This window comes from Lissotriton vulgaris, chromosome 9 (genome assembly GCF_964263255.1).
Source record: "Lissotriton vulgaris chromosome 9, aLisVul1.2, whole genome shotgun sequence".
In the NCBI taxonomy this organism is placed as follows: domain Eukaryota; kingdom Metazoa; phylum Chordata; class Amphibia; order Caudata; family Salamandridae; genus Lissotriton; species Lissotriton vulgaris.
In genome coordinates this window covers 219,509,387-219,581,475 of record NC_141697.1, presented here as the reverse complement: position 1 = coordinate 219,581,475, position 72,089 = coordinate 219,509,387, and positions in this window count along the sequence as shown.

Sequence of the window (72,089 nt, the reverse complement as noted above, 5' to 3'; positions counted from 1 at the left end):
TGTGTGCCATGTGTAACATTTCTCTTTGGCTGCCGTTTATGCCTATGTGCTATGTTTTATTCCCCACCTTGCTGTGCTGCCTGGCACCAGCTCTGCGAGCTTCATGAAAAAGAGACACAGTCAAAGGAGGCAAACAAAGTTGCTGAGTGACAAAGCACAATGTGATTGTGCATATAACACATTAAAGCCAGACCTATTGACTTTCCCAATTTTTGTTGTCAAAGGGTTTGACATTTCTTTGTTAGTATAGGGATGGAGCATTAAGGTTACAGGTTTTAAATGAAGGTAGAAGTGAGCTAACCATCTATTCTGAGTCGTTTAAAAATGTGTATGTGGTGTTTCTTTGTGAAATCCAGTTCCAATATAGAGCCATTATTGTGATAGTGTGGGGGAAATGTAGTATGTTGGGGTCCAGAAAGATTTGAGGAGAGACATCTAAGTGCCTTTGCCTACTTCCTTGTGGTAGCTGTTTCCCAAGGAAAGTTGACCTGAGTTGGTGGAGTATGCAACATACCAACACCTACCATTACAACACATGCTTTTACAACACAGAATTTTACAATGCACCTACCATTACAGCAGATTTTGTTACAACACGTACCATTACAACGCATCCCCATAGAGATACAGTAAAAGTGTCATTACAACAGATTCAATTTCAATGTATACGATTACAATGCATGCTATTACAAAGCATGTTATTAAACATGTCAAATTGTAGTTTAATACCCCGACCCCACTCACATATACTGGATAACATGTAAAAAATATTTACAGAATGGAAATGTCTAAATGGCAAAACATTTCTGCAGTAAAGTACTCCTAAAGCACAGTAAAATTGCCAATCTAAAAACACTGTTCTGGCAATGGGAAAAGTAGTGTGCTCCTTCCAAATACAACAATACTGGTGTCCTTCCTGTATTAGCGTTCTACAGGTACAGCCAAGGTCTACACAAAATGGCTGTCTTTCTAAAAAGGAACAAAAAGAATCCTTTTTTTTAAGCAATGCATAATAAACATGCATTCTGTCATATTTTCAAAAACCCGTAAAAATGTATAGATTCAGCTGACCATCATTTTGTGCTCAGTGGTACACTGACTTCCCTGATAACCGCATCCTGCCGAGGTGCGAGGAGAAAAACTGCGGTTTCCTGTTCAAACATTGCCACTATTGACTCAGTGGGAGAAAACCTAAAGTGTTTCAGTCTTAAAGGCGGCTCTGTCAAGACCACAGATTAGTGGATATGTGGCAGGCTTACAGTTCCCCTGAGGATGGTTCCTTTTTTTAAATTTTTTTAAAATATTTTTATTGACAACACGAAAAGACAAAGAGAGGAGAGCAATTTTCCCATATACAATGAAAATAGAATAACAATTAAAACATAAGTAATAATACATCCATAAAATGTAATTTGAACCCGATCAGAAGTAGGCACTAAATCATAAAACAGCATTACACATCAATATAAAGAAATAGATTTTTAGCCATCACTTTCATTAGGCCTTAACATTCTATACATAAAAAATTATTTACAATAAATTTAGGTTTGAAGAAAAGTTCCCCAGATTTTATCCAATTTCATCATTGATCGAACTCCCCTTATTTTAGCTAATGAGGACTCCATGATATACATTTCATTAACCAGTGACCACCATTCCATGATATGTGGTGGCTTTGAAGATATCCATGCCCTAGCATTGATCAATCTAGCACACGCAGATAAGATAGTTAACAGATCTTTATGTGGACAGTTTAACAATTGTATACCCAGTAGAACCTTTGTTACTGATAAAGGAGAAAAGATAACTTGTTTTTGATTTAAAATATTTTCAAATCCAGACCAATACTCAGATAATACTGGGCATAGAAGAAGCATATGTTCAAGGTCTGCTGCTGCTAAACCACATTTAGGACACTTAGGGGCCGATTATAATGGCGCACGGACCTGAGTCCGTCCGCCACCCCGGAGTAGGAGGGACTGTCCGCATGGGCAGCGGCGGTCCCTTCGTGCAAATTAGGATGTGACCGCCACCCTGGTGGTCACATCCTGTATTTTTAACATTGCGGTGGGTGCTGCTTGAAGCAGCACCCGCCGCAATGTTAAAAATGTAAGCTGTGCATTTGCATGCACAAAGCGGCAGGCGCCGCGCGGTGCCTGCCGCTTTGTGCATGCAAATGCAGGGGGGTACCATAGGTACCCCCCATGTGCACCCCCCACCTCCCCTTCACCCCTGGGGGCCTGCAACGGGCCCCCAAACAAAAATCCGTATGCCTTTGCACAGCGGAAATGCCGCCGTGTAAAGGCATAGTACTCCAGACATCCTAATATGGCTGGCGGTGTCTGATAGACACCGCCAGCCATGTTAGTGCTTTTCCGCCTCGGTCGGAAGGCAACGGCGGCGGAAAAGCTGTGGAGGGAATGCCAGACCCACCAGCCATCCTAATATGGCAGTGGGTCTTTCGAGGCTCCGCGGCGGTTTTCCTGCATCCACCGTGCCGGCAGTGGCTTCCGCCGGCCCGGAGGATGCGGGAAAACCGCAATCATAATAGGCCCCTTAGCACGATCACTTGGTGGACTATTTTGGGACTATTTTGAAATTCTTTGCGGGGTATAATATAGGTAGTGTAGTTGAAGAATTAGGCTGGACAATTGTACTACATTGGTAATACTACAAAGTGAGGTCGAGATCTTATTAGCATTAATGTTAGTGCCCAATCTTGTGGTCCATTTCACAGCAAGCTTCGGACAATCATCAACTTTATAATAATTAAGGCATTTGTAACCTTCACTAATTAAAGATTTTGTCTGTTCCGAGTAGAGACAAGACCAAATATCAAAATCAGATACTTCTCTCAAATTCATCTTACGTATAAAGTAATCCCGAATTTGCATGTATTTAAACCACATATATTTAGGCACCTTGTAGAGAGGTTTAATTGTCGCAAAATCCAAAAAACCCTCCGTACCGTAGAAATCCCCTTAAGTGTTTAGAGCAAAATTAACCCATGTGCTCCCTGCTCCATTGCTAAAGATTCCGGGAAGTCCCGGATTGTCCCACAACGATAATTTTGAATGAAAAAAAAAAGTCCCGCCAATGATCAATATCGAATTCCCTATTCTAACCGTCTCCCGCGCCGTCTTAAACTTAAGCCTTTTAAAGTAATTAGGGTCATTTACTCTTGCAAAAAACTGATTAGAATCTGTGCCCAACATAAATTGATGAAAATAAAATTGATTATTAGAATTAAGGAGTCTATGGAGGCGACCAAAAAAGGTAGCAAATAAATATAGTCTGAAATCTGGGAAATTGAGCCCACCTTTATTAAATGGAAGCTTAAGTAAGGAAATAGATCTTTAGGCTTTTTTATACCCCCAAATGAAACTACAAAAAATCCCATCTAATTTTTTGAAAAAAGAAGTATTAACACGTAAAGGGATTGACCTGAATAAATAAAGACATTTCGGCAATATCTTCATTTTAATGAGGTTAATCTGGCTGATAAGACTGAGGGGGATCTAATGCCATTTTTTTTTACAAAAACAGACACTTCCTTCAATAGAGCATCATAATTCAGTGTAATTATTTCCCCTATTTTAGATGAGATTTTCACACCTAAATATGTAGCAGCCTGACAGATACCCTGAACAGGGGCCTGAGGTTTATAATTGACTATGACCTGAGTTTTATTTAAATTTAATTTATAACCAGAACTGGCCCCAAAATTATTTGTTTCCTGAGTTATCCCTGATAAAGCTTCTACCACATCTGTTGAGTATATAGGTAAATCGTCAGCATAAGCTGTAATTTTGAGAGAATTAGGGCCAAATTTAAAAGGGACAATACGAGGTTGCGTTTGAAGTGCGTTTATAAATGGCTCCATAGAGAGTGCAAACAATAAAGGTGACAAGGGACTCCCTTAACGAGTGCCCCTTGATATTGTAAAATTGGGAGATAACATACTAGCATAGCTAATTTTTGCATTAGGGTGATCGTACAAAGCTTGTATCCACCTTAGGTATTTACCCTTAAAGCCGTATCTAGTCATTACAGTCCAGAGGTAATCCCACCCCACTCGATCGAAAGCTTTCTCAGCATCTAACAATACCATACCGAGTGGAGTGGGATTAGTCGCTGCTACACCAAATGCTGTTATCGCTATGTTTACATGGGCTGTAGTATCTCTACCTACCACAAAGCCATGTTGTTGTAAATGAACTAATTTTGGCATGAGAGGAGCAAGTCGCATAGCGAGAACTTTGGCGTATGCTTTTGAGTCCGCATTGATGAGTGAAATGGGTCTATATGACCCACATTTAATTGCAGGTTTATTCTTTTTTTTTTAAAACACGATTTTAGAGGTATTCCATGAATTAGGAGCCTTCCCACTTTCGCCAATCGAGTTAATAACCAAACAGAAAATAGGAAGCAATTCTTCAATACAAATTTAATACAGTTCTATGGGAAGCATATCCTCCTATCAGCCTTGCCTGAAGGAGGAGAGGTGATCGCAAGTCTAAGCTCTGTGATGGTGATTTTCTCAACCAATTGCCCATTCCTTCTATTTCTCTGTTAATTACCATATTCTTACGAATGTACTCTTGTATGCTATCCTCCATAGGGTGGCTTTCAGGAGTATACAGATTACTATAGTAATTAACAAATTGTTCCAATATTTGCTTAGATTGACTATATGTAACATTATTGGGTCCCCTAATTGACCTAATTAATGTATTGGCCTTGTCGTCAGCGACTTTATATGCGAGAATTTTCCCTATTTTGTCTCCACTCTCGTATTGCGATTATTTATATTTATGAAGTTTGATGCTATTTTTCTCTCTAAAATAGTTTTTTGTAGCAGATCGAAGACTTAATTTAAGTTCCAATTTGGCAGCATTTAGCAAGCCTTGTGAACCTTGTAGAAGGGTTTTCGCAAAATGCTTTTCAAGTGACAGAATGTTTAACGTCATTGCTTTAATCTCTTTCCTTCGTTCTGCGTTCTGTCTCAAGATAAACTGTGAATCCCCTTATACTGGCCTTACAGGCATCCCAAACATAAATAAGTGAAGTAGAGTTGATGTTAATTTCCATAAATTCTTTAATATGTCCCTTAATTTGTAAAATAAATACTGAATCCAATAATAAATATCTGGGAAATGAAAATAGCCTTGGTTCCTGTACCCTTAAGGTGATGTTGAACACAAGAAGGATCGGATTGTGATCTGAATTGACCCTTGGACACATCTCCATAGTACTGGAGTCTAAGATCTTATCAGATGCCCAAGCCATATTAATGCGTGAACATAGTTTATGGGTGCAGAATAAAAGGTGTACCCCGCTAGGTTGGGATGTAAAATTCGCCAAGCATCTTTTATATTATGTAAACATTCTAATTCTAATATAGCGGCTTGTGTCTCATGCATCCGTTGGAAAGACCCCTGCCTAGTAGTATCCAGCTCATAGTTCATTATATAGTTAAAATCTCCCATGAGTATAAGTTTACCTTCCCAATCCAACAATTCAATATTTTACCAATCAAAAAAAAAAGGATCATCAATATTGGGTCCATATACAACACAAAATACATAATTGCTATTTTACAGATCTATTTGCACAATTACCTATCTGCCCCCTTATCCGCAGCAGTTCTAATGACTTCTAAACTTAATTGCCTTTTTTTATGATTAGCCATCCTTCTAATAGAGGCATTTTGTGTTGAACAAGCAATTACCTCGTAGCCCAATTGCCCTAATAATTTCCTATCTTTATAACAGATATGGGTCTCTGTTAGTAACACCAGGTGGGGATTATACATTTTAAGCTCCTCATAAACTAGTCGCCTCTTACTCTTACTATTAAGGCCTGCAACATTCCAGGCTAAGCATCTAATATGATACATTTCATAAGTATAAGTATATTGCCCTCTTCTGATCTGAACATTAGTCTTTTTTTTTTAAATTCTTTTTACTGTTGCATCAGAAGTATCACAAATGTAGGAATTAGCATACGGTAGAGCGTCAACATTCCGCCCTGGCCGTTAGTCATACAACTTTTCTTATTACTGGATGCCATACTTATCATTAGAACATTTATCTCTTGAACTAGCAACGTAAAGAGAACATAATAAAATAAAGCAATCCCCCAAACAGCAGCCCACCTACCCACCTCTCCCCCCTCCCCTCCCCTGGTCCCACCCCTCCTCCTCTATGGGACTCCTATCCATTTCGCATACATGATCTGAGCATTGAAGTATACATATGTCCATCAGAGATCCCCATCGTACGTTCTGCCATGTCAGGGTTCCCCCTGACCTCCTGTTCCTTGTCTGCAAGGCCTCATTCCAGACCATGATACTGTCTCCATTTTGCCCACACTCTCCGAAACGTTTTGGGGCAACCCCTGGCTTTGTAAGTAACTCTCTCCGCCGCCATGTACAAATCCAGCCCTCTCCTCCATTCCTCTAAATCTGGCCTTTCAGACGCCCCCCAGTATCTTGCGATGTCCCTTTTCGCCACCACGAAAGCCAATACCAGAAAGATAATCAAGGGGCAGGTTAGGTCCATTTCTGTCGTCATGCCCAGCAGCGCCAATCTAGGGTTGCGTGGTATGTCCGTGGTATGCCCACCCCCAGTACCTCCTCTAGTTCCAGGAACACACCTTCCCAGTATTCTTGAATGACTTCGCATCCCCAAAGTGTATGAAAAAAATCGCCATTCTGCTGATGACACCTAAAGCACGCTGTGTCAGTTATCCTACCCATTTTAAAAAGTCGCACCCTGTCAAAGTAGGATCTGTGGAGCACCTTGAATTGTATGAGTCGGAGCCTTGACTTAATCGCAACCTCGCGAGGGTGCATGAGGACGAGCTCCCAATCTACATCCTCCATGCCTCCCACGCCTGCCTCCCATTTGTCTCGTAGGACCTGTAAGTCCCCTAACATATTGTTGGTCAAAGTTTTATACGTTAGGGATATCGCCCCCCCAGTATCTGTTCCTGTAGTAATCTACCCTCTAGTGGGGCGTATTCTGGGATGTCTGTGAGTGTAATGTTTTGTGCCCTCCATGCGTGCCTCAGTTGAACGTATTTGTAGTACTGGGTGTTGAGCAAGCCAAATTCTTCCCTGAGCGCCTGAAAGGTTTTCAATTCCCCCCTTGCTATCACGTCTCCCACTGTTGAAATACCGATGTCGTCCCACCGTACAAAGCCTCTCAGTTTATTACGTTCCCCCAGCCACTTGCAGTACCATAGTGGCGTCTGTCGGGTGGGCCTCTTGTCCCATCCCATTCGTTTTGTCGCTCTATGCCACGCCGTTAGCGTAATCCTCGTGGCTGGTAGGAACTGCTGTCCCACCGTCCCTCCATAGAGGTAGTGCAGTATATTCTTGTTTGACCATTTAGACCTTTCTAATGCATAGGTAGGATGATCGGCTGCCGCATGTAGCCACTCGTTAATCGGGGCGAGGTGTTCCGCCCAATAGTACGCCTCCAGGTTGGGAAGCGAAATCCCACCACTGTATTGGTGGCGCTGTAATGTGGATAGAGCCACTCTCGGCTGTTTCCCCAGCCACAGGAATGCACGCAGGTCCACATGGATTTTAGTCAAGGTCCTGGCTGGCAGCGGATAATATTCGTTCTGAAGTGCATAGAGAAACTTCGGTAATAGGACCATTTTATAGAGTGCGGTGCGGCGCGTCCCAATAAGGTGAGTGGGAGCTGTCTCCACCTGTCCATCTCTACCGTTGCGCCCACCATTATTCGGGCTACGTTGTTAGTGAAAGAGCGTCCTCTATCCAGCGTTATATATATTCCAAGGTATTGAAAGCCTTCTGTTGTATGAATGAGTAGCCCTGGCAGGCACTCCCTCCGTTCCTTGCCTTGTGGATCATAGAGGACCGATTTGTGCCAGTTTATCGTGTGACCCGCCCTTGCCCCGAAATCGCCTAGTTCTTTGAACAGTGCTGGGATTATCGTGTCTGGGTCAGTCACAAACGATAGTACGTCATCGGCATACAGGGATATTTTCTCCTGTGTTGCGTCCGAGTCTCCCCACGTGAAGCCCCTGATCCCCTGGTTCTGCCTAATCCATATCGCTAGTATTTCTATTGTAAGGGTAAAGAGAAGGGGGGACAGTGGGCAGCCCTGGCGCGTTCCCCTTCCGATTGTGAATTCGCTGGACAACCTCCCGTTAACCCGCACTCGTGCCCTCGGGGCTGAATATAGGAGCTGAACCCATTTCAAGTACTTGGGGCCAAACCCAAACCGTTGGAGGGTCTCCATCAGGAAAGGCCAGTGGACTGCGTCGAAGGCCTTCTCCGCATCCAGGGAGAGGAACCAGTGGGGTTCACTTCTCTCACGTACCTCCTGTAGCCAATTATGAGTGCGGCGGAGATTTCATTTGGTCGCCCTGTCCGGAAGGAAGCCGGACTGGTCCATATGTACCAGCTCTGTAATGACCTGTCGTAGACGTCTAGCCAGGACAGTGGCCAGAATTTTTGTCTCCATATTGAGGAGGGAAATTGGGCGGTAGGAGGCACAATCGTCCCTGGGCTTTCCCTCTTTGTAGATCGGGACGATAGTGGCCAAGGCTAGATCAGGCGGCAGACTCCCTGCCCGGTACGACTCTGTGAATAGAGTCTTCATATGTCGTTGCAACAAATCCGCCGTCCGTTTAAAGAATTCCGCCGGGAAGCCTGAACATTAGTCTTAACACTCCCCTATAAACATCTTCAACAACTCTTATTCTCATGTTGTCATTTTCAGCATTTTTATCCTTCTCCCTGAACCATCCTCCCCTACCCCCACCTATCCTACCCCCCACACATTTGTCCCTTAGGGGAAAGCCCCCCTCTATTTCCTGCTGCCGCTGTTGGGGCAGCCTAGCAGAGAGGTAGCATCAAAGTCCCCCACAACCCTACGAAACTAAAAACCAACAACAGAGAAAAAAGGAAAAATACCTAAAAAGAGAACAAGATGAGAGAGAAAGGTTTCTATAATGACTTCAATCAGTCATATTTTATTCTACTCACAAAAAGAAGGAAAAAAGAAAAGCTGTAAACCAATGTAGTGCATACTTTTCCTGAATAAAGGCTCCCAGCCAATTTTCAGAAAGATTAATCTCATACCTCCTAACAGCCCTTTCTGGAAAACCAGATAGCTCAGAATAACATGTACATTCTTTAGCCAAATTTAGAGAGTGCTAACTCGGCTTCCTTAACATCAGTAAAATAATGTGTGACCAGACTGGAGGTACACCTGCCCCCCCAAGGATTTAAAGGGGTCGATAAGTTGACGCAGCGTCCACCGCTTTTCCATTGTAGCCTTACTCAGGTCAGATCTAACAAAAAATTTAACATTCTCTATTGTAACAGGAGAATTAGGTCTTGCTTTGGAGAGGAGAAGTGTGGCTCAATGGTTAGAGCAGCAGACCCTGATGCAGAGGTCTGGCCCGGGACCAGGGTTCAATTCTGCGGGTCTTGGGCTCAAAATTCCATGGACCTGATAATTCTCGCCTCAGTGCCTATTCCAATCATGGAGTCCCACTCTGCAACTTTGGGAAATAGCTTGCTTAATCTCCACATGGGCCCCCACAACGCTAAGGATGCCTGGCCTCCACCTTGGGGGTGCCCAGGAGTGGACGCCTCACAGGCAAAGCCAGGATGGGTTCCACAGCGGTATTCGTACAAGCGCCTTGAGACCCTTGCGGGTGAGTAGTGCGCTATACAAGTATCAATTTACATTTACATTTGCTTTGAGAGATACTGCTTGCCTGAGTAAGAAATTTCCAAAATAAATCAAAAAAGGACGGGGAAATGTACTTTCTTTGTTTCTCTTAATTAAAGGTAATCACTGTACTCTTTGGAGCTGTGAGTCCCAGTTGAGGATCCGATCCTTCTGATCCCTCTGGTATGCCGAAAAGTCTGAGGATTTGCCTCCTTTGTCGATTCCCCATGCCTTCTAGCTTACTCTGAAGAGTCTTGATCTCTATTTCATGCTGGTGAGTTGAGGCCTCGGTACGAGCTGATGATTCCAAGATGGTGGGCTGAAGACGACACGGAGCGGTAGCTCTATCGAAGACTCCCTATTCCCTCATTTTTACTAAAGGAGAATACCTTCTGCAGCAGTTTTCCAAGCGTTTAGAGGAGAACGCTATAAAAGACAGGCTATACGGTGGAAATAAATACTGGCATTGAACAATATCTACTCATCTTACTTATTGATTCTGTAACCGCTGAATGCTTTACTTTCTTCTTCTTCGTGGACGGCATGATTGGAGGCGGCTGACTGCTCGAACGTCGAGGACGCCGTGTTCTGCTGGATGGTGGCTTGGTTCGTGGTTCAGCTGTTCTAGCTTTGCACTAGTCTTCGAGAAACCGGGGAAGCTTGGAAAACCCGATCTACAGCTGGGTGAGCAGCAGCTAATTTGTCCCCCACTCTTTGTTGCCCAAAATAAGACCTTGAGCATTAAAATAAACATTGGGAGTAATACTGGTATTGGAAACATTGTTGCTTTATGTGAGAACTATGGCAACAGTGTCGCATCATCTCCCCGTACCTATGTTGCAGATAATGAAAATGGGGCTGAAGGAGGGGCAAGCAATGACTCTGATGTAATGTCGAGTGGCTCTCTAGTTGTAATGTGGAACATGAACTGAACTGTGATCTGGAACATGATCTTAATTTGGACATAGAGAAGAATTTAGAAGAGAAATTAGGGGGCGCTGAGGGAGTGTCAATATGCGATTCTGGCACTCTCGAAAAAGTAATATTATTGGCTGAGCTTGCTAAACCAATGTTAGAACATTTGCAAAGTGTTGAACAGGGGGAAACTTTTGTAAACTTAAGCTCCGGGGTTCCTAATGTGACTCCCTCCTTGCGCTCAGAAACGGCTAAACTAGCAGTGGATGTGGTGGCCAAAGAGACGATGGATGGTATGGATGGCATGAAGAAAAGTGTTATCACTATCACTGAAGGGGCCAAGGAATGTTCTAATGATGAATATGAAGAGCTTGCAGAAGATGAAGATCTAACTGGTTCCCCTGCTGATGCAGCCAAACAACTAGGGTGCAAAAAGGGGAGATCTAAGGCAAAAAACTAATTAAAGAAAGGAAAGAATGTTAACTCTTCTGTTCTCTCTACTTCTATATCGTCTTCAAACATGCAAGGAAAGCCTATCAGTGATGAGAGCCCTCTACGAAAATCAAGCTAAGGGGAGGTTAAAAGTATGGCACTGCTATTGTCGGGCGCTAGCCCAACGGAGGGGGAATTCTCGAAAGTTTGCTCTAAGATTGTCGGTTGTAATATACCCCCACCCGTTCTGCCTGCAGTCTCTTTATCACAAGCAGGTTTCGAACCAATCTCTATAGCTCTGACTAAACCTAAATTGGATGTTATTAGTGCTATAACAAAACAACAACAACAATAGCAGCAACTGAAAAAGACTTAACCATTTTGCCCATATCTCTAACTCCAGCCGCAGATGATATGATGAACATAACAAACATGTTGGCTCCAACTGTTCTAGAATCCTTCCCTCTTGCTGTGATCTTAAAAACTTTAACAGAACATTGGCAGGAAGCACAGCAGCACTTCTTACAGCTGAGGGAGGATAACAGTAAAATGCAGAATTCTTTAGTAGAGGTGACCAATAAGCTTGGAGGGATAACACAAGAAATTGAAGAACTTCAACAGAGGAAGGTGGGTGTTGAAGGCCTGAGGATGGTTCAGCATTTTTCTCTGTGCCACATCAGTCTCACACCTGGTTAGATTTTTTCCTTTGTGTCTCATGCTTTTATATAAGAATGTGATGTTGAAAGCTACCTATGGGTCATGTTCGATCATCACCACTTAGGGGCTGATTTTGATGCGTCCCATAAAGGCCTGCATCATAATGGACCGCTCAGTTTCCTTTCCAACTGCCTCATCATGATTGAGGCCATTGGAGAGAAAACCGGCCAGTCATTCCAGCTGGCTTCCAATGGGCTCAGAGAACCCAACCGCCAGTCGGAAGCCTGCTACTAATTTCAAGGGCGGACCTTTCCACTCTTGTGAATACAATGCACGGTCTGACATGGCTTCCATGCTGGTCTGTCCGACATGGAAACCATGTCAGAAAGCGTGTTTGGGGGCCCACACCAGGGCCCCCTTTGGAGCACGGCCTCAAGTTGTAGGCCAAGGGGGCTGTTATTCCCTGCATCTTGAGGTGCCTGCCACGGGGTGCAGGAATGAACAGCACCTCCCATTTCACTATGGGAGAATGAATTATGGCCGGCTTACTTTTTTTCACAGGACTTGCAATTTATACATGAAAAAGAGCAAAACAAAAACATCATCAGGGCTCACCTCCATCTACACAAGCACTTGTACAAAATGTGAAAGACTTTGAGAGGTAGAATGTTTGCAAAACCTCACTTTTCAACCCAAACTAACTAGAACATTTCTCTTATGTACCCAAAAAGGAACACAAACAATCATCAGTATAAAAAAAAGAAAGAGAACAATTTAAAATAACAATCAATTAGAATATTTCTGTTTATGTCAACTTTTCCTTTCAGGCGAACCCAACCACCCCTAGAAGGGAGTAATTCATCTCAAGAATATCAACTGGAAAAATACCTGATCCACCGAAGGACTAAAGAAACTAACAAAGGTAAAAACACAGACATTAACAATTTAAAAAAACCTATCTTTCTTTTCACAAGCGTCAACTACAAACCACAGTACAAAATCATAGTTGGCAAAGTCAGAGTCCAGCAATAAAATAAGGAACACGTTCTTAGAAAAGTTAATAGGCTATCAAGAAATTATAACCACATCTTCTTTACAAGTTATAAGTAATAAACATTTCAATAGGTAAGTAATCAAACACATGATTACCTTTTCTACCCTTATTTATAGACAAATGCAATCTGGCAAATGGAAGAGAGGCAACCTACATCAAATCTAACAGAGGCAATCAACTACTAAATTATTATGGCCACCTTTATTGTAAGGAGAGATTATTTGAATCTAGTAATCATTGGACATGTGTGCAGTATTATGCATACCATTGCCTAGGCAGAGCGGTTACTCTTGGTGACATTTGTAAAAAAAAACAGAGCATAATCACTCTGTCTGTGCAATGGAGGCTGGGGTTAGAACTTCCAGAAAATCAAAACTTTGGCATCCACCTCCAATGAATCCTGTGGCTCAGTTTTGAGGGAGGTATCTCAAATTATTCCTATGAATATAGCAAGTTGTATGCCTACAATTCCTAACCTCCACAGAATTATCCAAAGAAAAAAAACAGGCAAGTAACCCACAACATGTAACACCCCAGACGTACTCAGACAGTAACATTACCCTTAAACGTACTGTAATCTTTACTTATGAAACTTTTCTTTTGTATGACAACAAGCACCATCAGGGAAGGATAATATTTTTTAGCACACTCCAAAAGCTTTTACTTTGGAGAATAGTGATATTTGGATCATGACTGATACCTTTAAATCCACACCCCATATCATCCACTCAGTTATGCACTATTCACTCCAATTTCAATAACACTACAGTTTCATTAGTGTACAGTTTACGCCCTGATAAGCAAACTACAACATACACTGAATGTTTGACAGTGGTAAAATCTAAAACACTCAATAAATGTCCTAGAAAGTTGATTTTGAATTACCCATGATTTAAGCCATTACTAAATTATATCCTGATACCCAAATTCAAGTAAGTGTGTTTCACTTTTCACAGGCTTATTGGAGAAAAATCTAAAAAACATCCGTAGTTGAGGATTAAATTTCAGACAGTAAACTACAGTATGAATTTTAAAAAACAAACTGCTTTATGCTTTATACCTCCTGAAAGTGTGGATAAATTCAACACATCAATTACTGAATCTGAGTATTTTAAAATTAGCAATGACAAATTGGCGCCTTTACTGAATTACTTTGAGGACACATGGATTGGTCATCTAAGCAGGTTGGGTCATAGGAGGAAGCCAATATTCCCTGTGGAATGGTGGAATTGTTTCACACCTGCTTAAATGGAGGTTCAACGTCAAATGGTGCCATGAAGAGATGAACCAACAAATCAAACATAAAACCTCACCCAAACTTTTATCATTGGGAGGGAGCAACATTTCCAAGAAATGATAATAGCGCGATCATTGACAAGTAGTCTGAACCCCTGTGTTTCAAAAAGAAATGTCAGAGAGACTATTGGCCTTGGATCAAATTCACCAAGCGTCTTGAGCACTCCAATAATCCACACTAACAAATCCATAATCCATGGAGGTATCAAAAAAGACACAGATTGGCATAGCCATATTTTCCAACAAAACAAATGTTGGACAAATCACTGTGTAGTCTAAAAAAGAAAACCCCCACCCAAAAAAATTGTGTTTCTTGGAAATAACCTCACCAACAAATTCATTTATCCAATCCACTGTCCAGACGCTATTGTTCCATCCTTATCCTTTGGAGGGATGTCCCAAAATCCAAATATTCAAAGGTATGCATAGTTAAATTAATGTGTTCAAACAAACATCCAATAAATTTTTTTTAAATGTCTCCAAAATCTTATGACCAATCCAGGGCATCCGTTCTGTCCTTACTGCCACATGTTGTGAGTGCCGTGAATAATGTATACCAAGTTTTAAAAGGCATGTTCCAAAAAAATGTTTAAAAAAATTTTAGCTTTTTTTCATTTTCATTTTAAAGAAATGCAATTCTTTCTTTAAACAAGTTTTTTTAAACCATAAATTGAAAAAAAACACCCAAGCCAATGTGGGCCTACGACTGCTAGCTGGAAAAAGTGGTTAAAGCATTCAAAACATATATCTTACTACTAACATGAATCTAACTATCTCCCTCCTCTCTCCTTACAATAAAGTTTTCCACCCATAATCTCTGTCTTATAATTAAATTTCTCTTACCTGCTGCAGCTCTTTCTTGCTTTGATCATAAACATGACGCCCCATCAACAGTAGAAACATATGCCAAACTGCATACACAAACCCTGAAAGGAAAAAGGAAAAAAAGACAATTTCTCACATTGATCTCAATGGAAAAGCTCAATGGAATAAATAATGTAAACTCCGAAATATTTTTGAAATGCTTTCTGAATTTTATAGCACTATTACATATTTTTTATAAACAAAGTTGAATATATATGTTTTGCCTGTTCATAAAACTATTTTTTCCACATCTAAATGTGTTATTTATTTACAGTTTATTTAAATTTTAATTTGGAAATACATCTCTCCATGCTGAATATCTTTATTTCATGTTATAATTATTTTTTTATTGTCCTAAAATGTATCCCCAGGTATTAAAATCCATACCTGAGTATTATTACACTCCCCCTCCCAAAAGCCCTATTTCCCACACATCCCATGCCAGATGGTGGGTATCACACAGCCAATAATATTTTGTTATTTTTTTTTTTAAATTACTATTATTAAAATATAAACTAAAAGAATACCCAGGTACTAAAATTTATATGGCTGAGATACCCGCCACCCCCTCTCAACACAATCCCCAAGGATGGGAAACCGGAAACAGTTCTGAACCTTTGGAAGACGGGAGGGAGTGACCCTCCCGGCCGTATTTATTAAAATATGAAACAAAATTAAAACATTAAAATAACAGTTTCATATTATGTACAATTTCATTACCACATTGCGATGTTTGGCTAACCTTAACATATTCTCTAATACAAAGGTTCTCCTAGCCGAACTAACATCCTACAAAACATCTAACTTGAAATTTAGAAATTGTACATCCTAACGTTTAAGGGCCAACGGCAAGGTCGTAACCGGTGTCAAGATCCCTAACCAGAAATATCCCCCTCACTTGTGAGGGGCGACCGCACAGAGGTGTACCTCGAGTGCAACTACCAATTTCCCTTGACTTGACGGGGGCCCCAATAAACTCGACGCCACTTAAAGGTCGTCCGAGGACTCGTGTGAGGAATCTAGAAGGTAGCGTAGACCCCCCCCCAAACCCCACACAACTTACCACATCTGCCGTCGCAGATGTCCTGGCCCCGGGAAATTCTCCGGGAGGGGGCTGTAGCCCCTCCTACCCAGGAAGGGGCCTTGACCGCCTTTCCTTTCCTTTCGGCGTCCCATCCTTAGAAGGGACCGCCTTCCCCGTTGAGGGGCCAATGGCCACCTCCTTCGAGCGCTCCCATCCGTAATGGGTGACGCCCACTCATAGGGATCTTCCAATTAGTGCTCACCGATCATGACCTTACCGCCACAGGCCGGATAGTTGACCGGCTATCCGGACCCCCCACAACACTCCTACCTAAAGGTCCTGTCTTAAAGTCTTTAGCCAAGCTATACAGTCTCCTATGAGTAACTCGTTCCCCACCCGGGACAAATGAACACCATCCCCCAAATACATACTGTCACCAGTAATACAACCATGCGAAATAGAATGCAGTGTATTGGAACGGAACAATCTACTCACTTTGTTATTAATTTTCCTTACCGAATGGTTTAGAGCAGAAACAGAAATAGCCCCCCGCCATACTTTTCGTGGGATCATATGTGACCATGCGATCGTGCACCCTGGAACTCTCCTCGCCAACCAACTTACAGTGGAAAGCATCGCCTCAAGAAGAAGTCGTCTACCAGTGGTGACCAAATCATTGCCCCCAAGATGTACTATGACTATAGACGGTGGTGACCTCGTCCGCCCTAGCAAACCCTCAAAAAATGATTGAAACTGGTCAATACAGAGTCCGCCCTTTCCGTAGAAGGACACACTGTACCCGTATTCCCCAGCCACGTGATTCATGTCACCTGCTTTGAATACGTCCGCGGCACGCCTCACGTATGAGTGGTCCACGACCCACACCTCCTTTTTCACAGCCGGTGAAGTATGACCGCTGGCCCGGTGTTGGGTCGACTGCATAGTCCGCCCCGCCTCGTAGGCCTGCGCAACTGAAACCAAACAAAAACAAGAAGCGTGAGTACATCGTTACAGCTTCACAACATGTGCAACCGCACATACCTCTTATAACAATTGGAGGACCAACGCCCCACACGTTTAATTTGTTCAACATTCAGACCCCTGGCCGTAGCCTCTGTAGCAGCCCCTATCCGAAAGGAATGGGTCCCAAACTCGCCCGGGTTCAAGCCCGCAGCCGTAATCGACATCGCAAGCACCCGCTGAAACCGAAACCTCGTCAGTGGGGTGGCGTCAGCGTGTCTCAACAAGGTCCCCCCCATGATGCCACCCTTTGTGCTAAATACTCCTCCACACAACTCACCGGGCACATGGAGGACCCGGGGATCCTTCGTATCATTATGCAGTCCCCCATCGAACCCTGATCGGTCTTGGACTTGACAATTGAGACAGTCATTGTCTCCCCCCTGACTTGGACGTGCTCTCGGCACAGTCCCCCCATGGTATCCTGCTTGTTCCTTGCCACTAGTTCGCTTACCCGCATAGCCCCATGGAATGCTAGCACAAAAGAGGCTCGGAATAACACTGCTTCATACTGGGATGAACATGTTGCAGGAAGTACCGATAACAACAAAGCCAACCTATCCAGACCTATCGGGCGCCTTTCATCTACTCTGCGACCCTCCAGGCGTTGCCACCCACGTAGCGCTTTTTGCGCAACGAAAGACGCTGTCGGGTCCTGGATCCCATGAGCCCTAGCCACAAAGGAAATGGCGGCCCGATGCCTCTGGGCCGTAGCCACTGATTTGCCTGCCTGACGTAAAGACAGCAGGAATTTCACTACCAACTCCTCCCGGCCCCAAAGCTCCCCTCTAGCTGCCCCCAAAAAGGCCCAATAGGAACGGAACGCCCCTTCATATGCCTTCCTCGTCCTGGGTGCTAAACTCTCTCCCACGAGGTTCTGTAGTTCGGGGCACCGAGAGACCAGAGAGCTTCGGGAAAGGGTGCTGCCACCGGGTCCGCTGTGGGCAGAAAACCCCAGAAGGCCTGCATACGAAAACGAGAAAGCGCATCAGCCGCCTGGTTCATCACCCCTGGGACATGTCTTGCCTTAAATAGTACATTCAATCGCATGCACAATAACACAATTTCCTTGAGCAATCTCAGAATCCACTTGCATCGTGCTGCCTGGCTATTGATACATTCAACAACGGTCATGTTATCAGACCAGAATACCACAGAGTGATCTCTGAACCCCTCGGGCCAAGTTCTTAGGGCCACCAGAATGGGAAAAAGTTCTAGGAAAGCAATGTTACTTGTCAGACCACTCTCATGCCACCATGACGGCCATTTTTGTGCCGACCACTGAGTGCCGAATATGGCACCAAAACCCATGCTCCCTGCCGAATCCGTCCACAGCCCCAGCTCCTCGGAGGACACGGCCGGTTTGTTCCAGACAATTCGGCCATTGAAATCCGCCAGAAATGCCAACCAAATGCGCATGTCCTGGCGGACCTCTGCCGAGAGCCTTGTGCGATGATGACCCTCCTTCAGGCCGACCATGGCTTGAGCGATCGAGCGAGAAAAAGGGGCGGGCCATCGGTATAACTCTTAGGGCAAAATTCAACTGTCCCACCAATTGCTGTAATTGATGTAGCCTAACCTTAGACTCACTTATACACATTTGCAGGGATGCCCTGAATCTTAACACTTTGTCACCTGGTAGACGAAAACAACCTTCCTCGGAATCAAGCTCGATCCCTAGAAACTCGAGGCAAGTCGAGGGACCCACAGTCTTACCTGGTGCCAATGGCACGCCAAACTGATTCATCAAGACACAAAATGCAGTCAAAGCCTGTCCACATTCGGGATCCCCGGCTGCCCCCAGAAACAAAAAGTCATCGAGATAATGCATCACATGTTGAAACCCCGTTTTCCTCGTGAAGACCCATTGCAGGAAGCAACTGAACTTTTCGAAATAGGCACAAGATATAGAGCACCCCATTGGCATACACCTATCCATGTAATAATGACCCTGAAACATGAAACCAAGGAGACGCTGATCGTCTGGATGTACCGGGAGCAACCGGAACGCTGACTCGATATCAGATTTTGCCATCAGCGCACCGGGCCCCAGGCGATTCAAAATGGCTACGGCCTCATCGAAGGATGCGTACCGCACCGAACACACTTCCGGATCTATCGCATCGTTTACTGAAAGACCACGTGGGGCTGATAAATTATGTATCAGCCGAAACTCCCCCGGGTCCTTCTTGGGGACCACCCCTAAAGGGGAACAAACAAAGTTAGCAACTGGTGGCACATTAAATGGACCGGCGACTCGACCTCGAGCCACCTCCTTCCCGATCTTTTCCTGTACCACGGTCGTATGCTGTAAGACCGATGTCTGGTTTTTACATTGTGGCATACCCTGAAACTCTCCCACTGGGATGCGGAAACCATATGAAAATCCGTTCCGCAACACCCGAGCGGAAGCGTGATCCGGGTATTCGCTGAGCCAGGGAATCATTGCCAAGGTATCAACCGGGGTAGGTAAAGGCGCCCCTCGGACTATGTCAGACCTGTTTGGCGCCTCCTCTACTCCCGTTATCACCCGTTTTGGCTCTGCACATGGACTCAGGATGGGATGATTGCCCACACCCCCCACATTCGTGCCTAAATTTGCATGACCCCTGGGGCCTAGTACATTTCCCCCTGTTAAAGTTCCAACAAACCCCCCTTTTACCTGCGTTGCCGGCTGGCCTCGAGTGATTGTCGTTACTCGTACCTGATCGAAAGGGCGTCCCCGCATATTGGCGGGAGGATTCACCAACGTTACTCCCTAACAATGGCACCTTTAACATACCAGAGTCCTCCATTTTGGACCAGGACACAGAATCATAACAATCCCAAGTCAAGTTTTTATCATGCTCTTTCGCTTTTCTGAAAATATTGTCGTAACAAAACCAATGATTGCCCTCGTGAGATACTGAATACCCCATGATCCGTGACTGATAAATCGGCAATTCGGGCAGCAATTCGGGCCTACGTTCACCCAAGATGGATGTAAAAACCCCCCATGCCTTGCCCCAATTACCAATGTTTTCATTTACCTTAAAGGCGGCCATCTTTGCGCGCCAAACACTCGGATGCATGAGCTCTTTCTGGCTCTTAACATGCTCCATTTCATAATGGTCGGTAAGCAACGAGAAGATGTTTATATATTCCCCTGCCCATATCTTCTCTTTGATAGCCAGAGGGACATGTTGACCCAATTTTTCCCTTCGAGAGGGTGCCGACTCATCCCTCGCAATCGGCAATGGCCGCTTACTTGAACCGGAAGCTGTATCTGCGACTGGAACTGATGGCGATGGTGCCTTCGTCGCTTCCCTTGTTTCCCGCAGCTGCCTCATCAACATCTGCGCGTCGTCAGCCGTGGCGCCCTTGCTACCTTTACCCAACCACGCTGCCAATTGTGCTGCCAGCTCGGGCGGCATATCCTCCCCGGACACGGGGGTGACCACTACGGGAATCGGATTCCCTTCCTCCGGCACAGGAGTGGGTGCTTCGAGTGGGGTACAGGGAAATGGGACGTCTCCCCCAGCTGCTCCCCTTCTGGGCCTCTTGCCTTTTCCTCCTGGAGCTGCTCCTGCCAGAGGACGTTTCGCCCCCCCTTCCTCGTCTTTCTCCGCCATTCGCTTCTTTAAGTCGGTCACCTCCTTCATGAGAACACGCAGCATCTGGTCGGTAGTCATTCGCTTTCCCGCCTTCTTAGGCATTCTCTGACAGAGTAACTGAAAAACAAACAAGAAAGATTACAACGCTCAAAATTGGCTCTTCGTTCCGTCTCGAGCTCACGTGCAGCGAGGTGGTGCAGCTTCAGAGCACAGGAACAAGAGGATGCTTCCTTGGCTTGTTGCTCCTTTTATCCGTCTTCAGGGCGGGCGTAAACCCGCCCCGGCCTGCCCCGAGGGCGTGGCCCGGCCGCGTCAGTGTCTAGGCCAGCCCACTCCAGGGCGGGAAAAAGGCGCGCCCCGGCTACGCCGCTTCGGGCATACCAGCCGAGACTCGCCTCCCGCCCAAGATGGCTTCCCGGGGGGATCGTGGTACTCCGCCATACGTTCGGGGGGACCGAATGGTCGCCCCTTTCCATTCATGAGTGTTAATACACTTCCCCAACCAAACAACCATATTTACACAACCAAGAGCTTTTTTGTAAAGTTTTTCAAAATTAATATCATTAATACAAATTAAAATAATATTGATATTACAAAGTTAAAATCAAATAATACCCAGGTATTTGAATTCATACCTGAGCATTAATACACCTCATCCAAAACTCCTGTTTCCTTCCTTCACATCCCATGCCAGAGGGTGGGTGTTACATCCTCAAGATTTAAAAAAATATATATATTAATATTACTATTTATAATAAATTAATGCCAAGGTATTAATATAAATACCCGAGTATTAAAACTCTCCAGTACCCAAAAACCTGATTTCCCTCACATGAATTAATGAATGAATGAAGGAATGAATGTTGGATTTATAGAGCGCATGGTTACCCGGAAGCGTCCCAGCGCAGTACCATTGGGGAACCCGTCCTGGCTTTCCCTGTGAGATGGTCCCTATTGGGCACCCCCAAGGTGAAGCCAGGCATCCCCGGCGTTGATGGGGCCGTTTGTGGAGATTAAGCAATAGTATGCATTGTACTGGCATTTGAGTTGTAATGGCATGCGTTGTAACAGCATGTGTTGAAATGGCTTCTGCGATGTAAAAGTCACTAATAATCCATCTATAGATCTACTTTTTTGCTGTCAAGTAGGTAGTATAAGTGGTTGAGTTGTCGTACACATCTGAAAGAACACTTTTCAGAGCAAAAATCACATTTTAGGAGCAAAATCTAACTCAGGTGCAACATAGTGGTTTCTTGGCACCCTCAATCCACAAGCTTAAGCAAGGGTTGGTTAGGTCCTAACAAGCCCTGTAGGCTGATGACAGACAGATAGGACTTGGAGCGACACTATCAATAGCAGGCAGCACAAGTTAGGGCCACACCTTCATGTGAAAGCAGCACTGCTGCTTTATAGCAGCTGCAATCCACAAACAGAATGGCTGCTTTTATGAGCAGGGAATGCAGCAAGGACTCGCTCTCGCTTGCCACATTACACTCCAGTAGACACTGAACATGAGCACCACTCACTTGTCCAATGTTGTGTCTCTCATTTGGATTAAAATTAAAACTTAATTATTGGCATGACTAAATGCACAGTTACTGCAGCAAACCTGTATGCCTTCGAATGCAAGGGTGAGTTACACTGAAAGGGTAATTGTTCCTCTAATATTAACTAAAGAGTATATCTCCTGACCTCACGACACTTGAAAGTGATGAGAAGGAATGCACACCGCATCTATTTGCCACCCTCTTGGAGTAAGATAGGAAAAATAAGTTGTTTTTTTAAATGTAAACCCTCACACAATATTTCAGTTTCATGCTTCATCATAGGATTCCCCCTGCACTCTAAGGCCAGGGTGGGCTTGACTGTGTTCAATGGAGCTCTTAAAAGTCAACAGACGAGGGGGCTTAACTAAAGAGATGAGAATTCCTCATGCACTCCAAGATATCCCTTTCTTCGTGAAATGGGTGCACTAACATCTGAAATATGCATAGGGAATGTAGTATGCAATGGTTTTATGACCCTGACTCCACCAACCTGTATCAGCTTATGCTCACACGCCTAAGAAGGTCTAAGGCTTTCGTCAGGGGAAGGGAGGTATGGGGGTTGTTCCTGTAGTCAACCCTTTCCCAATGGCTCCTACCCCCTAATACACCTACTTGGGTCTGCTTGCCTCGGGATAGGGCCTGTTTTTCCAAGTCTCTGGGTTGAACCATAAGTGGCCCCTATTACGTTGCCGGGGCATGCTGTGAGGATATTGTATGCTACACAAAATAAGGAAATGACACAATTAGCCATGGAACTGGGGGGGTGTTACTTTTGAATGCACTCTGATGAAAGTCCTGGAACTTTGTAAGCTTTATCATCACTTTCAAGTGTCATGAGGTCAGGAGGGATACTCTTTAAGGTAATGATAAACTTAACTTTGGAGGGCGTATCCCCCCATTTCCCTTTCTTAATCTTGAAAGGAATCCTACATGCTCCAAGTCTGGGTAGTGTCACACTCTCAGTTCTTTGTTTACAAATTATTTTTCCTCTACCCAGATTTTGCAGTTGAAGTGGAAGGCATGAGAGCATTAAACACGCTCAGCAGAGTTGTGAACATTGCAGTGCCAGCCTCCTAGCTGAAATCATCATAGTTTGTGAATGCCCCAATTCCCCTTCAACAGCTTGCTTCCTTGAATATTTAGCACATGGAAGATATGTGTCTCCGGAGATCATTATTACCCAGTCTTTAGGTACAGATGTATGCCGGAAAAATGTGATACACACTGGTTACTGCATTTACAACTTGAAGTAACCAAAATACGAACATGGTAGTAGATGATAGCGGATTGATGTGTATTTTGCGTAAATTACTTAGAAGTACCATTTGGATGTTTTGAAGTTATAGGCCTTACTACTTTCCGTAAAGGAACCCACCAAAAACCCTGTTGAAGGTTAGCTTTCTGTTTGGCACTTCTCAATAAAATTCCTGGAAAACGGGAAGAGTTTTTGCTAAATTCTTCTTTAATTATACTGTACGAATCTCACCACTTTAAAGTCCCCAGAGTAAATTTGGACTTGGATACTTTGTATGTTCACTCACTCAAGGTCATGAAAAAACGGGGTATACAGTGAGGGGCGATTTAGTTTTCTGGCTACGTCCTGGTGCAGAATCACTACTGTTGCACAATGAATAGCATTGTAATATATCAATAGGAGCAAAATTACATTCACATGTAGAGTCACACTGAGATTTACAACTGATCATTGGTACAGCATCAACAAGAGTGCAGAAATACTTTAAGGAGCACAGCGTTTCGTCCATTGCAGTTCTTGTTTTGTTCCTTCTCTGTTGTTGCTCTGCAATAAGAGGTACTCTTTAAAAACAGGCAGACTAATACACCTAATAGCTAATAGATAAAGGTAAGACTGAAATGCTCCTCTTGCCCTATTCAAAAGGTAGCACTTTCTTTAAGGCATGACAACTAATTGCTGAAGTTGACGGGCTCAAAGTCCATCTCTGTTTATGGTTTTGGTGTTGATAACAGTAGATCTGCCAGATTTTAAAAGTTGTTTGTAGCCAAACCTAAGTGTCCTCTCAGCCCTCGCCTTGAACTCAGAGTAAGATATTTAAATGCACCTTCATGACTAGGCCTGGGCGAAATTTAAATTATACACACGTAAATCATGCAGTTCTAGAAATGTAATGCTCTGCTTGTTGACTGAAATTCTCCGGGTACACTATGATCCCACAATGCGTAATTAAATGTCATGTACATGAAAAATCTACCATGTGCCATTTGCAGTAAAGATTTACCACAAAGGCACATGAAAAACAAAACACGAGGGACTTTGTTAGCAGTGCTTTTTATTTGCATTGTGTATTTACCACGAAATGCATCCCTGCATCTACAATTCATGGAAGGACACATTTCATACTAAAAGACATGTAAAATGAAAGATTTTAATTTCACGGAATTACGTCAAATTTTCTGAATTTTTAAGTAATTTTGCAAAAGGAAATTCAATGAATTTTGCATACTCATATTTATAGCATCCTGGATGGGGACTTTTCTCATCAGTTGAAACCGGGAATTTTTATATTATTTATTTTTCATCGTGAATATACATATCCATAACTTTTTCTTTTGTGTATATGTTTCTGCCAGCTATTTTTGAGTACTCTGACCAATATGGTATTAAGCATATACGTGTATGTGAGGGCCACCAATTGTTTGTTTATGTATGCCCTAATTTTAGTGTCCCTTTATGTTGTGAATGTATTATTTATGTGTGCGTATATGTATGTGTTTAATAGCTACACAATTGTTTTACTCAACTTTTAAAATGCTACTGATCTGCTACTGATCTTTGTAAAGTACTCTGACACTCACATCTAAATTAGACATCATTTGATAAGACCACTTTTGATAATTTTTCGAAACAATTATCACACCACACGATTATAACATTTCTTCCATCATTCTTGATTTTCTCAAGTTTTAACATCTGTAAGGTCTTCAAGTTATCAGAGGCCTTCACTTTCATCTCATTGAGTACAATTTACTCATTCTTCTTTTTTATTGTTGAGTTCTTCTTCCTTCTACAATTACAACCTAAGTCTCTCATTCAATAAGCTTCCTAAACTTTATGAATTAGCATGACACTCATTACGATTAACATTTCTATAGTAGCATGGTTATTGTCTTCATTAGTTAGCTCTTGCCCAAAATACCAAATCATGCACCAATCTTCTCCCACACAGCAGATTCTCCTATAGGATGAATTTCATTCACAAGATTGTGTGGGATAACAATATATTTATTAATGCTCTCTAAGGGCCTCATTAGGATGCCGGTATTCACTATGAAATGGGACCGCCCGACTACAAGTCGGCAGTCCCGCCAGCCCAATTAGGATGCAGCCGCCACCACGGCGGTCGCAATGTCTATCTTTTGTATTGTGGCGGGTGCTGCAGGCTGCAGCACACGCCGCAATACAAAACAAGGGCATCCTACATATTCCTGCAGTACATGGGAGGCACCTATTATGGACATTCTGGTTCCCCCTAACTACCACATCATTAGGCTTGACAGGTCCGGCAGGATAGGTGGAGGAATCGCATGCATACCCAGGAACAACCTCTCAGTGCTGAAAGTTTCCGCAACGTCCCTACCCTCCCCAAATGCCTACGAATACATCTGCCTTGACATTATCAGTGAGGGCAAACCGATATGCTCTCTTCACGGCATTTACCACCCACCCAGAGACAACCTCCCCTTCGTCCAACAAATCATGGACATGATTTCAACCAACGCCGGACGACAGCTCACCCAAATATACCTTGGTGACTTCAACCTCCACTGTAACGACCACAATGATGCGGTGGTAAATAGTCTTAAAAACTTCCTCGACACCCTAGACCTCACCCAAATATGCAACAGCCCGACCCACGAGAAAGGCTCTATCCTCGACCTGATCATCGCCAAAGAGGACGCCATCCAGCTTGAGTCTATCCAACCTTGTGACTGGTCAGACCATCATATTGTCACATTCAACATCAATGTAAAAGTCAAACTCAACACAGGTCAATCCTCCAGACCTAAAGTCTGGAAAAGAGACCTGAAAAAACTCAACCCATACTCCCTACCCCCGAACAGCCGCGACCTCCTGCTCCCTCCCACGGGCGCCACAGATGTACAATCCTTGACTGACCACTATCTCAACGCCATGACCTCAATAATTAATAAGGCTGCTCCCTTGCGACTAAAAAGAGTCTCAGCTAAAAGCTCCAATCCATGGTACGACGGGAGTCTCAATGAAGATAGACGAGCCATGCGAATGGCAGAGCGCACCTGGAGAACAGCTCCCTCTGCACTACATCTGAAAAGCCTGAAGAAAAAGAGAAACGCCTACTTCAGGAAAATAAAGCGCTCAAAAGCAAACTTCTTCAGCCTCCAGCTCGACCAAGCAAAAAAACACCCAAGAAAACTGTTTGAGCCAATCAGAACACAAGCCAAGGAGCAACCCCAACAGCTCAGCACCTCGTGCGAAGCACCCTCCTGTGAAGACTTCGCCGCTTTCTTTACCCAAAAAACTGACAACATTAAGAGTGACCTCCACACTGACGCAAGCCTCATCGCCACACCCAACGGCATAACACGCACCGAACCAAAAAACAATGCTACATGGTCTTCCTTTGACACCTACTCCGAAGAAGAAATAGGCAAACTGCTCAGCACCTTGAAACCATCCAATCACCTCACGGATCCCCTCCCCGTTAACGCTGTCAAAGAGTTCACTCCTTGGCTCCTCCCACTCTGGACTAAAATTATCAACAGTTCGCTCCAACAAGGAACCATCCCTGACTCCCTCAAAGTTGGACAAGTCACACCGTTACTAAAGAAACCCACGGCCGACCCATCCGACCTAAACAACTACCGTCCAATTACCAATATTCCCACTCTCGCCAAATTATTGGAAAAATGCGCGCAACTACAACTGACTAAACACATTCATAAGTTTCATCTCCTCAACCCTCACCAATCAGGCTTCCGAGCAGGACACAGTACTGAAACTGCGATGACTCACATAACTGACGATGCCCTTCAATCCTAGATCAGAACGATACCTGCCTCCTCATCCTTCTTGATCTCTCTTCAGCATTCGACACTGTTAAACATGAGAATTTACTCGAACTTTTGAACACAAGAATGGGTATATCTGGGACTGTTCTCAAGTGGTTCACCTCCTTTTTACATAACAGGTCGCAGAAATTCAAGAGTAACAACTTGATGTCCTCGCCAATACCTGTTTCGTTAGGTGTCCCCCAAGGATCCTCCCTATCACCAACTTTGTTCAATCTAGTTATGGAACCTCTCACTACCTGGCTACAAGCATCCAATGTACTTTTTCACATGTACGCAGGTGACACCCAACTATATCTCAAATTACAATCCCCCAATTACATTTTACTCCTGAACTCAACGATCAGAAGCACTCAATCCTGGCTTGCCAATAATCTCAAACTCAATGCTCTGAAAACAGAGTTCCTTCTGATCTCACCTCCCGCGAAGATCACTACCACTCAATCCTGGCTTAAACAGCTAACTGCACTCAATGTCCAACCCACCATAGTAGACTCCGCAAAATCTCTAGGAATAACTCTCGACTCCAATCTCAACATGCAGCATCATATCAGCAAGGCTACTAAGGGAGCAAACTTCCAAATCAATACCCTGAGGAAACTTAAACCCTTCCTGCCAGCCAAAGACTTCCAAAATGCAGTACAAGCTCTAGTAATCCCGCGAATTGAATACGGCAGCATCGCCCTTTGCGGTCTTCCGTTAACCACTTCTGCACCCCTAAGAGCTTCTCTAAACGCTGCAGCGAGACTCATCACGGGGTCAAAAAAACACTCGCATATCTCCCCTGACTTGAAATCCTTGAACTGGCTGCCTTTGGAAGCTAGAATTCACCTGAAAATCGCCTGCATAACACACAAGGCTGTACATCTGAGCTCTCCCGGATACCTCGCTCAGAAGCTGTCAATCTCAGGCGGCTCTAGAAACACTAGAGGCACTAACAATCTTCTGCTAAAACCTCAAAGATTCCGTAAGGAAAAGACTTATAAACGCTCCTTCTCAGGAATGGCACCCAGGATCTGGAACTCACTCCCTCCCGAAACCAGGCTCATCTCCTCCATCACGCTTTTTATGAAAGAAGTAAAAGCTATTCTCATGGCCAAATACACTTGACCTATTAACGTTATCCGTAAAGACTCTGCACCAATCTGTATTATTCTGCATGATCCCTACGACTATGTGTTTTACCTGTATTATTGACTTACTTGACTATCTATGCACACGTCTATCTGTAATACTTGCATTATTGATGTACCTGTTTTACTTGATGACCTGAGTTTCACTCTTGTGTTGGTATTCCCTGCTTTGTAAAGCGCTCTGATATCTGCAAAGATCTTGTTTGCGCTATATAAAACTTTCAAAATAAATAAATAAATAAAAAAAATATGTTGGAGGGCACCTATGGTGCACCCCAAGACCCAAAGCTGAGGCCCCGGGGTAAAAGGGGGCCACTACAGACCCTAAATATCCCTATCCACCAACCTTTTATGGCGGTTTCACTGTCCCACCATCATCATAATCAGACCCTAAGTTATTAAATGTGTAGGTGCTACACTGTTGTTCCTTAATTACATGACACACATCTTCTTTTGCAAAAAGCATATCTAAACCACAACGGTTTTGAATAACTTTTGAGCAAATACCTCCTTATTGATTTTGGTTAATGGTCAAGCAGTATATTAGCCAAATGTTCTACCAAAGTAGATCGTTTTCTAATCCCAGCATCATTCAAATTCACACTCGTAGGGGATATCAATACACCAAACGCATCTAAAAACTGCTGACTAACATTGTCTCTTTTCACTCATTTATGATTCACTTTACTCACTACACTCAAACAATACATTTGATATATTTTTAGGACAACTAATGTTAAAGAGTAGATATCTTCTAACCTTGTAGAATTGTAAAATAAGCAGTCCTATTTTAAATATAATAGATACCTTTAAACATAATGTCAACCTCACCCAACATGCTAAGCCTATCTATAATATAACTATTTTTAACTTCAACTTGTCGGTCATACGTCATTTCATCTCATTTGTGAAGCACACTCATGACCTTCTTCCTCTTTCAAAATTCTAACACTAGGATATGTCTGTGAATAACTGATCAGCATCTACTCTTTCAAATTAGATTTCACTTCTTCTGCTTGTTCCTATCTTTCCATTGATCTGTTTCTGTTATATTTTCCAATAAATTCATGCTCAACTTCACTCAATTTACATACAGGCTTTGCATTTTTATTTTTAATGTTAGTACCATAAAATGATATAGCTCTTCTAAAATAATCCTGATGACAAATTACAGAATATATCACAGAACAGGACCAAACATTTGTAAGAAGTAACTGAACATAAGTCACATCTTCAGAAGCAGATACAAATCAGACAAACTCAACATATCTCCATAGTTCTTTTGTAGGTGTATGTAAGAATTTTCTCCAAACTCTTCATTACAACTTTCTGTAGGATCTAATCTGTAACTCTAAACATCATTAACATATGTTTAACTACTGCTATTAAATGGAGCATATCCAGCAGCAAATTATTGAGGTAATAGGATTCGAGAGCTTTCTGTCCATCCAGCTGCCACAACACCATTTTTACAAAAGGGGGTGGTGATGAACGGAGTATCTGAACCCATCAAATACTCACACCCAGTCAAGAGATCTGGGTTTAATCCATCACCGTTCTTTAGCCCACTCTGCCACACCACCAGTTCAGACATGGCCATATGCAAATCAGTCTGACCCTGTGCCTCATGGGAACAGTCCAGCCCGAACTGCCAAGCCATGCCTTCCCTGGACCGGAAACAAGCTTCCGAGGACCGGTTTCTGGCATTTCAGCTGTCTTCAGCCCGGCTTGCTTGAATCCAGTGGCAAAGTGAGCAAGGGACTCACATCTGAGCATACCCTGCCAGCTTATGGCGAACAAAGTGGTACAAAAGGGGGTGGTAATGGACGGAGCATCTGAACTAATCAAATACTCACACCCAGTCAAGAGATCTGGGTTTGATCCATCACTGTTCTTTAGCCCACTCTGCCACCCCAGTTCAGACAAGGCCATATGCAAATCAGTCTGACCCTGTGCCTCATGGGAACAGTCCAGCCCGAACTGCCAAGCCATGCCTTCCCTGGACCGGAAACAAGCTTCCAAGGACTGGTTTCTGGCATTTAAGCCGTCTTCAGCCCGCTTGCTCGAATCCAGTGGCAAAGTGAGCAAGCGACTCACGTCTGAGCATACCCTGCCAGCTTATGGCGAACAAAGCGGTACAAAAGGGGGATGGTGATGAACGGAGCATCTGAACCAATCAAATACTCACACCAAGTCAAGAGATCTGGGTTTAATCCATCACCGTTCTTTAGCCCACTCTGCCACCCCAGTTCAGACATGGACATGTGCAAATCAGTCTGACCCTGTGCCTCGTGGGAACAGTCCAGCCCGAACTGCCAAGCCATGCCTTCCCTGGACCGGAAACAAGCTTCCGAGGACCGGTTTCTGGCATTTCAGCCGTCTTTAGCCCGGCTTGCTTGAATCCTGTGGCAAGGTGAGCAAGGGTCTCACGTCTGAGCATACCCTGCCAACTTGTGGCGAACAAAGCGGTACAAAAGGGAGTGGTGATGGACGGAGCATCTGAACCAATCAAATACTCACACCCAGTCAAGAGATCTGAGTTTAATCGATCACCGTTCTTTAGCCCACTCTGCCACCCCAGTTCAGACATGGCCATATGCAAATCAGTCTGACCCTGTGCCTCATGGGAACAGTCCAGCCCGAAATGCCAAGCCATGCCTTCCCTGGACCGGAAACTAACTTCCGAGGACCGGTTTCTGGCATTTCAGCCGCCTTTAGCCCGGCTTGCTTGAATCCAGTGGCAAAGTAAGCAAGGGACTCACGTCTGAGCATACCCTGCTACACTTATGGCGGCCAAAGCGGTACAAAAGGGGGTGGTGATTGTACCGCTTTGGTCGCCAAAGATGTTAAATGGAAGTAGATCTTAGACAACACCTGTATGCATGTTGATGCAGGCAGTTAAAGGGATGAAATCATTCGAAGCAGAAATTGAAATCCTAGTTCCCAAAACCTATGCGAGTATAACATTTATTCTTAAAATCACTTCAACCTTTTTTAAAAGTCAAAATCAAAGACTTAAAATTCAGTGTTCACCACTTCATCAGAGGTTATTTAGAATTAAATATTTCATTTCTCACTTCAAATGCTACTTTAGGAATGTTCATCAAGCAAACATTGGAAATCTTTCAGCTCAATATCCCTTGCTTCTGCCTCAATATTTGACCAATATGCTCATTCAGGAACTATGTTTTTCTTGTGTGGGATTCGTACTCTTGATAATCTTCTAATTAGTGCTTCACCAGTTTCTTTATCAATCCATTCTATTAATTCTTCAGCTGAACTTCCATCACTTTATGTCAGGCTGCCTTTGTTTTGAAATTGCTCTGTTTCTTTTTCTCACACTTCCAGGACATTCAGCTTGGATAAGCTAGCATCTTTGATTTCATTTGCTTGATCTGTTTGATTTTTTTTTTACTTTTTGATTTGCGCTGTTTCCAAATAGTGGAGTCTTTTTTTTCAGAGTTTGATGTTCTGCTTTTTAATTTTTAAAAGTTCTATTTATTTTTTGGGTCTTCTTCTTGAATTTTTATTCTTTTCTGTCTGGATCCTGATTGAGAACTTGAGCTTGCCTTTATGAAGCAACAGCTTGTTTTGCTGTTTCTGTTAGATGGTTGGATCCAGTATGGCATACCTCCTTATTTCTCATCAGTATTCATCACCAGTATGACTTGATATGGTCCATTCAACCTGGCCTCCAGGCATGCCTTTCTCCCATTTTCTTCGCAAAAACCGTATTGCCAAGCTCTAAATCATAGCTGTGTTCAGTACAGAGGGCCAGATTACGAGGTTGGGCAGATCGCCACCAACAGGCCGTAGGTGGGGGTCTGTCCGACATCTCAGGCAGCGGTCCATCCGCTACATAATGATGGGGTCAGTTGGAGCACAGCAGGCGGAGTGACTGATTGATGTCCCCGACAGGCTCAAGGAGTCCATCAGGTCAACGGTCGAAGAATAATTCCTCCAGATGAAGGAGGCACCGCCATAGGGAGTATGATTACCCTCTTCTCTCTGCCTTTACATGGTGGCCCAACAGCCAAGTGAAGGTAGATAGAATTTGATTTTGGGAGCACCTAATAGGGCCCGCTTGGGCCTACACTATGGGCCCAGGTGGGCACATGTGCTGCTTTCCCCACACATCAACGCACCAAGTGCCATGCACCATGTGGTGCCTGGCACATGGATGTTTGAGAACTGCCCTTTTTCACTGTGGCTTGTGCTGCATCCTTTTTCTAGGGACACAACACAAGCCACAATGGAAAAGAGCAGTTTCTGACATGTGATACATCGCTGGCACAAATGTTCTGCAATATTTCTAAAATGTGGATTAAACAGGTAACTTTTACACATGCCCACCATTCCACCATATCCCACATATGTATGCCTGTGAATGTATCTCTTCATCTGCAGTAGAAGGAAGTCTGGCTAAACCAACCTCTCATTTTTTGATTGATATAATTCATCTTCATCTTGATTACATCTTGGAAAGAAAATAATTTACAGCTTCAACATCTCAATCATTTGCTCCTGAATCATCACCTTGAATTGGTAATGTGATAGACATACGCGCAAAGTATATAGTAGTTTCATCCAAGAACTTATTACACAATTCAACCATGTCACTGTCACTCCTAATTGGAGCAAATTTCACAACAGCAATCCTTTTTGGCAACTTTGTAGCATTTAGCAAGTACAAAATGTGCAGGCAGTCCTTAATTTGTTTTCCAGCAGATGCCAGGAACCCCGCCTGGAACCACAATTTACCAAAATCATGGACCACTCCAACACAATAAAGACTATACCTGTAGATTGTAACACTCAATTAATTGTCTATGTAGCATGCTCTTGTAATGGCAATAAATTCAGTTACTTGTCTGTTCTAAGGTTACATTACACAAGTACAACGGTACAACGGTTCCACAATGTAAGTTAAAGTACAAACTGCAACTGCTGCTTTAGACCTTTGCCCATTAGGAACAATCATGGGTGGAATACAGTGCCCGTTAGAAACTATTGTATGCCACCAGGGAGGTTGGACCAAGTGTATGGTGACAGTAGAATGGACCATCTGATACCATTCACCCCGTTAGAAACTTCTAACAGATTCAATTCTCTCTTGCTTCGACGGGTACGATTGACAGCCGGGGCAATCTGTTGGCAGTCCACTGGGTACGCTCACTCCTAGGTCAAACCCACTATCAGAATCAGCATATGAGTGGTCTCTACTTGCCTTATCTACAGAGCTTACAACAGCTCTCCCCTCTGCTGATTGTCGCACATTTGCTGAGGGATCTGAACAGGGGTTATTCGTTGGTTCAAATGCTGACAAAGCCATCCTTGGTAATTTATTATCTCCAGTTTTGCCTGTAGGCTTGCAACCATCTTGCTTTGATGCTAGCCCTACTCCTTGTCCACCATGCCCTGCCATACTTGGCTCGGCAGGAGTGGGGATGGGGGTAATCGACCCTTGTTTGTCGAAGCTACGGATATGCTCCTGGAACATTGCTGGTCTTGAATCAAAGCTTGATCTGCCGGATTGGGGGACCTTTATAGATAATTCTGACATTTGGGCATTCCAGGAAACCTGGGCACTTGGGCCTATATTTCGTGTTGGGTTTCTGAACTACTCTAGACCTGCAGTGAAGGGTGCAAGGGGTAGACCAGTGGGTGGTCTAGTCATCTGGGTATGCCAACATGCAGGTGTAACAGGGGAAGAGTTCCCATTAGATAACCCCGATATGTTAGCCATACGGGTAATCTCGTCTTCAGGACTGAATATGGTGATTGTAAATACCTACATGAGGGCTATCCAAGGGGGAAAATGTTCTCCTGCTGCGTTGTTGTTGGACGGATTCCTAAGCTCTTTACCGGTGAATACAAACAGGGTGGTATTGGGGGATTTTAATACCTGTTTCGAACCTAAGGGGTTGGATGATGGTATGCTCACCGAGGACGAGGATTCTTTGTGGGGCATCCCGGGTCTGGAACTACAACCCATCAAGAAATGGTCCCAATCAGCCATATTTTTGAAGGGTCTTTGTTTGAACCAGGGAATGCGTGCAGTAAATGGGCGTCTGAAGTCCGATAGGATGGGGGCAATGACTTTTGATAATGGTAGATCTGGCTCTCGCATTGACTATATCTTGGTGAATGTGGAAATGTGGCCTAGTTTGCTTGATATGGTGGAAGTAGTAAATAGAGTCGAGAGTGACCATCATCCCTTGGTTCTATCGATTAAAGAAGGAGCTTTTGCAGTGCCTACGGTGGCAGAGGCGTCCCTGCCACAGGTCCTATTGACCAACAATGAAAGAAGGGTTAGTTGGCCCAAAATAGCCCTGGATGAGGAGGTTCTGTTAAGGATTAGAACCATGTTGAGGGATACAATGACCCAAATCAGCGGGTTCAGTCAGGAGTCGGCCCTTCTGGATAATATTACATCCCTACTTAGTGATCTATTTCTAAATCTCAAAACCTTCTTTATTAAATCTATTGCCCCTAGTAGGCATAAGCTGAAACCCTTAACTTGGTATGATAGCGCCTGCAGGGAATCACAAAGGGCGCTACATGCAGCCTTAAGATCAAGAGATCAGACCCTAATTCGTTGCTGCAGGGCCACTTATAAAGTTGTGCAGGCCACTGCCAAGAAGAATTTGGACGAGATCCGTTGGAAGGAATTGTTGGAGGCTTGCCAGAGTAATAACATGACCAAATTCTGGCGGCAGCTTAAATGGGGCAATCGCCCACAGGACAGATCCCCCACAAATAGTGTAGAGCCAAGGGAATGGGTTGAGTATTACGGGAACCAATTCAAAGAGAATGTTTCAAGTCCCGCTAATTTGACGCATTTTACTACCAACGAAGCTTTGGTTTTTACGCCTACTGAAGTTAGGGCAGTACTAAGGGTTATCCCGGGGGGTAAAGCACCAGGTCCTGACTGCATACCAGCTGACATGTTTAAGCAGGAACAGGACCTTTGGGTCCCATATATTGTTCCCCTTGCCAATGCATTGGCAAGGGGTGCGAAAGTCCCTGAATCATGGCTTGGGGCGGAGATCCTCCCCATTCATAAGAAGGGTGACCGTTCAGTAACGGCAAATTACCGACCCATAAGCCTCATTGATGCTCTACAAAAGATTGTGGCCCGCCTTCTTTCAGGTAGGATCCAGACCTGGATTTCTGACCATGATGTTTTAAGTCCTCTCCAGGTGGGTTTTCGGCAACATATGGAGACCTTAGAGCAAGTTTTTAGATTTATGTTAATATTTTGGAAGGTGGTCCTTCTTGGGGGAGGCCTGTTGTTCGCGGCATTCATGGACCTCAGGTCAGCCTTCGACCTTGTACCCAGGATCAAGCTCTGGGAAGTTTTGCTGGATCTAGGCATGCCCAAAGAGCTGGTGGTGCTGCTGATCAATTTGCACACAAATACCTATGCCAAAGTAAGATGGGGGGGTCCAGGGGAAGTCACTGATAGTTTTAAAGTAGCTAAGGGGGTTAGACAAGGGTGCGTGTTGGCCCCCAACCTTTTTTCTTTGTTTATTAATGGGGTGACCAAGTATTTTTCTAACTACCCAACGGACGCGCCCACCCTTGCTGGAAGGAAAATTCCCCTCCTCATGTTCGCGGACGACACGCTTATTATTTCTAAAACGAGGCAGGGATTGCAGTCCGCCCTGGCCCGTTTTAAGTGTTTCTGCAGCGAGCACGAGTTAGAGGTGAATGTCAGTAAGACCAAATTCATGGTTCTGCGAGGCCCCAAGGCTGTGAATGCCAAGGTGTCATTGAGCGGCGCCATTTTGGATCAAACAGAGGTTTTTACATATGTCACATTATGTGAGAATTTGAGCTGGAAACCTCAAATGGATCTTATGACCCTGAAACACGCGCAACTTGGGGGAGCCTTATTGAAGGAGTATGCAAAATCTCTCACCAAACCCATGGCACCGTTGGTTAAAATTTATGGTTCCAAGGTAATTCCGGCAACTATCTACGGTGCCGAACTGTGGGGGTATAGTGATTTATCCTCTTTGAGGGTGGCTCAGAATAGGTTCCTGAGAATGGCAACTGGTCTCCCACAATCGACACCCTGCTTACCCCTGCAGCTTGACCTAGGTGTCAAATCCATAGAGGATGAGGTACGGTATAGACCACTGGCGTTTTGGCGGCGCCTGTGGACTACACTGAATTATCCTTGTTCGCTGAGGCCATTGACGATGTGAGGGGTCTTGAAGAGTCTCACAGGGTACCCTGGTTCAGTCACCTCAGGAGGCTCTTGAAAAATATAAATTTGGAGGCATTATGGGTTGATCCAGCACGCGCGACCTTTCCCTCAAAGAAGGCACTCAAAGATATTTACTGGCATTGGATTACTGAGAGGAGATCCGCTATGGTTGATGGTCCTTCCATGACACTGGAATTTCTGGTTGTAAAAGATGTCCCTAAATATGAAGCCTATTGGGACTTAATCACCAAGCCAAAGGATCGCAAACTGTACCACCAACTACGAGTAGGCTCGTTACCTGTGCGGGGGCTTACGCACTCTTGGACTACTGGTGGTAGTGATAAGTGTCCCTTCTGTGTAACAGCAGTGGAAAATATTGAACATCTTTTTTTCTGCTGCCCTATGTATTTGTTACCCAGGAAAGTTTGGCTTTTACCAGTCTGTCGGTTACTAGGCACCAGCTCTGCTCTTGCAGCGTTTAGGATACTTAAAACTGATACTTGCCCCTCCATCGCTATTGGTGTAGCAAAATTTGTGAGTTGGGCGTGGTCAATCCGAACCCGTAACCTTGGCAAATGATGTTTTTATTGTATAGTTTTTATGACTATTTGTTTAAAGTAGCACTGTTTTTATGTAGCAAGGGGTCTTCTCGTTCATCAATGTTTAAAAATGTAATACTTTTCTTAACTTGTTTTTAAATGTAATGTATTTATTATCTTATATGCAAAATGAATCGTTTTTTAAATATATATGTATTTGTCTTTTATGATGTGAATCGAATAAAGACCTCTTGACTGACTGACTGGCAACTGCTGCTCACAAGACTTCATAATGATCTCTCAAACATTAGTAATCCACAAATAGAATCAAATCAGCTAACTCGAGTGATACATTTAGAATGTCCGTACTTGGGCTACTGAATAATTCTGTTACATCAATGCAATTCTGATTAAACTCATGTCTAACTTCAGCTTTACTTTGAGAACTAGATACGGGCAACAATGTAGCAGGATTTACTACGCTGCACTCCTTAAACAAACGTTCTTCGGTCAGGATCATTTTTTCATATTTAGTGAAATGGATACTTGTCAGGTGCTGAGTTTGTGAGTGAGGTAATAGTGCTTCAATTGAGTGTGGTTCAAATAGAAGCAAAGAATAATTTATACAATTTTTTCGCTCTGTGTGAAGGCCAATGATGTGGCTGCTATGCTTTCTTACACTCAGTCAGAGCTGTGTCCACTGGATCTAATGTTGCAGAAAAACATTTAATTGTCCTCTGTTGAATAAGAACAGAACTGTACACCCTTTTTTTATATGATAAATAGTTTGAAAAATCCTCATCATATTCAGGCGAGTGTCACAACTCTGTGAAGGCCTTCATGCACTCCTTATTACAGAGTACAATACCTGTCACATCAATGTGCATCAGTCTCTGTAAAGGCTTCGCAATCAAGGAACAGTGCTCTTAAGTTGACAGTTGAGATGCCTTATGGCCCTGGCTCCCTACACCTTACCTGAGCCAGAGGATACCAAGTGAGAGACAATACAGCGTGGCACACAAAATAACATGCTCACTCATTGAGCAGACATTTGGCATCCTAAAGTCCCACTTCTGCAAGTTACTTCTCCACAGGCAGAACACATGCTACAAATTCATAGTGACCTGTGCCATCCTGCACAACATTGCAGTGAATAGGGGACTGCATGGCATCGACATTGAGCCTGACACTGACAGTGCCTCAGACGATGAACTAAAGCAGCAGGAAGGAATCCATGTGGCTGAGGGATGTTCACAATGCTCAGAGATAGCAAAGAACTATTTCTGGGGAAGGGATAACATGACATCATGGAAGTGAAACATCACACATGGAGTGGTGCTTGGTGCACAACTGAGTGACCACCTTCTATTCTGGTGGCAACCACAACTAAAGAAACATAAATGTAACAGGGGATAATATGTGCCAAACAAACAAAGGTAACTCATAAGACTGAGTTGTGAGGGAATCACTTTTGTTCGTCCCCTTGGGTTGGGTTGCGTTTCTGCTTCACTGGTCCAATAATGCAGATGCTGTGTCAGAACCAGAGGGATGGCGGTGTGTACTTCTAGTGGTGCAAGGCTCCTGTACAGACACACCTCTGACCTTGGATCTCTCCTTGCTCTCAGGTGGTGTGGGTGTTGGTGGGGAGGCACAGGTTGTGCATTTGAATGTTTTCCATGGCAGTCGTCACCTGCACCTGCCCACGAGCAATGTCCTGAAAGCAGTGGGATAGGCCAGTCTGAATATTGGCTTTACACCTGGCCAGGAATGCTGTGGCATTTGACAGGTGGTTGATAGACCTGGTGAAGGATTCTATGAGGGAGATGTGCTGACTGTGGCGCAACCTCTGAACCCGGTGCTCACGCTCCATAGCTGATTGCCAGCTCTCCTGCCCCTTCTGAACTGTCTTTGTCAAGTGTTTCAGCTTTTTACTAACAGTGACAGTCTTCTTACTCTGCAGGCACTGTTTCCCTAGGATGGACATCTCCAGGTCGCCATAGGCAGGTGGGGTATCGGCCACTTCTGGCATGGTCTCAATGCACCTTCTCACTGACCAGGACTCTGCTGTGTGGGTGTTCTTTACATTAGACTGGTCACCTTCTCTGTCATCAAAAGTAGGCAGTGGGGAGGTGGTGGCTCTCCTTCCTGTTGGTTTAGGAGTGCAGGGCAGAGATGATGTTGGTTTAGGGGGTTCAATAATGACACCACTCCCAGTAGCCCCTTCACCTGCCACAGGATCAGAGACGTCTGGGTTGCCATCTGTGTAACATATATGTACATAGTTATTGTCATTAAATGGTTATTGTTCTGCCACTATTATGGGATGACTCTGATGCATGTCTGTAAGACATGTTGGTGATGTGCACATATGTTTGATGTGGCTAACAGCACTCAGTGCAGAACACTAAGGAAGTGCACTACAACGCTCATGATGTATTGCCTGGGTGGGCCAAGCACCTCAATTAAGTATTTCATGTAACATCATGGTCTGGATGGTACATAAGGGGGGATGACTTACCATGGCTGATGCCTGCTGGGATGCAGGTGTCAATTTCCCTAACTTGATGACACTCTCCGGTTCAAAGAACCCCTTCATCAGTGTCTTCATGGCAAACAGTTGGGAGTGTTTTGATGGTCCTCCGCCAATCCCACGTTCCTCAGCCATCCTGCTGTCCAGCTTCTCCAAGCAGTGAATAAATCACAGACCCTGTTTAAAATCATTAAGGATCTCTCTCGTACTGCCTGTGCTACCAATGACATCCCGGTCTCTCAATCTTTATGTGACTCCCTGCCAAAGGCCTTCGAGGACAAGATTGATAATATTCTGAGCAATCTTTGTGTTCCGGCCATCCCCTGTCCCCAGAGCTTGCCTGATCCAGCACCTGTATCCACCTCCGAGACCTGTGGGGAAGCCGGAAGGCAGGCACGGCTGGATAGTTTTCCCCTCCCTTGCTTTGATGATTTCTGCTCCTTGGCTAACCGTGTGTCGTCAGGCTCTCCCCTGGACCCGCTACCTCATAAATTTTGGAAAACGTTTCAGGAGGAGCACTTTCCCCATCTTCATGCTATCTGTTGCCAGTCCCTCAGCACCGCCAGAGTCCCTGAATGCTGGAAATTGGCCGTGGTTTCTCCTCTTTTGAAGAAGGCAACGCTGGATCCCACCTGTTCGGCGAACTATAGGCCTATTTCGTTGCTTCCTTTTCCTATTAAGATCTTGGAGAAACTGGTCACTAAACACCTGTCCAGCTTCATGGAGACTAATATCTGCCTGGATGTGGCTCAATTTGGCTTCAGGCCAGCTCATGGTACTGAGTCCGCACTGGTGGTCGTTCTGGACGACCTACCTTCGCGAGTCGACTCTGGCCGGGCAGCCTTTTTAGTGCTGCCCGATATGTTGGCCACGTTCGATACGGTCAGTCATGCCAATCTGGTCAGCAGACTGGAGGAAATCGGAGTGGCCGGCTTGGCTCTGGACTGGCTGGTCTCCTATCTTGGTGATAGACACCAGGTGGTAGCCTTGCCGCCCTACAGATCTGACATCAAGTAAGTAGGGCAGGGTGTACCCCAAGGGTAGGCTATCAGCCCTATTTTATTTAATCTGTATCTCCGTCCTCTGGTCAGGCTGATTAAGTCTTTTGGTATTGTGGTCATCAATTACGCTGATGACACGCAGCTTATCTTCTCTTTTGAGGGTAGTGATGCTGTGTCTCAGGAGGCTTTCCACTGCTGCATGACGGCCACTGCGGAATGGCTGCGTCAAAACTCTCTGTAATTCAATAGCTCAAAAACGGAGATATTGCATTGTTCCACAGACCCCACCCCACGGCCCTTGCCGAAGGACTTTTGGCCTACCTCCTCCCAGGGTACCGTCTTGTCGGCAGATTCTGTTCGGAATCTGGGTGTCATGTTTGGATCTAACTTACAGCTGTATGCGTTCGTGAATAAAACAGTGGCTACTTGTATGATGCTGCTTCGCACGTTACGCAAGATCCTTCCCATGCTTCCGGCCCATGCCGGACCAGAGGTAGTGCGTAGTATCATCTTAACACCTTGGCTGCTAAGGCAATTCCCATCCTGTGCTGGAAATTGCTATTCTTCTTTATTCATGACAAGCTCAGCTCGTCATCAGCACAGCTCCAGTGTGCCTCATGACGAGCTGAGCTCGTCATGGGCAGGGAAGGGGTTAAGCAGGCTTGATTACTGCAACGCACTACTTCTGGGTGGTAAGCTGCAGAGAATACAGAACATGGCTGCTAAGCTAGCTCTCTCTCGGCTGCGATCTGATTCTTCTTCTCTGGCGCTTATGGACCTTCACTGGTTGCCAATCCACCAGCGCATCTATTTTAAAGCATTATGGTCAGGGGCCTGTTCCGCTGCAGGAGCTGTTTTCTTGGTATACGCCAGCCAGACCTCTGCGATCCTAGTCGGCATGCCTGGTGGTAGTTCCTAAGATTTTGATGGGCTGACGCTCTTTTGGATTCACTGCAGCCAAACTGTGGAATTCTTTACCTTTGTCCCTTAGAAGCGTTGGGGAATTTTCCTTTTTTTGATTTTTTAAAAAGGATTAAAAACGTATCTTTTTCCTAGGAAAATGCTAACATTGGGGCAGTGTAACATCGCGTATGGTCTTAAAAGAGTCAAAGCGCCTGGATACCCATTGGGTGACAGTTTAACGCTATACAAATACGCGATACATACATACATACATACATACAGTGCAGGTCGTACCACCTCTTCTGTATTTCGGGATCGTCCTCCATGTCACTCCCAGGGAGTTGACCTTCTCAAGTATCTCCTTTAAGATGGAGGTCTTCTGGACGTAAGGAACTGAGAAGGAGGCCTTCCCAAATAGCTGGTCCATGTACTCCAACCACTCCTCTGTTAAGCTCCCCAGCTCCCTCTCATAGAACTTAATTTTCCTAAGCCTGCTACTCTCAGCTTCCTTCCCATCCTCTGCAGTCATGGTGTAGATTGCTGCTGTCAGCAGTGTTTCAGGGCCACTCCCTGATTCCAAAAGGTTTGTCAAGCCTCTGGCTGGTGGCCACGCCCTGTAATTATCCTCCACCTGGACTCTGACATCATCAAACTGCTTCCAGCTGCATTTTGGGCCTCTGTTTCCTAAATTGTAATTTCCTATTAGGAAATCCCAATGTAGTGATAGTAAAAATCATAGAAATTGCTATTAGGAAAACGCATTGTAGGTGCATACCAATTTGCGACTGGCAATTAGCAATTTCTATGGAATCGTTATCTAAGAGTGGCAAATTTAAGAATTTTGTATTTCTGGCCGATAGTTCCTGCTAATTTTGTCCCCAGTGGTGCTTCTCTTATTGAAAGCCACCTCAGGAATTTAGATATCTCATATGAGAGTGCAGTGTTTCCTGAAGATTCCCTAAATGTCACCTTTCTGTTATTGAATGTTCAAATTAATGTTATCCGTCCACCTTCATTATACTCTTTTCTTGTGACAGTCAATAAGTTATTCCTGTCAACCTCCTTCATGTGAGCAACTACCTTCTTCAGTACTGAATTAGAGCAGCCCCTCTGCCTGAATCTGATTACCATGGTATCCTGTTCCAAGAGGAAACCTGCTTCTGTTTCACAGTGCCTCTTGACCCTCAAGAGTTCCCCATACAGAATACTCTGAATTAGATTCTGGGGGTGACTACTATTAGATTGTTACCTGATGTGGGTTTCCTATACAAGTATTCTTAAGTCTGTTGCAACATACATCTAGTATTGTGTCTAGAAATTCAACACTTTCATCACTGATTTTCCAAGTAAACTGCAAGTTCCAATTGTTTGTATTCAGTATAGTCAAAAACCTTTGTGCTTTCTTAAATGAGCCCTTCCAGATTACAAAAACATTATCAATAAACATGATCCCCATCATAACAATGTCCATGAACATTTATTTCAATATTACTGAGGATCTGCTCCTTCCAGCAGTGCATAACAAAATTGGCATAGCAGGGCAAACCAGGTCCCCATCACAGTATGTTGTATTTCTTTGTTCAATGAGTCAGTAAATAAGAATTGATTATTTGTCAATCAAAAATATAACATACCCAACACCATTGCATTGTGTAAAGGATTGTACATAATGACTTAGTATGTACAAGAATGTCTACAGGCTTTCTTTCCTAAATCATGTTTGAAACTTATGCATTAGCTATTCATATCCAGTGTTATTAAAAGAAAGTCAGATTCCTAATTTATGCTTTCAATTCTAAGCAGCAAATCATGCATATTCTTTCTTTTCATGAGCTCGCCGGTCACAAGCAAATGTTAAGTGACACCGGGAAATTCCCCAGCTTTTGTTTTCCCATTCAAGCAGGGACTGAAACCAGGGGGGGAGATCTGCATCCAGAACTGATTTAAACTGACCAGAGGAGGGGCCTGCCATTTCCCTGTGGGTGGGCACAAGGCGAAGGTTACCTGGATTTTTTTAGAAGGGCAAGCAAGAACCGCTGCAAAAGTGCATAGGGGTACCCCTGGGAACTTTTACTCCATTGTTTAAGAAAGAACCTAGAGTCCCCTCCATTTACCAGCTGGCACCAGGCATAAGTATGATACCCCACTGCACCCTCTGCAGAAAACATTCTAGATTTCAGTAGAACAGAAGAGGACTGGGCTTTCTGTCAGTGACCTGCAAGAATCCCTGAATTATTGCATCTGTTTCCTCTTATGCCGAGGACAAATAAGTGGACTTCAAGGATCAGTCGACTGGCCTCTTGTGTAGCCACATCATCACAAACATCGGCAAGAGGGCTTTCCCTGAAGGGTCCAGTTGACCAGCACCAACTGTACCTAACCTAAACCCTGTTGGTGTTCTTGGCTGTTGTAACACTTGACCCAAATGTGCTATTTCTTCAGGCCTGTGACCCTTGGCTGTGTCTAACTGAACTTCTCCAGACTTCTCCTCTCACCTCTGGAAACCTGGGAATTAGAACATGTTTTAACTTCAATACCTCCAGAAAAATGGCCCTAACCATCCCAGCCTATCTTACTAAAGCCTGACCACGCTGGGAAAACACGTTAGTCTCCCTGAGAGCAGTTCCACAGCAGCAAATACGAATCAATGGACCCTCAGTGAGAAGGTATCTGGCCTTGCGGAACTCAATATCTCATACAGCTGCAGTCTTGGTCACTGGAGGATTCGGAGCTCCAAAATGTAGACTAAGGGGCTGATTTATATTTTGCTGCTATAGCTATTCCATCGTAATGGTGACAAAGTATCTATACCACTAAGATAATGGTCCACCCATCCAATTTTGGTACAAATCATAAGTTTAATCATGCATAGACTACTCTTTGGTTGCCATGATTAAATCCCTCTGACGGCCCTGCAGAGTAAGGGCAGTTTGAGTCAGAGCTGTAATTGCTCCCACCTAATTAAATGGGTGGAATTACACATGAGTTTTCACAGCTTGTCACCCACAGGAAAACCCTGTTCGCAAGGGTCAGAGAAAACTGCTAAATAATCCCATGGGGAGGGCTATTTATTTTCAATAAGAGAATGGGATTTTCTTACTAAAAAAAAAAATCTTTGGTGCAGGGCTCCATCATGTTGACTCCAGCTTGGCAGTCATTGATAAATCTGGCGGATGTTCTGTCAATTAGGGCAATGGAGTAGATTTCTCTGTCACTCCGACAGAACAACAAACCATCTGCCAAGGTTTAAATATACCTCTAAGCCCAAAGGTAAAATCTTGAATGGGCACAGGTGCAAAACAAAAAGTATCCAGCAGGTGGAAGAGACTTTGATGGGTGCAAAATCTGAATGTCTCCAGCTGGGAGCTTTTCCCACCAAACCTAACAGATTCAGCGATATCTCAACCAATGCCTATCCCACTTTGTAAAGACTTCCTAGAGTACAGTCTGCTGCCTTGTCCCTTGTCTTCGGGAAAATGACCTGAGGTAACATCCAACTTGACTGAACCAGATTGATGTATCCAACCCACACCCCAGCGCTGTCAACCTCAAATCGCGTCTAGGTCTTGGTCTACATTACATTTGACTACCATTGACGTATTGTGCTATTCGTGATTTTTTTGTTAAATCTTTCAAAAACTTCCTATCACTGGTTCCCCTTATTGTTATTTTGTTAATAACATTTTACTCTATTTTTCTAAACTGGAGTAATTGTTTTATTTTGTTTGTTTTGTATTTTTATTATAACCAACTTTTTGATGAACAACTTAACATTCACGGCATAGTGCAGTATAGGAATGATTGCAGTGCCACACATAATTTGAGGCGTTCTGTGAAAAAACTCTCACAGCATATTTTGGTTCTTCTTGTTTTGAAGACCAGTCCATAGGGTACACTGCATGCAAGTATTTGAGGAGTATGAGTGAAAGTCGTGAGGAGATGGCAAGTACACAAGAAGGACATATGTGCAACTCCCAAATCAATGTCATCCAAGAGGCCAGCCTATGCAAACCATTTCTCTTTCAGGTCATCAAACGATATTGTGGAGTTAATGGTTAATGATTTATTAAAGTTTTAAGTTCCTCCCTTTTCTGAGGCCCTACTCAGGATTTTTGCCTCTAGTAGGCTATATTTTGGGGTTCACTGCCTTTACATTGTGGGCTGATCCATGAGTGCCGTTTCTACGCAAGCGGAACAACGCTTGCCTAAACCACACCTCTGCCTTAACCATACATAAGCTTTAACCATGCATTTGCGTGGTTAAGGCAGTCAGCAGTCTAGATGTACGGACGGGTGGGGAAAGGAACAGGAAGCATAAGGAAAGGAAGCTCTGGGGTGCCTAGTTAGTGAGGCTACGGCCGGGTATTGGAGGGGTAGTCATTAGGAGTTAGTCTCAGGGCTCTGGGTGGGGGGTTAGGGTAGGTATTTGGCAGGGGGAAAGGTTTTAGGGCCCAGGGTGGGGGTTGCAGTAGTTTTAAGGGCTGAGACAGCATTTTAGGGCTTGGGGGAGGGACAGTTTTTAAGTGTGGGGGTTATGTTTTAGGGCTCAGAGCGATGGGGTTGGGGTAGTTTTTTGGCAAGAGACAGGGTTTTAGGCCTCTGGGTGGGGACAATGGAAGGGGTAGTTTCCAGGGCTGTGGGTCAATCTTAGGGTTCAGGGCGGGGAGGTAGGGTAGGGATAGTTTCTTTGAGGAGGGGCGAGTGTTAGGGCTTGGAGTAAGGAAACAGGGTTAGTTTTAAGGGCTGGGATGGGATAGATTGGGGAGCTGAGATATCAGGTATTGGGGCACAGAATAGTAGGATTGGGGTGTGCAAGTTACCATGCATATCCCTTTACAATCATGCCTTTACAACAAAGGTTGTTGTAAAGGCATGCGTTGTAAAGGCATGCGTGGTAAAGACACGGTCGTGGTTCAGACCGCATTGTTTAAACATGTATTGTTTAGGCATGCGTGGTTGTATTGGGGGCGTCGGATGGGACCTCTTTGTGGATTGCAAGTGCATGTGGTAATTGTAAGCACCTGTAAAATTGATATTTGTAACATACAACTTCTGACTGTAAATCTAGAAGGACTTCATCTGGGCGCACTGTCAGACATCTCTGTCCCTCAAGATACCCATGAGGTTCCATTTACCAAATCCTTCGAGTTGTGTGCTGTGTTTCAACCAAAATCCCTGCCACAAAGTGTCTCCACTAAACAGACCTCCCTGTTAACAGCACCATCCTGGTATCCTCGGGAATCAAGGAAACATATAACATAGCCATAATCTGATTATGAGCCATTAGGGCCTGTTCCATCTGAAAAGCTGGGTCTTACCACCACCCCCACTCAGCCATTCCTTTATCACCAAAATCTGGGAGGCCGTAGTACAAACAGAGGTCCACCATGCCCATTCCACCATCAAAAGTCGATTGTTTCCACTTACAAATGCTTTGTGAGGTGGGTGTGTGTCCCATAAGAATGATCAAATTTTTGTGAGCAGATCACGGAACCAGGCCTGAGGAATGAGCAATGGGAAGTTTTGGAACATGTAAAAAAATCAGGGCAGGGACTTCTTCTTAAGTACCATTATATCTAGGATTTCAAATGGAAGCGTAGCCTATTTAGTGAGGTCGTTTTTTAATTTGCAGCATAAGAAGGCCTAGGTCAAGACTCCAGGTTATGTTTGGATCTAATGTGACACAAATTCCCTAATACTGGAACCTAATTCTGTGAACTGGCAAGTGTGAGTGCAACTCCATATAGCCTATGTCTCCTTTTAGAGGCACCGGCAGAGACTTTGCCCAGTTCACATGGAGGCCAGAGACTGTGCTAATGAAGCTCACAATGTATCCAGGAAACTACTGATCCATGGTTTAATTTTATCCAGACTGGACTACAGTAATGTCCTATTTCTAGCGGCTCCTGAAGCCACCATTAATATCCTGCAACGGGTGCAGAACTCAGCAGCCAGGATGCTTTTTGGGGCTCCTAGAAGATTGTCGGCCAGACCAGCGCTCTGTATCACCCACAAGGCGCTCCAGGGTAAAGGCCCCCCGGCTCTTAGGAGCCTGATCTGCCCTTATAAATCCTCCCAGGCTCTCCGGTCGGACTTGGAAAACCTAGTCATAGTTCCAAGAGTGAGGAAGACTCGCACAGGGGGTCGCCGTTTCACTGTAAATGCGGCAAAAAATTGGAATGCTCTCCCTAGACAGATTCGGACCGAACCCTGCTATCTTAAATTCCGAAAGTCTCTTAAAAGTTTTCTTTTTCCAAAGATCCTCTAAGTAATGGTTCCTCTCAGTCTGTTTCTGTTCTCTGCTGGGTTAGTGCTGGGATGCTCTAGGGCAGCCATGCGCTATACAAATTAAATTTAATTTCTTTACAAATTAAATTTCATTTCATACTACTTGGGGACCTTTGATGGATAGGTGAGACAGGAATTGAAAGATGTAATCAGCAGAGAGGGCAATTCAACACTCGTCCACAATATCCTAATCAGACTACCTGACATAGGCATCACATCTGTCCCATACTGCAAGGGCATCAATGGAAAAGACCCAAAAGGAACGGGGTAGAAGACAGCCCTGCCTGCTGCTTCTGTGCACTGGGAATGGGGAAGGAAGAACACCATTTACAGAGACCCACATGAATGGTTGGTCATAAAGGACCTTCATATAATGAACATAGGGCCAAATCTAGGCGTGTGAACAACTCGCAGAGTTTAACTCCCTGGAATCTAGTGGACTTACAAAAAAACTCAGCGAGAATTCACAGAATTCCACAAACATGAGGAAATAAGCACATTGTGCTGCTTACATTGTGATTTAACACTGGAAGCTCATTCTTAGATGAAAAATCAGTGCAAACGGCATCAAGTGGCACACCAGAGGGCACAACTTCTCTAGTTGATTTGGATGCTACTTGAATTGAATTTCTTCTCTGTGAACAGTTGTGACCTCCGACGACTACCCATATTAGGGAAACCTCACCAGGTGCTCTTCTAGCGACAGACAAATCTCAATCTCACTTTCAAACTTCTAGTTGATAAGCTGTGCATGAGGAAAAAGCTCCGACACACAGTCGTTGACGGAATTTGCCCGGAAATCCGGGTTACAAACATAACTCAGAATGACCACTCTGCCAACTCCGATGGTGGAGCGGAATATAATGCCCACCCCTAGCCGAGTCCCATCTGTATCAAGAACCCCTTGAGAAAACACCAACTCAAGGAAATGAAGGTCTTCTCGAAATCTATAAGGATGGCACCTGCGTCTGGAAGGCAGTGCAAATGCACCAGGGCCTTGTATACTCTACATATACAATTCCAGGTGCAACGATGAGCCAGAAAGCCGCATTGGTCCAATGGTTTAGGAAGGACCGTAGTTGAAGAGGCATGCTGTCCAGGATTTGGGCAAATAATACATCTCATCATTTATGCAAAAGAGAAGCAGAGAACTCTGGGTAGTTCTCAAGTTTAGGTGGAAAGCAGCTCCTACATAGAGCACCCTTAACACCAGCGACACTCTAAATTTGCTGACCTCAAATGTCTTCTTTACTATCAAAGTCATTTAAGCATTGGATTAGCACAGTGCCATCCACAGCGAGATAGAAAGGGACACAGTCTTTTGCCTTTTCTACAGCAAAGGCTTCAAAGCATGGAATTAGCACAGTGCTATCTATGCCCAGCTGTAGAATGACCAAAGCCTTTTATCACTCCAGGCACAGGTTTACAGCTTTGAATTTGTAAAATATCATCCAAACCAACCTGAAACAATGAGTGCTTTTAAGTGATATGTGTTTCAGTGGACGGGGAGTTGGGCCCAGGTGAAGATGAGACCCGTCTTCTCCTGTCATCCCCCATCAGTGGCTGGGCCCCCTCCTTGGGCCTTCCTCCTGGACTGAGGCAGGTACCCTCCTTTTCTCTTCCTTATTCTCTTTTCGCATGGCTGATACTTTACAACTCTGTCAGTTTGAAGTATCAACCAATCGGAAATTTGTAAGCCCGCTACTCACCTGTGAGGGTCTCATGGAGCTGAGGGGGGGGGGGTCCGCATATATGTTTAGTTCAAGAGCCAGGTCTTGAGGGTCTTCCTGAAGGTGTTCAGGGAGGGGCGCGTCTGATGTGTGCCTGTAGCTCGTTCAAGGTCTTGGCTGCAATGTGCGAGAAGGATCTTCTGCCTGCAATGTCTGTGTGGAGGTATGGGGTGTCAGCCAGTTCTAGGGTGGAAGATCTGAGGTTTCTTTTAGGTACGTGGAAGTTGATTCTGTCGTTGAGCTATTTGGGTCCATTGTTGTGTAGACATTTGTAGGGGTGAGTGAGGATTTTGAAAGTGACTCTTTCTCCACGGGGAGCAAGTGGAGATTTTATAGGTGGTGGCTGATGTGTTCGTGTCGTGGGATGCAGAGGATGAGTCTTGCGGCGGTGTTCTGTATTGTCTGGAGTTTGCAGAGTAGGGACTTGTTGATGCCGGCGTAGAATGCGTTTCCATCGTCCAGTCTGCTGGAGATGAGTGCGTGGGTGACTGTCTTCTTTGACTCAGGGGAGATCCACTTGAAGGTCTTGCAGAGGATGCAGAGGGTGTTGAAGCAGCTGGAGGTGACAACGTTGACCTGTTGGTTCATGGTGAGTGATGAGTCAAGTACGATGCTGAGGTTTTTGGCGTGGTCTGAGGGGGTAGGTGGGCTTTCGAGGGAGGTCGGCCACCAGATGCTGTCCCATGCAAAGGGGTGGTACTGAGGATGAGGAATTCTGTCTTTTCAGCGTTGAGCTTCAGGCAGCTGTTGGTCATCCAGACTGAGACGTCTTGCATTCCTTTCTGGAAGTTCAGTTTGGCAGTGGTGCAGTCTTTGGTGAGGGAGAGGATGAGCTGTGTGTGGCCGGCGTAGGATACAATGTTGAGTCTGTGTTGTTGGAAGATGGCTACGAGGGGGACCATGTAGATGTTGAAGAGGGTGGGGCTCAGTGATGAACCCTGTGGGACTCTGCAGGTGATTTTTGTGGGGTCGGAGAGGAAAGGTGCGAGTCTGATCCTTTGGCTTCTTCCGGTGAGAAATGATCAGATCCAGGCCAAGGCTGTTCATTGTGTGGCTGCGTTGTGTAGTCTGGCGACTAGTGTGCAGTGGGAGACGTGTCATAGGCCGCTGATAGGTCAAGTAGGATGAGGGCTACGGAGTGACCTTGGTCCAGGAGGGTGCAGATGTCATCTGTGGCAGCAAGTAGGGCAATCTCTGTGCTGTGGTTGCTTCAGACTCCGGATTAGGACGGGTCAACAATGGGTTCTCTTCAATGAAACGTGTCAGTTTCCTGTTTACTGTTTTCTCTGCAACTTTTGATGCGAAGGGGAGGAGGGAGATGGGCTGATAGTTCTTGAGGTCGGTGGGGTCAGCTGTGGGCTTCATGAGCAGGGGTCTGACTTCTGAGCGCTTCCAGTCATCTGGGAAGGAGCCTGTTTTGAAGGTGGTGTTGATGGTGCATTGTAGTTTGGTGTGATGGTGGCCGTGGCTCGGTGGTAAATGTGAGGGGGCAGGGGTCGGTGGGGGCCCCGGAGTGAATGCTTTTCCTGGTCAAGGCAGTGGCTTTGGCCGTGATCGGTGTCCAGTTGGAGATGGTGGGCTGGCTGGTGTTTCTGGGGGTCGAGGGACTGTCTGTGGCGCCTGGTGGATGGTCGATGAAGTTGTCATAGAGGTTTTTGATCTTGAGGTGGAAATAGGTTCCAAGACTGTCGCAGAGGTCTTGGGATGGGGTGATGTCTGTGACTTCCCTGCATGGGTTAGTGAATTCTTGAATTGCACTTAAAAGTTCCTTGGAATTGGTGAAGTTGGCTAGGATTTTGTTGTGGATGATGTTCCTCTTGGTGGCTCTAATCTGGCAGTGGTAGTCCGTCATGGCGCCCTTGTAGGTGGTGGGGTTTTAGCTTGTCTTGGTGTTTCTCCAGTTCTTCTCCAGGAGTCTGCAGGTGCGTCTGGCTTCTTGGAGAACGGGGGTGAACCAGGCGGCTTTCCTGGGGCGTTGTCTGTCAGGGTTGCATAGCGGGCGAGCTCGTCTGCGCAGTTGGAGATCCAGGTGTTGAGTTCTCTGGCTGTGCCATTTGTGTTGGGTGCCCCGCTGTGGTTGTCTCCTGTGAGGGGGTAGTTAAGTTGTTCGCTGGTAACCTTGCTCCAGTTCCTTCAAGGTGGGCGTGGGGCTGGTTTGGGTGCCTTGGGTTTGCTGATGGCAAAATGTATGCAGTGGTGGTTGGTCCATGGCGGCTGCGTTGTGTGGCTGAATTGGACGCTGTTTCCTACTGCGAAGATGGGGTCGAGGGTGTTTCCTGCTCTGTGGGTCGGTGTGTTGATGAGTTGTTTAAGTCAAATGCTGGCGAGGTTGTCTTGAAGGATAGTGGAGTTGGGGTCACTGGGGTTGTCGAGGTGGAAGTATAGGTCTCCAATGAGTATTTAGTTTGTTGAGGCGATGGCGTGGGGTGCGATGAAGTCAGGGATGGCGAAGGGTGTTCGGGGGCCGGGGGAGTCTGTAGATGAGAGTTCGTCGGAGAATTTCTACCATCAATAGTATCTTGGCTTGTGCTGTGGGGGTTATATCAAAAGAGATCAAACTTGCAGAGTGCCTTCTCTCATTGACAGAAGAAGGTTTCCCTTCTTGTCTTTCCCTGGGTGACCTTGCTACATGCCCTGTGAAGCCCGAACTTGAGTAACCCACATAGTCAAATGAGCCTTCCACTGAAACGAGTTTGTGTACCATGTACCAGCACAGGGGTCTTACCAGTCACTGTGTTCAAGCCCAGTGAACAAACGTAGGAGGAAGGCTCTAAATCACAAAAAGAGGACCCACCTCGAAAGGGCTTAAATTCTGTGGGTGACTTGGTCCACTTACTTAGGGTGGAGTTTGACGCCTTATTGAGTGATAAACTTGACCCCATCCTCTCAGGGCTGACATCCATCAAAACTAGATTGATTATGATCATGGAATGTAAAGCAGTAAGCTCTGGTGATCATGCTGCACCTGGGGGGGGGTCAATCAAGGAAACCTAGTTCACTTCATTTCTGCTGCCAGCTTCTCCAATAAACCCATAGCTGATGGTTGGGATTCGGCTGCTGGGACCTCTTGTAAATGAATAGGACACGTTACAACGCAACCATTTACAACGCATGCCTTTACAACACGGTTTTTACATCGCAACATCCAGTACAACGCATGATTTTCAACGCATGCCATCACAATGCACTTTTGAAACTATATTTACAATTCATTCCATTACAACGCATACAATTACAACGCATAATACTTTTAGGGCAATAGTAGTGTAAGTGTTGGAAAGTGTAGGGGTAAAAATTACTATTCCCACTCCAGTGAGTACAACAGTAGGGTAAGCGTTGGATAGTGTAGGGGTAAAATTTACTATTCATACTCCAGTGAGTGCAACAGTAGGGTAAGTGTTGGATAGTGTAGGGGTAAAAATCAGTATTCCCACTCCAGTGAGTGCAACACTAGGGTAAGTGTTGGATAGTGTAGGGGTAAAAATTACTATTCCCCATTACTTACCTTATAATGTGTTGTAATGGCATGCGTTGTAGTGACATGCGTTGTAATGACATACGTTGTAGTGGAATGCGTTTTAATGGTTGCATTGTAACGTAAAGGCAGTTGCGTTGTAATTACTGCGTTGTACATGTAGTGCGTTGTAATGACTGCATTGTAATGGTTGTTTCCCCTTGTCACCATGCAGTTTTAGAGGGCAGTCCTGGAAGGAATGAGAATACTGCACCATCAGGCAGCACTCAGCCACTGGGAACTATGACAAGGGCACAACAAAATAGAGATGGGGCTTCCATTTAACATCTGCCGCCTGCCTCTCTCCCACACATATGATCGTTTTGGCTAATATCTCTGTGTTGCCCTTTGGGTCTGTTGAATCGCCTATTGAACTGAAAAATAGGGTCACTCACTGGTAAAGCTCATAAACTAATTCATCTGTTTGCCTTGCTGTTGGCTTTTAATGGTGCTTAAAGTTGGTTAAGTGGGCTCTAGACTTAAATCTTTTATGGGGACTGTGTTGTATTTCATTTTAGACAGCCTAGGATTGTTGATGGTCTGATATATCAGGCCATTAAGGGCTTGATCTAGTCGAATCTGATCTACTGTTTGCCTATCCTATTTTTATACCAGCCTGGCCCGTGTGCTAAATAGTCTGTCTATTCCAAAAATTGTGATGCAACACCCAGTGTTCAGTACTTCTAACTGTTTTGGGCTACTTTCCACCTTGATTGAGGTGGACTAAATCCTGGTCATAGTAAATGTAAGCAAACACAAGAAGATGATGGATGGAGCGCCAAAACTTTTCAGACATTCCAGTCACAGATCTGGGTTGAATCCATCATCGTTCTTTAGCTCACTTCGCCACCTCAGTTCAGACTCAGCTATATGCAAATCAGTTTTGACCCTATGCCTCATCAGAAACAGTCCAGCCGAACTGCCAAGCCAGGTCTTCCCTGAACCGGAAACAAGCCTCCTAGGACTGATTTCAGGGTAACACCACTCATCAGCCATGCTAACTTGAATCCAGTGGCAAAGAGAGCAAGGGACCGACGTCCGGGCATACCCGGCCAACTTAGGACAAACAAAGCAAACACAAAGAGATGATGGACGGAACGCTGAAACATTTCAGATACTCACCCCCAGTGACAGATCTGGGTTGAATACATCTTTGTTCTTCAGCTCACTTCGCCACCTCAGTTCAGACCCTGCTATATGCAAATCAGTCTTGACCCTGTGCCTCATGGGAACAATCCAGCCTGAACTGCCAAGCCAGGCCTTGCCTGAACTGCAAACAAGCATCCTGGGACCGGTTTCAGAATTACATCTCTCATCAGCCAAGCTAACTTTTAGTGAGGCAAGGCCTTACTTGCGCACATTGCTATGTTAGCATAGGCTTATTAGAAGTTTAAACGCCATTTTACCTTTTAGCTGCTTTTGCGCACAACACTATATGTAACTGTTGTTGTAAGTTAGGCTGGGTGAATTGCCTCACATGAGAATGGCTAGTTTTTAACCTCCCTAAACTTACATCTTGACCTTAGTCCGCACAGTGAGTGCTGAAGCCTCCAAGGTTATCATAACAATGTTAGGTGTTGTTCGGGCTGATCGGCTCATGCTCTAGACATAACATGCATGCAGCTGCAGCTATTTGAAATTCTGGCAACTTTAATATCACACTGCATGCATGATTTAGGCACTCTGAAGAAATTCTGTTTCCAGAAAGACAGAGAGGTATTGCAGATCCTGATGTAATTTACTTCTGCTGATCTTGGAGGTATGGGGTTCCCCATTCAAGTAGTAAGTAGTAGTAAGTAAGTGAGCTTATAAAGCGCCTGGTTACACTAGCCAGTGTGTCCCCCGCGCTGTACCGCTGAGGAACCCATCCTCCACTCCTGGGCACCCCAAGGTGAAGCCAGGCATCTTTAGCGAATAGGGCCGGTGTGGAGATTAAGCAAGTTATTGCCCAGAGTCGCAGAGAGGGACCCATGATTAGAGTAGGCACTGTGCCGAGATTTATCGGGTCCGCTGACATTGAGCCCAAGACCCTGCCGCGACGGGAATTGAACCCTGGTCCCGGGTCAGATCTCTGCATCAGGGTCTGCCGCTCTAACCAGTGAGCCACACTTCTCCACTAAGCCTAAGAGACCTTCTAATATGATATAAAACATGGATCCTAGCTAGGAAGGGTGGCATACAAGGCACTATAGTATCTGTTTCCACCATCATTATAATATGATTTCTCCTTTTGTGTTTTAATGAATTGTAACAATGCTGATCGTATTATTTTTAATCATATGCCTGCTTATGCTCGCAAAAATACTGCATCTTAGAGCAAGTCATTAAAATAAATATTTTAAACTTTATTGTGTCTCTTTTTTACCCAGGCTGTGGACTGGTATGGGAATATAACGAAAGAGTGTTCTTGATTCCCACCATTCCTGAGAGTAACCTAAGTTGCATGTTCTGGGTTGTCTAATCATTGCTACCTTTGCTATAGGACGAAGAGCTAATGTGACACTGATGCTAGTCAGTTAGGGGTTCTAGGTACAGAGGTGAGTTTTGTGGTCCACAACAATTCACTGATGTCCTAGGTTTCTGTGCACAGTTCTGTGTCTGAGCAGAATCCCTGCAATATGGCACACCTAACGTAGTGGTCTTATTTTGAGACTCTCGTGTAGTGCTTATATCTGTCCACCACACCCTCACTATTGTTTCCAGTTGGCAGTGCTAATGGATTCACCTGCCTTTAGTTACAAAGGTTTATTCAAGCTTGATAATTTAAAGAGGTTTGTACTTTGAACTACTACCCTTTGTGCTACAATTCTTTTGCATTGTACTTCACTCCTGTGTCCTGATGGGTGACGTTGAAATGCCCCAGATAGTCGGATGGCTGTCCGCAATCATTTGCAGATGTACGCTGTCCCCTTGGAGGGCATGGCGATAGGTTTTGTGGTGAGTACTGAAGCAGCATACCTGTTTGAGATTTTCTACTCATGGGTTGCATTCCCTGCAGATAGTAATACTTTTCATGCCTACACTCCCACTGCCGTATCTTTGGAGTATACTCCATATAGGAGACTGGAGATTCCTATTACTGCTTGGCAGCATCAAGTTTGATTTACTGGCACCCTTCCCCACTCCGTAATGGTGGTTCAGTTAGGTCCTTTGTCCATCCCTGGAGCCACATGGTCTGTTTTGGCCGGGTTTACTCCACATCCGCGTTACTTGACAGTTCCCGTTGCGGAACTAAGAGTCCTTTAAACCTCTGCTGTAGGGGTTATTAGGGCTTTAGTGCAATACGTTTCCCGCCACGTCCAGGCAGGGCCGCCTGGCGCTGCAGCGCATCCAGCTGGACCGGCCGGGATGAAAATGAATCCTGTCATGGTTAATTCGGTCATGGGCAAGCAGCTCCAGGATAAGGATGATTTACCCTTTTGACTTTCTGAGTAATTTGACCAGCTGGAAGCAGTATTTCATAATACGACTCCTGTTGAGAAGCACAGGATTTTAATGATTAGTTTGCAGAAAGAATTAATACCAAAGGTTCCTGATTGTGTGACCTGGGGTAAGATATTTGCGACAGTCTATATAAAGTGCTTCAGCACTCCATCCATTACTGTCTTACCCTCCATCATTAAGCGTGTCCAAGATGAACATGAAGCGGAGGCGGCTGTTGAATTGGGCATGAGACACATTGGAGCGTTTGAGGTTGTTTCCGATTTTGTCCTTGCTAATGTTAAGGGAGATGCAGTGAACTTCCAGGTGTCTAATGCTTTGCGCGATGTCCCCGATGCCGATAAGCCCCAGCAGTTACCAAAAATCATTGCTGATACTTATAAAACCATTGGCCGAATGGTTTGGGTGTTAAGTCTTTTGCTAAAACAGCAGTGCATAAGCAAACTATGGTGGCGACTTCTGATAAAGATGACCGCACCACTTTTCCAAAGCAGAGTTGGAATAAGAATAAAAAACAGGGGAAAAATCAACAAAAACAGGGGTCGCGTCCTTCGCCAGTACCTGAGTCTACTGAGTGCACATATGATTTGCACGACCACGCTAATATTAAGTCACCTGATCGTTTTCAGGTTCCTGATCACATTCTCTTCGCTCTTTGCAGGATTCATCTGTCTCACCCACAGGGAGAGGAGACCGCAGCAGAGGTCGGGGTGTCCGGCAAATCAGAGAGCAGCCTAGCAAGACCGACGGTAAAGTCAAGCAAGACGACTCTCAGCGTCAAAGACCCCAGTTTCAGAAGAAGAAAGTTGCTGCTTTAACATCGATGTATGCCACGGATAGTGAGAACGCAGCTTCGGAATCTGACATGGGCCCTGACGCTGTTAGACAGTGCAGCGGAAATTACAGTAGTGCGGGAAGCATTGCATTCATTTCTGAAGGTGACAGCAACTGACACGTTTGTTACTGTTGAGACAGCTGACACCAGAGTGGCTCTATGCAACAGCCTCAACCTCAATACCCCATGCGACATGAAGCGAAAACTCCTGCAGCAAAAATCCGTGAACAATTGGAATATCAAGGAGTGATTGAAACGTGTGTGTCTCCGATGAATAATCCTCTTTTCACTGTGACCAAGCCTGATGGCTCATACCGTTTGGTATTGGATTACTGGCACTTAAACTCACATTGTCGGACCTGCGCGGTACAGAATACTCACAGTTCAGCCCTTGTGGATAGTCTCATGCGTAAACATTTTAAAACCACACGTCACATATCCAATGGCTTTTTTAGCCATAACCTGTCCTCTCTTAGTAGTCAATGGACAGCTTTCACCTGTGGCGGGAAATAAAACAGTTCCAAAGATTAGCTATGGGCTATAAGAACAGTCCCGGCGTCTTTGCCGCCCTCATTGTCTCTCTTTTTGAGAGACTCGACCCTGATGCGTGTTCATATGTTGATGACATTTATTTCACAGATGACGAATTATGGCCGCATCTGTGTCGCGTTGACCGCATCATTTGCATATTTGCTTACTTAAGTTACAAATTTAACTTTGCAGCATCACACATTGCTGAGTACACAGTGTTGGTCCTGGGCTATGAGCTCAACAATGAAGGTCGAGGTTTAGCACCTCACTTCCTGGAGAAAGGCGCACAGCTGCATGCTCCGACAACTCTGAAAAAACTACAATCTTTACTGTTTTTTTTTTTACTTCTGGCGTACTTATATTCCTGATTATGCCCAGTGTATCAAGCCTCTTTACACCTTGGTACAACCTACTTACTCCAAATCTTGCTGGCTGCCTGAACATTCTGTAATTTTGCTATCTTTGCAGTCTGATCTTCTTGAATCTAAATACTTACTGACTCTGGACAACCATAAAAACCTGGTGATAAGAATTGTGCCAGGCGCAGTTAGTGTCACGTACCTGACTTTTAATGAGCGTGACACAGTCCCTATAGCTTACAAGTCACACTTGTACACTTCAGCTGAGATGCGGTTTTCCACTGTGGAAAAAGTTTTGACTTCAGTGCAGATGGCAATTCTGAAGGTGTTGGTTGTTACACCGTATCCTGCCTTGGAGGCAGTGGCGAAAGCCAGTGTACCAAATTCAAAAGCTTTGCACCAGAGGTGGATACAATGGGCCACGTCCTTGACATTGCCAGAAGTCACGTTCATCTTTGATTCCTCTTTGCAAACTCACGAGTACTTGCAGTATGAATTAGTTCATCCGGCTCCTCTGACCATGCACCCGCTGGAGGATTTTCATTGTATCATTTACACAGACGGATCGGCGCAGCCGGCGACGATTTCAAAACATGCTTATTCAGCGACCTGCGCAATAGTGGTTGGTACTATGGTGAATGGAGAGTTCAAGTCTGATGTTGTGCATACACAGACAATAGGGGACTGTACCGCCCAATTGGCAGAGCTTCATGCTCTGGTGCTTAGACTGGAGTACGCTGATCCTTGTGTGACTACTCTTATTGTGAGTGCCTCTTTCTACTGTGTTCAGACTTACAATGACAACTTATGTTTTGGACTCAGCAAGACTATGGTGATTCCAAAGGTAGCACGATTAAACACAAAATGCTATGGGTTCGAGTCGCAGAACTTAAAGAACGTCTGCCACTCATGTTTGTAATTCATACTTTTGGTCACCAACATGTGGGGGTACACGCTGTTGGTAACTGTCTTGCTGATGAAGCAGCGAAGACCGCAGTTGCGACATATTTAGTAGCAGCAGTTACACGTTCCAAAAGTAAGATTGATAATGACATCTTGGCAGCTATTGCCGCAACGGAGAAGGGAGGTAATTACCCTAGAGTTTTCCCTTCTAAATACTTTTGTCTTTAAGTCCTGATAAAGTGAGAATTAATGACGTTGGTGACAGGTTGATTCCCAACGAGGACCGCAAGTAGGCTTTGATAACAGCGGCACACGAGGGCATGGCCTCGGCTCACCCAGGCTTGTCAGCTATTGAATCTCTCTTACAACAGCATTACTGGTGGCACGGATTTTACAAACAGATGTGTGATTATGTCCTTCATTGTGACATATGCCAGCAGATTAAATCTTCAACTGCTGCCGCCCACCCCAGACAGAGTTGTACATATGTAATAAACCACTTGGGTGTGTTTATTTAGATCACTGCAGTGCTTTCTCCTCTGATCCTGAGTATAAGTACATCTTAGTTGCAGTTGATTTGTGCACACCCTTTGTTTGGGTGTGGCCACAAAGGAGTACTGATGGCCGCACTGTCATCAGAGATTTGCGTATCTTTGTGGGAATTTTTGCATGTGGCACCTTTCATTCGGACCAGGGTATAGCGTTCGCCTCTAAGGCGTACAAGGATGCCATGTGTTCATTGGGGATCCAAGTCAAATTTTCGTCTCCATACAGGCCTGAGGGCAATAGTGTTGTGGAGCGAATGAACTGTGACTTAAAGCAATCCTTGACAGCTAAGGTTTTAGGTACAGGACGGAACTGGCTAGCCCATCTCTATAGCGTACAGCATGCACTTAATAATCTTCCTAGAAGGTCTCTGGGTGGGTGGACCCCATATGAAATGCTCTTTGGCATCAAAATGTTTGTTCCAGACCTTGAGGGTCTAGACATGGCTGCGTCCGCAGCATCCTTTGATGTAGATGAACATTCTGCTGTTTTACAAAATCTACAAAAGACCAAAGACAGTCTTGCAATCTTCAGATTCCGGTAGTTGGCTGGCTACCACGAGTTGATGATCTGGTCCGTGAGAAGGTGGAGAACAAGAAGGAGTTTGGCCCCTCACATTGTGCACCACTTCATGTGCTTGTCGTGCAGGGTACAAGAACAGTCATTTTACCTCCACTTTTTGGTCGCAAGGAAAACAGGTACATCTCCAATGACAATGTTAAATTAGAGCGAGTGGCCGTTTTTTCTTAGTATGACTCCAGCGGTCTCTTGTCCAGCAATGCTAAGAAATTCTGTTTCGGTTCTGCCATTTACCACGAGGCCTGATGTTGAAATCGAGATACCTACAGGTGCAAGTCCTTTATTGAGTTCACCGGCTGGTGATCCCCTTAATGAAACTGAGTATACCTACCCTACAGACTTGTCGATGCTTGATTTGCAAACATCTGCTGTTATCCAGTCACGCTTTTCATTTGACACTGACTCTGTTGCATCAAAGTCCCCATCAAAAATTTCGATTTTTGCTGTTTGGTTTAAGACAAAAAATGTTATACCTCCTTGGACTTACATTTGGATAGTGCTTTTTTCAATTTTTTTATTCATGTCAATTGGATTTGTGGTGTATTTTTTCCATTTTGTAAATGGACACTATGTTAAAGAAAGAACTTCAATTAGACTAATTGATGGAACTTTGGCACCCCATTCCTCTTCGCACATCATGAAGAGGGACCAGACTTTTGTTAACATAACTGCTTGGCCCGTTTTAGAGGTATTGTATGGGATGCTGTCAAATTTCAAATCCACGGCCCCACAGAGGTTATTAATGTTCCCAATGTACTAAGTGTTAATGGGGAATGTGGTTAAACAATGCATACGCTCTGATGACTGGGATGTGCAGGCCGTAGAGGCTCTATTTTCTGATTTGAAATATTATGTTGCCTTTGATGCTGAAGATCTGTATTTAGACTCAGAAAATTATGATGATTTATTTTGTTACCCACATTAAGGCAACCACTTTCTGCACAAAGCAAACACATTTAGAAGTGTAGTTAATTACACACAATGGGAACATTGCCCTGCTCCCGTTGAGGGCAGCTCAAAAACTCTTTTGAAAAAGTTTACCTATTTTACTGATTTTAATCAATCTAATCCTGACGCATTTTATTTTAAGATGACTGGCAAGTCCTCTTCCAAAGTTAGACTTACCCACGCTAAATTACTATATTCTAAGTCCTTTCTTGACCAATTAGCAGTAAGGGGCTATGATATGTGGAAAGATACTATTCATCTTAAATCTGTTTGGGCTTCTAAAGGCTGGCAGGTACAAGGCACTGAGGTTTTGTATCGTGCATGTCTCATCCCGAAAAATATGTTTTTTTAATTTGACAATTTCACAGACGTGCTTTGGATTGGCTACATCTAAAAAATTAAATGCTCCCTCGTTTCCTGATTTAGGAGAAAACCATACATGTTACATTCACACCGATTTGTCTCTTAGTGAATTACAGTCTCTCTTGCTGAATTCGTCTTTTAAAATGTCCAGTTTTGATTCCCAAGGTTGGTTGTTATGCCAGAAAAGTTAGATTTATGCCAACATTGTTTTGTGGGTCTGGCCCCTGGATATACACAGGTTAGGGTGGATCCCTGTTTTGAAAGTGACCACACTGTTACTACCTATTTGGTAGGCAAATTATGCAAAATTGGCTCAAACACTCCAATGTGGCATCAGTTAAACTCCATTTGTCCAAATTGATTGAAGACGTTGATCTGAATGACTTTGTTAAAGGCCCCGTGGGAGGCAGATCGAAAAGATGGGTAAATGCTGTTTACAATTAAGTTTGGAAACTGTCTCAAATTGAAGCGGCTTCCAGATTGCGTGAAATAGATCATGGGGATTTAGAAAAAGTGCTTGCAGTTGTTGATAACAGCATTAACACCATTTCTTCCTGAATTTAGACATTGGACAATATTGTTTCATCTGTTTTTGATATCGTACAGGATGAAGTGTCTGTTTTGTATCAATTGCGTTCCATTATGCAATTTACTTGCATGTTGCAAGCGTTAAAGGCTGGTAAGGTGCCTTGGGACTACATGAATACCTCTTCTCTATTTTTACCATTTAATTTGACTGTAAAACAACAATTCATGTCTATGAAGGATGCTGCATGTTCACTTTTACATATTGAAAAGTTAAAACCATTGCCTTTTTCTGTTGCTGAATATAATTCAGCTGTATGGCTCATTCATGGGTTAATAACATTGCCTTTTCCGCTATTTAAATTCAATTAATGTATTAAGTACTATGCCATAGACAGATATGAACCTTTGGGTAGCGCTTATCTCCATGAAGCTTGGTTTCTGCCATTCACCTATAGGTGCATGAGGGAGGGTAAAGAACTTTATTTGAAAGGTGAAGATTTCACTTCCACACCTGATCACTCTTTAGTTTGCAGGAATATCCAATTGCACAGCTCTTTTAATTTTAAAAGGATATCCTGTCCCAGCCGAAACTCCAAGTTTCACGTTGCTAGCAAATGGCAGTTATTTACTTTTAAATAATGGTATGCTGGCAGGGATTCCGTACATTGTGACTGTCTCCCAACGTGTAGTTTGTTGCAAAAATGTGCTGTTTCCTCCTCCGCATGGGAAGCTCGATGTATCCATCTGGCCTTCCATTCCGACTTTGAAAGCAGAGTTCAACAAGATGAGTTGAATAAGGGCTCTATCGTCTCAAAAAGAAGTCGCCCTTACTTTTTCTCTTGAAACATTCGTCCTTCACGTGGCAAACACTCACACCAAGGTGCATGCCCTTTTAAATACTGATCTCCCCCTGCATTTCAGTGCCTTGATTCATACTATCTTCAATGCCTCGTTGACCACAGGCTTGGCACACTTTTTTAAAATTGTAAGTTTTGGCCTTGTGACCTCATTCTAAACTATATTTGGTGTGATACCGGCATTTTTTCATTCTATTTTTTCCAGCCTCTTCTGCGGATTACCTTTAATTCTAGCCCAGTATACTGCCATTGATTTGCTTGCTAAAAAATAGCTGCACAATCTGTGCCACGCAACAACCTGCCCCTGCTGCTCCAGCTTCGTAACCAGATGCTTTATTATTATGGAGCACTTCCGCTGGCCACCTTGAGTGTGGCGTCTGGATTATCTTTCCAGTTCTCGTATTTTACATGCGTGCAGCCTGTCTTCCATTGCCTGGATTGCAGTTTTGAATGGGCTCTGGATTTGTGTCTCTGCAACACTGTGTCTCCTAACTCAGATTATGATCTACTAATGAGTCCCTTAGTTGTTCATGAGTTAGACTGTTCTGGTATTGGAATAATGGCCTGTGCAGTGGCACATGGAGTCCTGGGTATTTGGACCATATGGACTGCAGCCCATGACTTTCTGGCATGCAGTTATCTCGAAGAACACCAGTTGTCCTCTGATAGTGCTAGAGGCTCTGGCTGTCAAACAACATGTGTGTTCTTTCCCATTATTGAAGCGGATGGCTGAAATGTTTTTGGATGAGAACAATGACTTCCTCTTGGAGGCAGTTGCAAAGTACTGTACTTATACACTTTTGGATTGAAATGGTTTCTACTTCAAATGCATTTTTGACTCGTGATTTTTTATCTATTTTTTAATCCATTCACATTCTGTGCTTTGAAAACTATGCAGCCCCTGCTTCGTGTTGAGTGAAAACATTTTTTTGGGTGGTTACTAATTCAGAATACTACTCCCAATTGTCCAGTTTGGTAAAATTTGAACTTGGTTCTGTCTCACTTGAACTTGAACTCTGCATTTCAAATTGCCCCCCCCTGGGCCGTACTATACTGTGCTCATCCCCCATGCAGTCACAACACGACAAAACTATTTATTCATTGTATCATACTCCTGCCAAGATAGCCAAATGGGGAGTGAGCATGGGTATAAATTGTCCCAGATGCAATGCTAGTGAAGCAGATAGTATCCACATTTTCGCTACATGCCCTCAATTACACACGCTAATAAGGGACATCGAGGGTTTTCTAGATAGATCCCTGGGGATTCAAATCAATCTTAGCCCAGCTAGAATAATCTTAGGTTTGGGATTGGAAGGGGCTGACATACATCAGGAATTTCTGTTTGTGGCAATGTCAGTATATAGATTGACCCTAGCAAGGGCTTGGCTTGACAAAAACCCACTGACACTGCAAATCTGGCTGGCTAATCTCTTGAATGCGTATAATATGGAGAAGAATATCTATGCACGAAAAGGGAAAAAGGGAAGGACATTAGGCCTAAGAATATGGCAACCCATAAGTATTTGGAAGAAAGGAATTGGGTCTCAGGTAGACCCAAAAAGGGCTTAAGCTTTAACTGTGATTAACTAAGAAATTCATAAACACTGTTTGAGGAAATGTGTAACCAAAAGCTTGTATATCTTGTAAAAATAGTTTATTTAGCTATGAAGCATGAAGTATTATTGCTGGAAAATTCTATAATGTATAAAGTGTGTGCAACATGGAAAAAATAAATATAATAAAAAATTTAAAAAATAATCAAATTGCCCCCCGTTTTGTGAGTGGTCTGATCAAGGGAGAGTGTAGTGAAGGCAGGGTCTTCCTTAGGCACATTGCAATGTTAGCATAGGCTTTTTAGAAGTTTAAACAACATTTTACCTATTTGCTGCTTTTGCACACAAGACTAAATGTAACTGTTGTCATAAGTTAGCCTGCGTGAATTGCTTCACATGAGAATGCCTTGTTTTCAATGTTCCTAGACTTACATCTCAACCTTAGTCTGCACAGTGAGTGCTAAAGCCCCCAAGGTTATCATAACAATGTTACAATGTTAGGTGTTGTTCGGGCTGATATGCTCATGCTCTAGATATAACATGCATGCAGCTGCAGCTATCTGAAATTCTGGTGTCTTTAATATCACACTGCATGCATAATTTAGGCACTCTGAAGAAATTCTGTTTCCAGAAAGACAGAGAGCTATCATATGCCTGCTTATGCTAGCAAAAATACTGCTTCTTAGAGCACGTCGTTAAAAGAAATATTTTAAACTTTATTGTGTCTCTTTTTTACCCATGTTGTGGACTGGTATGAGAATATAACGAAAGAGTGTTCTTGATTCCCACCATTCCTGAGAGTAACCTAAGTCGCATGTTATGGGTTGTCTAATCATTGGTACCTTTGCAATAGGACAAAGAGCTAATGTGACACTGATGCTAGTCCGTTAGGGGTTCTAGGTACTGAGTTGAGTTTTTTGGTCCACCACAATTCACTGATGTCCTGTCGCTGTGCACAGTTCTGTGTCTGAGCAGAATCCCTTTAACAACTTGAATCCAATGACAAAGTGAGCAAGGGATTCACATTAGGGCATACCCTGCCAATTTAGGAGGTACAAAGCAATCTCAAGGAGATGATAGCTGGAGCACTGAAACTTTTCAGACACTCACCCCCAGTCACAGATCTGGGTTGAATCTTACATCGTTATTTAGCTCACTTCACCACCCCATATCAGACCCAGCTTTATGCAAATCAGTCTTGACCCTATGCCTCATGGGAACCGTCCAGCCCGAATTGTCAGGCCAGGTCTTCCCTGAACCGGAAACAAGCATCCTGGGACTGGTTCAGGGTTACACTCCTTATCAGCCAGGCTAGCTTAAATACAGCTTTAAGGTGAGCAAGGGACCCACGCCTGGGCATACCCTGCCAACTTAGGATGAACAAAGCAACTATCAAGGAGATGATGGACAGAGAGCTGAAACTTCTCAGACACTCATCCCCAGTCATAGATCTGGGTTGAATACATCCTCGTTCTTTATCTCACTTCGCCACCTCAGTTTAGACCCAGTTATAAGCAAATCAGTCTTGACCCTGTGCCTCATTGGAACAGTCCAGCTTGACCTGCCAAGCAGTTCTTCCCTGAACCAAAAATAAGCATCCTGGAACCGGGATCGGGGTAACAGCCCTCATCAGCGGATTGTAAATGTAGGCCAGATGCTCCCTGGCCTATTGTCATCCCACAGAGACCAGTGGGATTCCCGAATGCATCATCAATTAACATGACAGCCCCCATGCCTATGTCCACACTGGATAGCATTAGTGATATCCAGTATCTAAACAAATTCAATGCTGGGTATCATAGGCTTAGCATGCTCAGCTGGAACATTGCAGTGGTTAAGGCAGAGCTGGTATGCCAGGTTTGATTAGACTTGGTCCAGCAATTCAATATGGTCTTGCTGCAGGAGACTTGGGCTACAGAGGATTATGTTTTGGGATAGCTTTGTCAGTTTCGCTCAACATGTACTTCAGTCAAACTCAGGGCAGGCTTGTGCTGGCCTACTAGCCTGGTTTAAGGTTGCGCTTTGATGCAATAAAACTAGTATTGATACAAGAATTAGACTTATCCAAGCCTTTTATCCAAAATGGGCACCAAATGTTGGGCTATTCGCTTTATAATGATGATTTCTCCACTAAGGTTAATACAAATTTTACTGCTCTTTTCTCCTTTATGGACTCTTTGTGTATTAGTCCTCTTTGTACAGTGTACAAAATGAAGTACATCATTTAGAGAGTGTGAGTGGTCCCCACAAGGCATGTAGAGGTAAAAGTAGATAATACTAACTCTGTTTTTGTGGTAGTGTGGGCAAGCAGTTAGGCTTATCAGAGGGTAATGTTAAGCATTTGTTGTACTCACAGAGGCAATAAATGAGGCACACAATCAAGAATAAATCCAAGACCAATTTGTAAACATAACATTGATTTTTATATAATTTGTAAGACCATAAACACTGTTCTAGAGTAAGTACTTTTGAAATGACGATTTTTCAAACTTTGATAAATATTTCACTTCTATGTGCAATTACACACTATAGGACACAATGGGGAAAAAGCTGAAGAAAACATAGAAATTCAGGAAATGCTTTCACAAAGTTGACCTTCTCGCTTTCGGTCGATGTTTGGACGAGGTCCAAAGTTTCAGCAGGAGAAGTTCAGGAGCATCCCAGATCGGCCCAGAGAAGGGGTACTGAGATCTTGGAAGCTGGAATGCAAATAGGAAAGGGGCCACTTGAAAAAAAAATGGCAACTTAAAGGTGGAGGAAAACAGGATGCCCCGTAAGGTATTAGGGCACACCCCCAGTAGTAATAAATGTAAGGTGCATGAGGAGCTTGGTTTAGATTATGTATGCATCTAGCTCCCATTTTACTGTGGTCCTGTATGTGGTGGAATGCTGAGGCCTCAGTTAGCAGAGATGTAATCGAGGATTATTTGGCGTGTGCCTTGGGTCCCTCATTAATATGGATACAGTATATACAGACTAATTTCTCTAGCCTTGTAAAACCTAGTTTCTTCACTGATCCATCCTCAATCAATCAAGAAGGAGGATAAGAGGTGGGTGAAGGGAACTTTTCTGTCGAAGCGGACCAGGGACAGGGAGTTGGCTTTGTCCACTTTTGATTCCTTCAGAAACTATGCAGTGATTCAAATGTGCCCTGTGATTTAACCATATTTGGAGTGGGTTAAAAACCCTTTGGCGAAATCTCTCCATATTAGATTTCACCTTGGTTCCGTTAGATAGAAATTGCAATTCCCTCTTAGTCAGTAGGACGTCTCCACCGCCTGCTGCTGTCCTTGAAATGAATCATCCGATCAAACCTTGCTGCACTTTCTGTTTTCTGTAGGTATTATAGAGATTTTTCAGAGGGCCTGCTCATCCCAGCGGTCTGAAAAGCAAAGAATAAAAATTGCAGAGCTGCGTTTTTTTACCATCAATAATTGTGTTATCAGGAAAAATGTCTCAGAATGATTTTCAAAGTAGCAGTTAAACTACAAAACTCCTTGCTGTTTTAAAATGAGCTTTTATCTAATTTTAGCATTATATATTTTTATGATATGAATCATAGGTTTTTCTTGGGAACTGTATTTTTTTTACTTTATTGTTCCTGTATTACGTCACTGATTATTTTGTCATTGTATGTGCTTTTAGAGCTATTATCGGTTGAAATAAAGTTCTAATGACTGAATGACCGAATGAATGAATGAATGACTACTTCTTTGCATTTTCGAGGCTACTGCTTAAGAGTAAATAACAGCAAGATGTGATTTACTAGTAACTGGTATTGCATATCCATATAATGATGACTTCTTCAATAAAGATATTGGGCATGCACTAAGACCACCTGGTCTTTTTTTTCTGCCGCAGCGCGGGGACACACTAGTTAGTGTCGCCATGCACTTTATAAGCTTGTTTATTATTATTATTAATAATGACTTTCACCATCATAGCCAAGTATTGTGGGGTTTATTTAGGCCACAGAAAAACATAAAACATCATGAGACTTGCTAAAGTGAAAATGGAAATGTATATGTTGAATCCATGCTTTCCCTTTGATGTACCAGCTCAAAATAAAAGCGCAATCAAAATGCCTTTGTTGCCTTGCACTTTCAACAAAAAGAAGCCTCCAAAGGTCTCAAATGTGTTACACAGAGACTGGGGAGGGGCGGATGAAGCCTTTGAGAGACTTTGCTCCTCCTCATGGAACCTCCTGTAATGACGTATGGTACTGCAATTCGATATGACTTCTAATAAAGGCTCAAGGTAATGCAGCCTGCTACAAGAGAGACTTGTGTCTGACTCAAGAAAGTATGCAAGGTGCTGTGTATCCTGGTACAGTAAGCATTTGTGTCTGACTCAAAGGACATCCAGTAATGGCTTAACATACCACAGTCTGCTACAGCAAACATTTGATGTGTACCTGATTCAAGAGATCTCTAATGATGGTTAGGATTTGGCACCCCCAGACAGCAAAGACTTGTACGTAGCTCAAGTGACAGCTATAAATGGTTTCATGGTCTAATGTACTGTAGAATTCATTAGGAAAGTGCTGATCGGAGCTTTTGGAGGCCATGCAAAGATGCTCTTTAAAAACAGCGAGATGCATTGGCTTGCCAATGCTTGTTCTACTTAGGTTCTTAAGACCTAATGTGTAACTCAATCACCTTTCGACAGAACTACAGATTTCAATTGTTGTTGCCATGTAATTGTTTATGTGCTTTGAAAAATTACATTACCAGATCATAACACCCTGATGGGCTTCCTGAGGCAAAGGAATATCTACGTTATGAACTGGACAAAGTAGGTTAGCCGTGCAAATCAGACCTGCTGTTACCCCAGCTTAACCACATACATTACGAAATGCAGACCTTCTTTGTGCGTTTATTGATAGGAAAACAGCTTTGGCTTTTTCTTGGCACTTGGAGAAGCAATAACAAGAAAACAATAATGGTTAAAAAGTACGCATATGAGACACCAATTAATCAAACATAAGCTTTATTCGGTTAAAAGGAACAATAAAAGAAAAGCACACCCATAAATAAGAAATGTACACTTCTATATGACAAACATAATAAAATCCAAGTATGCAGTCAATAAGACAGTCACAAAAGGCATTTTTTTTATCGGTTTTAAAAACCCCTAAAAATTGCAAAGATAAACATAGACTTAAATAATCTAAAATTACATATACAGAGACACACTTACTTGTCAACCTTCTTTCCTGCGTTCCCCACAGCAGCAAGATAGTTATATATCACAAGACATACTTGGTCAGTTTGCAGGAATTGTAGATATAACATAGCTGGGTTGCACTGCCTAATATTGAGTGACTTTATAAGAGGAATTAAAAATGAACTCTCTGAAGGCCACAGAAGAACAGCATGTGAAGTTGCAATTCGGGGGGTAATAGAGTCGCAAGGACAAAGTACCAGATTTTTCACAGTATACACATTAGAGGGGTAAGCCACCAAAAAATGGGCCAGACCTAATCTAAACCTTATCAAAATGAACCTTTGTTGTCTGCGAACCCTTGACAGATACGGCTCAATATCGGAGAGGTAGATAGAGAACAAAAAAGATGCCACGTTTCCCTTTTTTCATTTCCCCCCTACTCTCATCACCGCTAGATGGTTTGAGAATTCCCTTCTAATATTTATTTCATGACAGGAATTAATACACTTAGGATTTGTAAATAACTCCTATCTAACAATTTCCGGTAGAGTATTCTTAATGTACCTAAGCCACTTGCGCTTATGCACTCCTAGAACTCCCAAGCAGTCACACAACAGTGACTGAGTCAATGCTGCTTCTGCCCTGGCCCAATTCCCACTATGAAACCCAGATACTGGAGGCCTACTTCCTGGTGAGCTAGAACCACAGGAGCACTGCCAGGCAGCAACAGCAAACTTCAAAAAAGTTGGTCTCACTTATCTGGAATTGCGAGCAGCCGGTATACCCCCAGACTCCACCACCATATGTTTCGATAGACACAGGTCTGGCTTTAGAAACAGTATTAGCAGCCTCTAGAGGCATAGAACCCATATTGGATGCAAATTTAAATAGTGATGCCATCACTTGTTCAAATTGTGCACCCCTCACAGACTTCAAATGACCCCAAGTACTTTTGTTGTCAAAGGACAACGTCAAATAGATGAATGTTGAGACACATTTAAGTAAGGTGTCACCTATGCGGAATCGAGTATTCCTACTTCTTGTCCATTGCCTACCATAGGACATGCTTGTATTAGTAGAGAAGCAACAGTATTATAGCCATAGAACCTCCTGTCAATGGCTATACCGATTGTTAAAGGTCCAATGCCCTGTAACAAAGGGCTATATCGAGAGAGAGGGCCTTTAACAATAGTTATAGCCTCAGCAGAAGGCTTTTATTGTGTATTCAACCCACTATTAGCTCTGAGTCACTTCAGTGTCTTCAATGGATCTCCCAACATTCCAATGGTCTAATTGCAATTATAGGTAACATTGGATGACTTTGTTAACTACAGCTGTACACTGTGCGCAATTGTTCTCCTCTCTTCTTAAAGTATCTCTCTTATGCGAAAACGTGTTCTGAATACCATACATATATCTTATACCACTATTGCAGACGTTAAATGCAGGAGCCAGTCTACTCAAAAGCCCACTTATTATAAGTCATTGTCTCAGTCTCAGCTAAACTCAGACACCTCATTTATAACTTTATCACATCTATGTCAAACGTCTCCTGAGGAGTTGTATGTTGTTCTTGCAATAAATTAGTATTTATACTATGCTAGTAAAACGCTGACAGATGTTTTGATAAATGTCTTGCACACTCATGCGGAAAACGCACATATTTTCAAGACAATGGAGCTATTTATCAATATGTTTCACCTCAGACACAAAATGGAGAAAAAAGATAAATCAGGATCTTAATTCACGTTTCTTCTAATATTCTGTAGAACTAGTTTTGCTGAAAAATATATACGTCGAGGCTAGTACAAAGAAACTACCACATTGAGTACTGCAATTTAAATGTCTGTTCTTTTCGAATAGCATATCCTTCTTTGTATGTGGGCAGGCGTTTCTTTCACAGAGCCCACTGAAGGCGCCTGATTAAACAAGTAGACAATTTAGATTCAGAGCACCAGATACTCCTGTAAACAGTTTTTACTAAAGAGAAAAAAATATATAATCTGGTATACATCACTCAAGTGGCACCTTTGTGATGGAGCAACACTTCGGCCAAACTCTAGCCCATGCCTCAGTCTATACGAGGTACACACGCTAAAGAGTTGAACCGATGCCCACATCACGACTCAATATATTACCTCACAGCAGGACAATAACCCGACATCACATTAAGGCAGTGGTGCACACGCACACCGGATCAGAAGGGAAATACATCAGACTTACAACCATTAAATATACAATTCGGTGGGGAAGTGCAGACACGCAGGCACACACACACACACACCTAAAATAATACACTCAGTTTGATTTTTCTTCTGCATCACTTCACTCTGACACAAAACATATTCTCACCGAATTCAAACACTCCCTTCCTATTGGCAAAAGGCCCAGAATGCCTTGTTCATTGAGGTGAAAAAT